General features: G+C 36.0%; 2 protein-coding genes and 1 long non-coding RNA gene across 3 annotated transcripts; 2 read left to right on the plus strand and 1 right to left on the minus strand.

The window, feature by feature from the left end:
* The first annotated feature begins 2,724 nt into the window (after positions 1 to 2,724).
* MLN (motilin) lies at positions 2,725 to 9,810 on the plus strand. Its single transcript, XM_026718126.2, has 4 exons — positions 2,725 to 2,844; positions 4,434 to 4,520; positions 8,668 to 8,874; positions 9,679 to 9,810. The coding sequence occupies exons 1-3, from the start codon at positions 2,728 to 2,730 to the stop codon at positions 8,830 to 8,832; spliced, it is 369 nt and encodes a 122-aa protein (XP_026573911.1). The 5' UTR covers positions 2,725 to 2,727; the 3' UTR covers positions 8,833 to 8,874; positions 9,679 to 9,810.
* A 4,930-nt stretch (positions 9,811 to 14,740) lies between these two features.
* LOC148126107 (uncharacterized) lies at positions 14,741 to 28,921 on the minus strand. The gene is made up of 4 exons (XR_015742831.1): positions 28,577 to 28,921; positions 24,324 to 24,439; positions 19,014 to 19,220; positions 14,741 to 15,141 (listed from the first exon to the last, which is right to left on the minus strand). It is a non-coding gene; the product is annotated as an uncharacterized LOC148126107 (long non-coding RNA).
* LEMD2 (LEM domain nuclear envelope protein 2) lies at positions 28,883 to 45,782 on the plus strand. Its single transcript, XM_026716868.2, has 9 exons — positions 28,883 to 30,003; positions 31,263 to 31,303; positions 31,881 to 31,956; positions 35,833 to 35,909; positions 36,517 to 36,596; positions 41,615 to 41,760; positions 42,867 to 42,968; positions 43,075 to 43,177; positions 43,871 to 45,782. The coding sequence occupies exons 1-9, from the start codon at positions 28,947 to 28,949 to the stop codon at positions 44,019 to 44,021; spliced, it is 1,833 nt and encodes a 610-aa protein (XP_026572653.2). The 5' UTR covers positions 28,883 to 28,946; the 3' UTR covers positions 44,022 to 45,782.
* Positions 45,783 to 72,089: the final 26,307 nt, after the last annotated feature.

The following is a 72,089-nucleotide window of genomic DNA, read 5'->3' on the forward strand; positions in this document are numbered from 1 at the left end:
GCTTAATCTAATCACACTATTAGGTGTTCCTTAATTAGAAGATAGACTGCCTTCTATAAAGTGCTACTTGATTCCCTCTAGTCATCTTTTAAGAATGAATAGATGTAGAGAACAATTGGGTATTTTTGAAAGTGCACTTTAGTTGTTGAACACCTCAATTTTAAGGTAAATTCTCAATAATTACTTAACAAAATGTTGGAATATGGCAGAGGTATGAGGCAAACATAGATGTCCCTCAGCAACTTAGAAAAATTATTAGTTTAGAGAAAGTATTTCTTGGAGCTTTTGATTTTCTTTTCAGCTCAGAGAAGAATGTTTCTAAATACATCTAAAAGGACTGCCATTGCATATCAGTAGAACACTGGTGATTTACAAGTCTAAAAAGGAGATTTGTATTATTGAGTTTAAATAAGAATTTATCAAAATTATAATTTATATTTTGAACTATTTACAATTTAAAATGCTATTTGTTTAATGTATTTACATTTTGTCTTTTTATTCATTTGATAGTCAAGATTGTTGGCACAACATCTTGCATGCTGGACTGCAAATACCAATGAAAAACTGTCCTTATAAATAAATCTTGTTCATCTATTTTTTAATCCCTATTCTATGCTGAAAAGCAAACATATTGTGATTAAAACTCCCAGAATTGCCAGCCAACATGGACTAGTAGTCCTCACATTTTGAAGATGCCAGACTAGAGAAAGCAGTTGTAAAACAGACATTCACACATACATGTATATGCATACATACATAATACATATATCCACATGAATGATAGTGATTGGGAAAAACTGAACTCCTGAGACTAACGTAGCACCTAAATCTATTGGCAGAAGTTTTTGCCTTCTGAAGATTGGTTTGTGAAAGTTCAGTCATTATGCATGCATCATCAAAATGCTAATTGCATTGGTTCAAATGAATGTTAATACATGTTAAGTTCTAAAATGGTTATGTTCACTGGGAATAATAGAAATGGAAGTCCACAAATATCTGGAGAGCACAGGTTGAACAGACCATTCTAAACAAGAGATACAGATTTAGCTTGCATATGCTAAGCCATGTTTAATGAATGAATTCTTTATTGGCCAAGTGTGATTAGGCACACAAGGAATTTGTCTGGTGCATATGCTCTCAGTGTACAGAAAAGAAAAGACACATTCATCAAGAATCATAAGGTACAATACTTAATGATAGACATAGGGTACAAATAAGCAATCAAATCATACTAGGAAACAGTCAATATAAATTGTAAGGATACAAGCAACGAAGTTAAGTCATACAGTCATAAGTGGGAGGGGATGGATGATAGGAACGATGAGAGGATTGATAGTAATAGTAATGCAGACTTGGTAAATAGTTTGACGGTATTGAGGGAATTATTTGTTTAGCAGAGTGATGGCTTTTGGGAAAAAAACTGTTCTTGTGTCTAGTTGTTCTGGTGCTCTATAGCGTCGTTTTGAGAGTAGAAGTTGAAACAGTTTGTGTTCAGGATGTTATGGATCTGTAAATATTTTCATAACCCTCTTTTTGGCTTGTGCAGTATACAGGTCCATGGTGTACCATGGTGTACTGAAAAAAGCCCATTCTTGTCTTGGTTAACAGTACAGCAAGCAAACATAGTTTATGAAAAATAATGGCTGGAATACAGCACTGTGTTAAACCTGAACCAAACAAAGCATGAGGGCTCCTTGGAGCTCTCTGCGCTTGCTTGTTTTCTTGCTTGGAGAGCACCAAGGACCTCACATGTCAACCTTGAACTATAAATATTCTCCTTTATTAGCAAACAAGGCTTTATCATAAATTCTAATAATGCAAATAAAAACCAAAAACATTACCATTTTAGGAGGCATCCTAAGTTGTACTTAACTCCAAGAAAAAAAAAAAGTATAAATAAGATCTTAATGACATGTTCTGTTAAGAGCATGGCTTGCAGTCATATAGGTTTTATTTTATTTTATTTTATTTTATTATTTTATTTTATTTTATTTTATTTTATTTTTAGGCAGAAAAAAGAATGATTTAGGCCAAAGTACAAGAGAAGATTTTCCTCTTTGAGTAAAACAGTGGGGAAAGAGTTAAAACTCCCTTTTTCATTAGCTGCAGCAAATTGGGGGCTGTGCAATTAAAATTCTAAATGAAAGGGCTGAAAAGCTATATATACAAGATAATCCTATACTGATTTCATAACTGGGAACTAGCAACTGGTTTTGACCTGTACACATATTGCACGTCTTAAAGTGACTCTTTTGTTTTTGAATAAGAAAGGTTGTGTGAACTTAGACATTTTAAGTTGATAAAACGTGGCTTTAGGTTTAGCATGTTGGATGGACTCACCCAAACCTCCTTTTTCCTACACATACAATACATATGATTAAAGAAAAACTAGTTTAGAAAAATGTATCAAGTGACATGTAAATTGCAGAGAGTCAAAAGGCTTAAAGAAAATATCTTTTGCCAAAATAACCTCAGCAAAACAGTGTACTGAAGCCATAGAACTATATTTCATAATTATCACATTTGTGGGAGGTTCTTTCCAGCCAGGAACAAGCAACAATTACTTAACTTAAGTCAATCATTTCTAGCTAATAAATAGCCTCAGTTGAAAATATTAGACAAATATGGACTCAGAAGTCAAAGCAAGATGACTGGAAAAATCATAATCTCAGTGTCATTTTTCTCATTATTATTAATTTGTTTTAAATTAATTTTTAAAGCTTCAGGATGGTTCCAAAAAAGATGATAACAAGTCTTCTGCTCCTCTACATAACAGCCATGATGGTTAAAGAGAGTGAAGGGTACCTTGCCTTCTATAGCCGTGAGGATTTCAGAAGAATGCAGGTGAGTCTCTTGAGAAATGGGTCAGTGACCAGAAATGATATGTTGCTGAATGTGGCCGAGCTTCAAATCCAGTTCCAGGGATTCCTGAGAAGATCTGAACAATAGGGCCATCCTTTAAGAATTCCAAAGGTCAATAGCTAGTCAGTTAACTTTAGCCAATACTGAGCTAAATGGACCAATGTCTGACTTGGAGTAGGATAGCTTCTTATATTCTAGTGATTAGATTGCCTTCCATTTCTTCTAATCCTATCTGTTCACCATTTTACTGCATTATTTTGTTCTCTTCTAGCAATATTTTACTATAATTTTATTCTCTAATCATTAGAAACCAGCTAGAATCTAGAATCAGAATTTGGCTTTGAGATTAATAATTTAGATATGCTTCCTGCCTTCAAATTTCACAGAAGCAGAACAATTGTCTATTTCTTAAAGAGCTATGATTATTTGGGTCTTGGCATTGTTGGGTTCAGCCTCTGAGGCAGTTGTCATACCATCCAAATGAATCCATGTGCATTACCTAATTAATTCAAAGGAGACAAGATAATAAGAATTTCTTTAAGAAGAAATTGCTGGAAAACTGAGCAGACCACTGTCTATATTCTCAGAGAAAAGCTTAATTTACTTTCTCAGAAAATGCCTATTAAGATATATAAAAAATCATGATAATGTATGTATGATGCCATAATGAAAGCAGGGCATATAAACCACAGGCCTTATTTAATCTTCCAAAACCTGGAAAGTTACCTTCACAGCATCTTCAAAACATGCAGGTGCATTTTGTCTGTGACAGAAGGAGAAAAGTCCTTATAAATGTATTGTCCTTATAAATGTATTGTTTATGCATGAATTTTCTTCATGGATCAACGTGTTATGAGTGTTTTTTCAACATATTAATAGCATTACATCAATCTAATTAACCTATGTCCTGTCTAATTAATCTTCATATTCTGCCTTTCTCCATTGTTTGGTATGTGGCATACTAACAAAATAACCAATGCTGGCCTCCACATGAAAAAGGTTCCTTACACTAGTCAAAACATGTTCTTTAGAAGCTCAGCAGTCAGCTAATGTATAAAGCCCAATAATTAGCTGTAAATTGCAGCTAGTCCAACGACAACATAATGAAGATTATGAGAACTAAAGCACGTCTGGTGTTTTAGCTCTTATTGATTCAATAGATTAGAGAATGCCAAAGAATCTCCAGCACAGGAATATCTGACTTATAGCATTTATCAACTTTGTGCCTCCACCAGATGTACTGCATTTTATTTTTGGTCAGGTCAACTGGAATTATGGGTTGATGCTTAACTAACCTGTACAGCATCAAATTGCAAAAGTTGATCTAATATGTAGAACATGAAATAAAATTGAGCTTATGATTTGATGCAATGATGAAGAGATTGTATGCCTGTAGGTCATATTCTTCAGTAAGTAAACCAGGACTCTGAATGTAAAAAGTTTTTAAACACATGCTGTTAAGGGAACAGAATGGACTATTGACAACTGTAACATCTATGTAGTTGCATTTCTGTCATTACCTGACCAAAAGCTGGCCTACTTGATGATTGTATCCTTCCATGCATCTCCAGGAGAAAGAAAAGAATCAAGCACAGAAGAAATTGCTTGACACAAGAGATATAGTTGAAGTTGCAGAAGATGAAGGGCAAGTAATCAAGGTACACTATTCTTTGAATTATGACAATTAAGCAGGTAGATACAGCAAGACAGCTTTTCTGAAATGTCAGTTTGTATATCGGGGGAGGGGGGCTTACATACAGAGAAACCTAATGCAAGCCAAATTTACTGCAATATTCTTAGACTGAGATATTCGCAGGCAGAATCTGCTTTATTCTTTTTTGCACAGCTTGATATCCTGTAGGTTTTCAAAAACACTTTAGCCAATAAAAAGTTCCCTTGCAGTACAAATACTATTACTATTAAACTATTCTAGTGTTCAAAATGAGATATGCTTGAGTTGATTGGAAGAAAGATTATCATGAATCACTAGTCAAATATGAATGTTCATTTCTTTTCTTTGGAAAGAAGAAAGCTCACATGAAGTTCAGTTCATCTGACTCAGATGTTGTCATTGATGAGTTTCAGTAATCAGGGACAGAAAAGTTTACTTCCCCCATTAATCAGAGGGGGGAAGTCTACTTGTTTGTTTAAGCCCAATATTGAATAATCCAGTTAATAACGTGCCCAACACCCGGCAACGAAATGGACAAATACTCTCATCTTGAACAATCCTTAGATCTTCAAGGGGCAATCTTTGATCCTGCCTATACACTATTTTCTATCCTCTGTCTTATCAACCATTGCAGATTTCTTCTAGTCCATCATCTGTTTGAATCCTATTTTCCAAGTATGAGACTTGCTGATCTTAGAGGAGCAACTAGTCTTTATCTGGCCAGGAATAAGTGTTTGTTACACTTGTTCATTTTATTGTCTCCAAAGTCATCATTTGAAGATGCTTATCTTCTAATCATGACTAGGAAAAACCATTATATCAACCATTCGGATCTTGTAGTCATGGGACATCTTCATCTTCCATGCTTGTCATTGCTTTCCCCTAAGATTAACACAGTTTCTGTTTTAACTATTCTTCAGCCCAAGAAAACTATTTACCAGTCACACATTAATGACAGGTAAATTGCAGCCTGAAGGAACTTATCTGGACAGGTTAGCAGAAATGCAGAGAATATAAATATCCAACCATCTTGAAAGAAAAAAAGGATAGTGAATGAATTGTTTAAAAACCAAAAACTCCTCTTTCTGGAGTCAGAATGCTAAAGAATTAAAGGACTTTAAAGGACTTTAAAGGAATTAAAGTATGACTATATATTGTACTATCTCTTTCACCTACTCATTATAGGTGAGTAGATTGTAGATTGTCAGCTGTCTGTCACTTGCATATCTTATATAAAATATATGAATTTCTAGCAAATAGCCCTTGTGTCTATATTGTCAACACTACTTTCATTGGTAATGCTACCTTCACTGTCAACTGTGAATGCACCAAATGTTGGTTGATTTTACTATTGTCTTCTTAATATTTAATATCAACCCAAAATATTTCCATTTTTCCTTTCAACTTCAGCTCTGTCAAATTTCTCTACTGTCAGCTAGAATGCCAATTTGGTATATTAGTTAAGGCACTGGGCTAGCAACTAAAGTCTGTGAGTTTTTGTCCCACCTTAGGCATGAAGACAGCTGTTGTAATCTTGTATCAGTCACAGTCTCTAAGCCCTAAGAAGCAGGCAAATCACCTCTGAAATCTGGCCAAGAAAAATGCAGGGACCTGTCCAGACAATAGCCAGGAGTCAATGCTTACTTAAAGGTGCACTTGTGTGTCCACATGCATGCACACACACACACATATTTTCAGTTAAGAAATGTGTGTCATCCAAAATATTTCATTTGACCTTTGATTTTAATGCCAGTTGTCTCGTTCAGTTGCACATTTTATAATATATTTGTTATATATACATTCTTGCCTTATTCCCTTCATTACTGTGAAACATTCTGTCTTCAAATTCAGTTGTTACAGTAGTTTCTAGTTCATTTTAAAGATTTTTCTTATTAATAATCATGTGTTCGGGCACACCCCTTAGCCATTCCTTATTCTGCAGTGTATCATGAGCTGTTCAATACAATGCCTCACTCTATTCAAAAAAGCAAAACTAAAGCTAATTAAATTCCGTTGCTTTCTCCAGTACCCATCTTATGGATAATAATTTCTTCATGTCCCTCTATTTTTTCTAAAACCTACTTGTTTATGTGGGGTTTATCTCTCCCTGTCTGATTATTTGTACAATCTTAAGCAAAACATTGCTTGTGAGACAAATTAGCACAATGGTTTGCTAATTTGCACATTCTATTGTATCTCCATTATTCAGTATGGGCATGTACATCATTCTTTCACAATCTTTAGGACACATGGTCTTGTTCCATACTGAGCTTTAAACAGCCAAGTTGTTAATTCATCTATGTTTTCCTATTTGACAGGTGATCCATTGCCTCTTGTGCTTCGGTTTTAATGCAGCAGACACAGGAATAGATTCTATATCTTTCACTGTTTTTATCACACTCTAATCCTGTTTATAAAGAGTTTCCGTACTGACTTTCCTTTAATCTCATTTGTCTGTACTGGATCATTTACCTTGATTATTCTTAAATAGCTAATTTGCGTTAGACTGTCCTTTTCTGATTTTCTTCTATCAGTTAACATTTGGGGGGGGGGGGGAGAATTGAAATTTGAAGACAAATGAAAGGAGGTAGATGTAAAGTCCAGAAGTACTGCACTCAAAAACCAAGTCAGGAGACATAGAATTCCAATCCCTGTGCCCTGATAAGTAATCAGGTTTAATGAACATTTTGCAGGCCAGGAAAAAGGGGCCATTTTGATGTTAGAAGGCAAGCTATTCCAAAGTGCAGCAGCTGCAACAAGAAAGGTATGCTTTCAAGGTCCCAGCAGATTATAATTCATGAGAAAAGGGACTCAAAGCATGAAGCCTGGCCATCCTAATCTTATTGGGTATGCAGACATTACTGAGAGAAGGAGGTCCACAGATATCCAGTCCCTGAATCATGAAGGGACAACTAACACCCTGGATTGAACCCAGAAGCCAACTAGTAGCTATTGCACCTCTTGAATAGAGGTGTTGCATAGGCACACCAAGATATACACATCACTATTCAAGCTATATCATTTCAGATTAATGTATCCTTGCTCTCTTAACAATCAGAACAGGGAAAAGAAAATGCAATGTGAATTTAAGCTTGGCATACAAATTCTTCTCTTCCACCCACCAATATGCTGATTATCTATAACTATTGCCTTCAGCTGATAACTTGTACATTTTGTACTATTTTTTTGTATATTTGCTTTAGATGAATAAGTGATGCACCTTGAATTTGCAGTATATTTTTGTGCCACTAGACTAGCATGCATTATGTTTACATATATCACACCATTTCCAGCAGCATGAAGGAAGATATAGAACATTTGTAACCATGTTGAAAAGGTAATTCAGGTGCCTTCATTTCAAATTTATGCCCATTATTTCCTCCTCCCCATTTCATGTGTATAATGCCAGCAACACTATTTTGAAAATGTAGATACTATCTACCATTCACTGTTAGCAAGTCCCAGCAGATAACATCCAAAGGGTGCAATTATGCAACTATGAAAATTAATCTAGACTACATACAACCCACAAGAGCCCTTTTAAATGTCCCAATCCATCCCCAAATTATTACATTTCTCATGATTCTCTTTAATCCTTCCGTGTTACTTATTAAAAATGTTCAGAAACCATGAAAGCAAGCAACAGGAGCAAATATATTCATTTTATTTGCATTCTATTCTCTGAACATTGGAAGTTTTTGTGTTTTCAGGAGAGATTTTTCCATGCCACTTGAGGGACTCCATATTTCTTGTGTATGAAAGCTAATGTTCTTGCTAGTCCAGATGTTTAAATCAATCACAGTCCAATAGTTCAATAGTTACTGATGTGCATGCATCATTGTGAACTGGACTATGGCCTCAAGACTTCAAAAAGGGATAAACTATCAAAACCTGTAAGAACAAAAAGCACTGAATCTGAGTTTCACAATCACCATTTGAAAAAAGCAGCTTAACTCTATTTCACAGGTCACTGTGATCACTTATCATCAAGCTAAAATCTGAATCTAGAAACCCCTTTACCAATATTCATCAATAACAAATTCCCACTTATGGAATATCTATCTAGTATACATGATGCATAAGTGCTTAAAATGTTGGCTTGCCTTAGATGTTAACCAAGTTCTCCTTCATAGATGATTGCTCCAATAGAAATTGGAATACATCTGAGCTTCAAACAGTTGGAAAAATACCAAGATGTCTTGAAGGAGCTCCTGACAGAGGTGTCAGATACTAAGAATGGCACTACAGAAATCTTAAAATTGGCTTTTCTCTCTCCTTGGAAGTTATCTAAGTCCTAAGACTTCAGAAATACCTTTTGCCTTGTGTCATGTTTTTACAAGGTACTGTATAGGTTCTGTGTTTTTCTTTTTAAGAAATAAATATCCCCACTTCCCTACCCCAAAAATACACCACTAGAAAATATATTGAAGTTTGCATTAGCAAAAAAGTAGAAAGAGTGTAGATCTGTATCAGTAGCAGAAAGGCCCTGTGCTTTGGAAGATTTTCAACTATTAGAAGTCATATGTCTGATGAAAGACAATTGTACTGTCCGTTTTCATCTTCTGTACTGCATTTTACTGTACTAATTTTAGGCAGCTTTCCCTAAAGTTATAAGAAAATTTAAAAGCTGTGATTACAATGCATTATGACCCTAACCCTATCTTCTGCTTCAGAATAGATATTACATTTTCTCACTAAAATTATTACCAAATTTAGAAGTTAAGTGAACTCTAAGCTTGCAGGTTGCTATAGATTGTATATACATTTGATAAGGAAATACAATAAAATATGGTTATCTTTCAGTTCCTCTATATTGACATAAACATGATCATTTAAAAAGCCAGTATACTAGAATCCAAATTGTAGGAAATTGTGTAAAACCAGGAATCAGGAAATACTAGATAGACAATTATATCAAAAGTCTCTACAGTGTGCTATAGCAAAATGTTCCATGTAAATCCATAGCCAGAGGAAGATCTTCAAAACTATAATGAGGCTTCTTAATTAAAAATGTATATATCATACTGTATGCAAAGTTAGCAATAGTCTAGAGAAGAAAAATTACAACCTACCATTCACATGTGATTCCTATCATAATGTCACCCGATTTCATGCACTTTTTGTTTTGCTTTTTTAACTGATAGATGAGTCAAGCTGATGTCTGCACAGTATTAATTCACAATAATGGCTTTTGGCTGTTTCATCTCTGTAGCTAACTGATATTCTAAGAATTAGAAGACTGGAAGATTTTCTGCAAATATACAAGAATCAATTTACTGGAAATGCTATTGTAAGGCACTGTACTGCAAAATAACAATGTATATGCAAACTAATAAAATGTGAAGCTTCAGTATATGATTATTTTGTACAGTGTATAGTCATAAAAAATGTAAAAGGCACCCAAGGATAAAAAGTTGTTGTTTCAAATAACTCTATATTTGTTTTCTAGATAACGTTCACTCAACACATCACTCTTGTAAACCCAGATTATTTCAGGTGCATTCCCATGCATTCTTGTTTATGTATACATTTAATTCATCATAACTGAATCAGATTCTTACCACTTTACACTAATTAAATGGGTTATATTTCTAGCAGACATCTCACAGGCTTGCACTTCTAGGACAATGAAACCAATTAATCTGATAGATAATACCCAACAATATGGCATCTTGTATATAATTCTGAAATTTCCTAAAATAATAATAATACTTTATTTGCGGTCACAGACTAAAATACAAGTACAACAAAAGAAGAACATGGGAAAGTTAGTCATGAACAATTGGTCACCAAAAACTTGACTAAGGGGAATTACAGCATTCTCATCTATTTCCCAAAATAAATAACATTTCTGATCTTTTGTAGATCATATTCAATGGCCAACAATCCTGTTGATTAAATTTTTTGCAATAATAACACCATCAATAATTTTTTTCCATTCTTATTTCTTTGAACTACACAGTTTCAATATCATTTAATTCAACCCTTCTCTTAACACATGCAAGTTGACTATACAACATATACAATTTATGTATTTTTGTATGTATAAAATTATTCAGTTATACTACAACATAGAAAATTTAAAACAGAAGAATCAGTCATCTTTCCTTCACTAGACAATTGGTCACCAAAAACTTGACTAAGGGGAATTACAGCATTCTCATCTATTTCCCAAAATAAATAACATTTCTGATCTTTTGTAGATCATATTCAATGGCCAACAATCCTGTTGATTAAATTTTTTGCAATAATAACACCATCAATAATTTTTTTCCATTCTTATTTCTTTGAACTACAGTTTCAATATCATTTAATTCAACCCTTCTCTTAACACATGCAAGTTGACTATACAACATATACAATTTATGTATTTTTGTATGTATAAAATTATTCAGTTATACTACAACATAGAAAATTTAAAACAGAAGAATCAGTCATCTTTCCTTCACTAGACAATGCACCCTCAAAATCCCTAACGTATAGAACTCTCCCATAACCAATAAAAAACCCACATTGAACCCTACCACACATTATTTTTTTATGAACATGTCCTTGCCCCAAAGCATATCACCAACAGCATTCCAGTTGTATATACTGGATTCCCATCAACCTGCAGAAAACAGACTTTTTCTTTTTCCAACTTCAGCCAACAGATGAGGAAGTAGGACAGGAAATAGATGGTACAGCAGTGAAAAGTAGCCCTCTACAGGGGCGATTGGGAGAATGAGAGAAATGAAGGGGGTGAAGGACATTGTAGTGGGTGGTTTGGTTTTGAGTAGTTCAACACATTTTCCAAAGAACAAGTCGTGCAGCTCTGATTGAAAGTTTCCTCCAAACTTTTCATGTGTAACTGTTCTTTCTCTAAAGATGTACCATGCAGCTCATATATAGAAACTATTCTTACATACTTTATTGTGCTGTTTCTGCTCAAGACCTTTGGTATGTTGTGACTAAAATACCACAGCCATTTTTTACAAAGCCTACTGAAAGGCTTTTGTTTCAAAAAGAAGAACAGTGAAGACAATAGAGGAGAAAAGTATGTTGTTTTTTGGATATGATCTGAATGTTTTCAAGTGCAACTGATTATGATGTGGCATGCCTCATTGTTCTGCTTACTGACTTATGATTAATAATTATAAGCTTTGTATAAAGAATAATGTGCCTTTGACATACATCTATCATTGGGCACAAGCTTGCAAAGATATACATGTGATGAACACAGGAATAACAGATCTTTCTTAGAGGCTTATGCTATAAACCATAGTGGACTCAGCAAACTTTTCAGCCAGCAATTTTATAGAGTGATGCTGGCACCAAACTGTAAAATTAAAAATAACCACGTCTTATATAATTTCATAATTATATAAAATTATATAATATATAATTTTATTAGTTACTCAGAGAACTACACATTGCTGCTCAACAACTTTTGTCAAAATTTTGTCCTTAACAGAATTAATTTGTAAAAGAGAAATAACTTGCCAAACTGTAACTAGGATAAAACCAGTATTCCCACTCCATTAGAAGATAGAGATAGTTGAGGGACTGGTGTATTGCTCAAGAAACAGCAAATAAAAAGCAAGCTTTCCAAGAACTGCACTACACTTGACTATGCTTCTTATTACCAAACAGTGCAGTGTCTCTCTTTTTAAGTCCTTTGGCTTCAGGACTGACCTTTTAGAAAAAATGGTTTTCTTCAGACATTTCATTACCAACTAGGCAACTTCATCAGTGTCAGATACAACCCTCCCATAAACTGCCCAGCAGGATGGAAAATAGCCTAAGAGATCTGGGGGTGGGGGGAATGATATGATCACGGATGCACTCAGACTGAATAAATATCAGCACACCACGGAAAACCTCAAGGAGCAGCTTGAACAGACCATCATTCTTGAGCATCTTGAAAGGCTGAACTAGCACAGATGAGGTTACCTACTTTGGTAATGAAAAATCTGCAAGAAAACCACCAAGATCAGAGAGCACCAAGGACCCCACAGTTCAACCTGAGTTACAAATATTCTATCAATACTTCACTTTATATTAATTGCTGACATCATTATTTGACATCTGATGAACAATTGTCACCATATAGGTGGCACAGTTTTCACAGCAGTAACATTTGAAAGGTAGAGAAAGCAAACTCAACTGAAAGAATGACATGGGTGCCACAGATTAAATCAATCCATTTTCATACTTTTAACTTTAAAGTAAATTCTTCTGTCATTCTGAATTGTTGAGAAACTAGAGCACTGCAGCCGGAACAGCACCCAACCCTTCTGCTCTCTAGTATGGATGCTAGTTTTCAGGAAATGCTTTTTATCTAACTGATAGCTGCAATCTCCAGTGATAGTAATGTTTCCATGTTCATAAATGTACTTGGTAGTATTTACATACCATTTCATTCTCCAATATAAATTCAAGCAGAGATAATATTCATAGAATATTCATAGAAATAACAGAATAACAGAATTGGAAGGGACCTTGAAGGTCTCCTAATCTAACCCCCTGCTCAAAAGTTATAGGGTTTGAAATGGTTGTCCAAACCCTCTTAAAAACCTCCAGTTTTTAAAAAGTTTAATAAATGTTTCGTTAAGTAGGAATCAATTCAAAGAATTCTGGCAGTTAAAAATTATAGATGTTTATTCATTCCTTCAAAACATTCATCCAACTGGTATTTGACTTTTCTATTCAAGCAATTCTTGTATACCTTTCCACCAATATAAAATGAGTCTCCTCCAACTCCTACCTCACAAAGTTTGTAAGGAATATAATTAATTGCTCTCAAGAATATAAATGATTTTTGCAAGAAAATCCCTTTTTTCAGTATTCAGAATGTGAAGAAATGCCCCTTCTCTTGTTCTTTCCTCTAGCTTAAGCTTTTATTGCAAATGTAGATACAAGTTGAACTATGCCTGCAGCCACTGAACAATGGGTAACCCATGGTCTGCAGATCCTGGGTCTTGCTGAGAATTTTTTTTTTTTCCTACGAAATCCCACCCATTCTTTTCACTGCTCATCTGCAAGGAGCTCAGTGGAGAGGGTTAAGATTTTCAGAACTGATCTAAGGCAATGATATCACTGATCTTATCTTCCCTACTCCCAAATTTTCAATACCTTCAAATCTGTTTTTTATATTAATTGGGGCTTTTATCGGGGGGAGAGGAGATCTAGCACCATCAATAATTATTTTATTTTTATTTATTCTATTTTATTTGGTTTGTCAATTGTTTACAAGATAATAGGTAAAGTAAAAACATAGTTATGAATACATGGATACATATAAGAAAAATGAAAGAAACTTTAGAACAGGGACGGTAGGCACATTGGTGCGCTTATGCACGCCCCCTACAGACGTCTTAGGAAAGGGGTCAATAGTAGAAAGTCTAAGATTAAAGTTTTTGGGGTTTGGGGAAGAAACCACAGAATCAGGTAGAGTATTCCAGACATTGACCATTCTGTTGCTGTAGTCATATTTCCTGCAATCAAGTTTGGTGCGGTTAACCTTGAGTTTGTATCTATTGTTTGCTCTTGTATTGTTATGGTTGAAACCGAAGTATTCATTGACAGGTAGGACATTGCAATGTATGATTTTATATACTATACTTAGATCAGACCAAAGGCGGCGTAGTTCTAGGTTTTCTGGATCGAGAATTTCAAGTCTGGTGGCATAAAGTATTCTGTAACAAGTAGAGGAGTGGAGAACTCTTCTTGTGAAATATTTCCGAACTTTCTCAACCGTGTTAATATCAGATAAGATGTGGGTTCCAGACTGATGAGCTGTATTCGAGTATTGGTCTAGCAAATGTTTTGTATGCTCTAGTTAGTAGTGGTTACCAGAGAAAAAGCTAACAACTCTTAATGCCTTTTTGGCTATGTAGTTACAGTGGGCTCTAGCACTCAGATCATTAGAGATGAGTACTCCAAGATCCCTGACAAGAGTTTGGTCTTGACTATTCTGCCTGTATTTTATTTTCTGATTATTATTTTTTGCCAATATGTAGGACAGAGCATTTATTTGTTGAGATTTGAAGTTGCCATTTGTTTGACCATTCTGATACATAGTCGAGGTCTTTTTGAAGGGTAGCATATATCAAGAGAAATTTAAAATATTATATATATTTTTATTGTAAAGTAATGAAATTAATAAAACAATATCACTTTTAACCGTGCATCTGCCCAGCAATTTCAGTCCTTATTTACTTCACATAAATGGTTGATTTTTGCAATTCTTTAGCTATAGCTGGCTCCTTCGGATTAGGCTAGCTTGACTGCGAATTTAAGGTGTCATATTTTAGCCATTTTTGCATATAAGCATATACATTTCCTTACAGTTCCTCTTCCTTAAAGTTTTGCCATTTGCCTCTTTCTGATGCTTTTTCTTGTAATGAGCCACAGCAGAAAGCAGACTGCAGTCCCCATCTGTATGCAAAGCAACTCAGCTTGCTGTTCAGAAACTCCTTTTTCCTCTCTCCCAATCATCAGCATTCAATTGTCCTCCCATCAGTTCCAATCATTCTTTTTCACGAGCAGCAGCTCATCCAGTTTTCCAGGTTAGCAAACTCCATTACATGGAGTAACTGCAAACAGGCTACTGAAGAAGTCTTCCTCTGTCCACACCAGATAGTTTAAAAAAGGGGGGGGGGGGAGGGAAATGTCATTAAAACAAACTGAGGTGATGGAAACAAAAGCAAAATCTTATTCACTGACAGCTTTAAAAATAACTAATCAGACAAAGCAAAACATCAGAATGACAGCTTCCTCTCTCTGTCGCATGTGAAGGGTTACACAACATAGGAAGCATACCAAATTTTCAGTAATTTTCCAGTTAAATACAATTCATGCTAAAGACCTTCACATTTCTGAGGCACTGTTGCGCCAATTTTTCCCCTGCCCCTCGGAATTGTCGGAATTGTAAACCCAATACAACATTCCATTTGTTTGTCATATAATTCAAATCCATACACCAATGAATAGCATTGTAATTTCAAGTGGGGGGAAAGGAATTTAAAGTTCATATGTGCTCATGCAGACTACATGTTGCTTTCCCCTAAAATCATGACCTTATTGTCAAAGAAGAAAAATGGAGAAAATCATGAAATTCCTGGCATAAACTGCATGCTTTCCCTACTTTTCCCCCCAGAGTAATATCTACTGATAGAGTGGGGCATAGTGGCCTAAGTAGTGAAGACTCTTACCTCCCACTTGGAAGGTTGAGAGTTCAATACTAGGTAGCAGCAGATGTTTCCTAGGACAGTAGCCCCCAATATTTTGGGCACCAGGGACCAGGTCCATGGAGGAGGAATGGTTTCACATGCTGCCTGCATCACACAGATGGGGCTTCACTTGTTTGTACGGCCCAGTTACTGACATGCTGCAGACCAATGCTGGTCCATGGACTAGGGTTTGGGGATCCCTGTCCTAGAACACAAAGGAAAAAAAAATCCTACAAATTCTGTGTGGCTTCAGGAAGGGCATCCAACCGGTAATGCCACCATCCCAACTCTACCCCGAATTAAGGGATTACAGTTGTAAATAGGAAGTTTTAATATCTAGCGATACTACTAGATTAGAATATATCTCACTCTATAATGCTTAGCAAAACAAGCAATAAAAATGATGGTAAAGTGAAAGGGAACTAATAACAAAACAAATGATCATAGAAACTACCATGTGAGGCTGACATTGCAACACAAAGAATCTTGCATTCATTTTTCCAACAAAACGAAATGATACAACAAACTTGGAGAAACGTGTAATTAATTTTTGTCAACTTATCAGTGTTCAAGTGCGACATGAATAAGATTTCAGGAAGAAGTAGCTGAGGGCCAAAGGTTATACAGGTAATCTTCAATTTACAGGTTGTACAGTATGTTTGTGCCTGTCTGAATAATGTTCTCACACAGCCCATTTATGCAAGGTTGGGTTGTTATCTGAGTAACAGAGCAGTTGGTTAATATTATTAGATTTGATTATTAGATTTTTAATTTGCCATCATCTCTTCTGGTGAGAATATCCAATAATCCTAGCATGTTTTCTTTTTCCTCTGTGAATTTTATTCCTTTGAATGTGTGTCTTCTCTAGTTGCTCCTTTTCTATTTTGATATACAGGCCTTGTCTACACAGCAGTTATACTTTTTGCTTAGGGTGTGTCAAATTTTTCAACTTTCAATTTCCAAACATTCTGGGTGCTTTCCAAACATTTGGAAACATCAATTTCCAAACATTCTGTGACCTGCCTTGGGGATTGTAAAGATATGTTGGTTTCTTTAACATAATTTATGTCAGTACTATAATTTCTAACTGTTATGTTACAATCTCTACTAAGAATCCTGAGAGTGGTGACCTCATGGTGTTCCTCTGATTTGTGATATATCTGCCATCTGCCTATTACCTGAAAACAGGTAGTGAAGCAAAAGCTGATGAGGTCCATGATTCTGGCTATTTCAATCTTAATGTATTTGGTTAGATTGGGTTTGCTATGTAAGTACCCTACCATGGTTTCTTTCAGTAGTTCTGGATCTATGGATATGAAGAGCGCTGTGACATTGAATCAAGACAATTTCATCTTCTACTATTTTTATTTTCTGGAGGCACTGTATTGAAGAATTGCTAAAATATTCACTCCCACTGGCTGGGCACCCCTGCCCAACAACTACTCAGGGCAGGCTGGCTCTCACAACTGCTGGCAGTTTCACAATATATTAGGCCACTTCTGTCTTTAGCAGAGCCCATTTGTTTTGTTTTGAATACCTGATTTCTCCCTAACTTACTACTTCAGGTCTTCCAACAGTGCACCACTGAAATTGAATCCATCCACCTTGCTGCTGGTCATCATCTTCTCTTTCCTTCCACACTAAATGTCAGTGTTCCAAGTAATACACCCATAGCAAACAGAACCTGAGCCAGGTAGATGCCCCAAAGAACAGTTATTTGAGATATCATATTGACACAAACTGCTGAAAACCAACCCTGAGAGTTCCCACAGTTTGATTAAAAAGGAAAAGTTTCACTTTCCCCCAAACAATAAGTCACATTATCCAGTCTAGGTCCTGGATGGTTGCCTGGTTACTTCTCCTCTCCTCCTCCTCCTCCTCCTCCTCCTCTCTCCAGCCAGCTTTTGGAATGTCCTTGGTTCATAGGAGAAACTATTGTTTTGGCTACAACAGCCCAGCCAGCTCTATTCCCCCATCCCTATACCTGAGCCCCAGTTTAGCAACACTGAAGCCCAAAAAATGGCCTCGTTGAGGCCAGCTTCAGGGCTGACACTAAATATGTTGGTTCTATTTCTCTGCTTAACTTGGGCTCTTAAAAGGTTGTAGGCCTAGTTATTGCACTCAGTAAAATGGAAGAGGCATTTTAATTTTACATTTATAGCATGATTGCTCCATATTATTAGCTGTCATCATTTATGTATTCCAATTTGATGATGTATAGGTTTAGGCTAGCCAGACACATGAGGAATAGAGGCAGTTAAATGATGAAAGCTCCACTGCTTTTGTAATGTTGGAACAGCTTGATGCTACCTTCATAATTTTAACAAAAGTCTACAAGCTTCTAGACTTCTTCCTAGATCATCCCACAGATAAGAAGAAATATTCAAGCTAGCTTCCATAAAGTATACTAACATACCAACGAAACTAATAATTGAGTGTATAATTTGAAGTGTTGTTTTGTTTTTATAAAACTCCCTTTGGTAAAGAAAGTTGAAATAAAGCTTGATCTGATATCCTAAATCAGAATACAATTTAAGACCAAAGGGGTCCCAAGGAACCAGTAGTCATACAGCCAACTTCCTCTTATTCTGAATATATTTGACAGTCGAAGGGACCGCTATTCATGGAAGTAGCACCAACAGGCAGCTTTTAATCAGCTGATGTAATTTTATAAAGCCTCTATGTTCTCCTCTTACAATTGAGTCAAGCAAAATGCAATGACATTTGTCATGCCTCAAAGATCATCACACTTCTTAAACAGAAATTTAAACTATATTAATAGGAGATGGATATTCCTCCACTGATGGAATATTACAGCAGTCTAGTGATACCTTTCAGCTAATAGTCTGAGTTGCTCTGATGACTCAAAGGGGTGTTATATAAAAGCTAAATAATACATACAGCATATACAATTCAATTCCCCCTGAGGCAGCATTTAAAATTATTACAATTTATATAACTTGGGAGAATAGATAGAGGATGTTTTAAATGAATAATTGAAAAGAATCCATAAAATGAGGCAATATGGCCTCCTGCTATGTTTCTAAGACTGAATATTTTCAAAAATGCAAGGTTTTCTTTTTTAATTTTTTTTTCTTTTAATATGCTGGGAACAAAGTAGTATGCTTTTGAAATTGCCTGGGTAAGCTTCCAGCAATATTTACTTAATGAATGTTCTGCCTAGTATTGGTGCTGAATTCTCATTTGGGAAGACTCCAAGGAGCTGAATTCCATAGAGATGCAGATTTTGTGACCTCGATACTAACCTGTAGGACGGTGTTTCTCAACTTCAGCAACTTTTGAGATGTACGGACTTCAACTCCCAGAATTCCCCAGCCAGGAAATCCCAGCAGACTCAACATTACTTAATGTTGCATAAAAATATATCAACTGTCTTATAACAAGTCAGAACTTTGAACCATCCACTCCAATAGAAACAACTCTCTGGGTTTTAGGCTGGAGCTTTATTACACCTATATGGAGATACAAGGGATTGAATCTTGGTTAAATCATGTACCACTGAGCCACAATCCCTCATAGTGGCCTTGGTTAGTGTAAAAAGCCACCTCTCCATACACCAGTGATAGAAACAATACTAGCAGTTCTGTATCCCAGCATGGAACAATTCATTTCCAGATTGACAACTTAAATCAATAATAGCAATAAACTTGTATGTTAGAGTCATTTATGATTTCAGATGCATCCATAGTATATATTTCATATATTTCCCCAAGAATTATTTTGCTAAGATTTATAGCAAGACAGAGTAATGAATAGTACATATTAACATATCTACCTGATACAAAATAAGAAAAGAAAATGCAATTTAGTGGTTTAAGGTTATGCATTTTATACATTTTTTCATAGAGTGTTGACAATGCAGACTGCAAACAATGAGTCATAGTTCACAGCTTTAATAGCTTTCATGAAGAATAAGAATCAATTTAAACATCTCCTATAATCTAATTATTATCAGGAGTCCATAATTCTCAAAAACTGTAAACATTTAAATTTATAGAGAGAATAAAGTATAAAACCCCATAAATAAATGCAAATAAAAACCTGACAGAAAATTAAGCTCCCCAATTTTAAATATAAATATAAAATGTGTAGGTGGGAGCACTCATCATTTCAGAGCACTTTTAGTGAATGCAAATGAAAAGATGCTGAACACTGACAATTTATCAAAGCTCTGAAAAAATAAATCTATAGAAACCAAAGTGTTATACAGAAAAATTGAATTGTATTATCGGCTGGCATTACCTAAGAAAAAGATCATACTGATTGTTATTGCTAGTAAATTTGTTCTAGAATCAGCGCAATCCCATAGATTCTATCTCAATCACAGAACTCTGAGGGTTTCTAGCCATGACTAGGAATCTGTTTTTTGGACAGTATCACAAGAAATTGGGATTACAGATAATCTTCAATTTATAGCCATAATTGAAATTTCTGAATTTCCATTGTTAAGCAAGGCAATTGTTCAGTGTGTCACGCCTAATTTTATGACCTTTTGTTGGGTATATGGATACACCAACTAGTTTGGGTGAATAAATATATAAACCTAGGTTTAGGTGTTTGTAGCTTTAAGCACAAAAACTGCAATGTAACTTGATAATTAAGGGTGCGGTTGCAAGCAGCAGTAATAAGGCAGTGAGAGACGTAACACTTCCTGGTCTGGTTCCTGGTTGCTGATTCCTGGTGTTACTGGTCGCTGGTCTCCTGGTCTCTCTGAACTCTGCTGCCTGCTGTTTTACTCCTGTATGAGACGTCTGCTTGTTGGCTACTGTGCAAGATACCTTTTTCTACTGAACAAAAGGACTGTTTACTTGGTGAGCTGTGCATACTCAGCATTGTCTTTGAGAGAAAGGTATCGGGAGGAGAAGATTTACAAGCAGATAAAGACATTGTATTTACTGTTAATGGACTAGGTAACTGGATGGATATACTGGATAATGACATATGGACTGAATGACACTTCTTAATCTCTGTGTGAATTAAATAACTATTTAAAAAATACAAACAGTGTTTTTGTCTCCAGTGTGTGTATACTCTTGGGCCCAGCCTCTCTCTCATTTGGCTGCCTGGCTTGACTGCTGCTGTGCACTCTGCTTGGGGGTTTGTCCCCAAACACTAACACCTTTTTTGTCATGGTTGTTCAGCGACCAACCATAGTGGTTAAGTGAAGTGAATTTATCTTCCCCCACTGATTTTGCTTGTTGGAAGCCTGTGATGACCCCGGAGTGTAACACAAACGTAACAAAATCCAAAACGTAAATGAATGGCCTTTAATGCCTCCAACTTGGCCCCACTGTTCAATAATTCTCAGTTGGAGATAAAACTTAGTCAAAAATAGTCTTCAAAAGAAAGCAATACAGTCCAAACTTAATGAGCAGATAAAGATGAAATAAAAAACCAAAACAAACTACAATGAAGGAAATTCCACAATGGACTAGGATAAGTAATTACCAACTTCAAGGAAATAACAAGGCACGGTCTGTTGGAAAGACGCCAAACAAGATAACTTCAGCCCAAAATAAAACACACTTTGCTTCTGGCAACACTGTGTTTTAACCGTCTCTCTTATATACTATTCTCCCCAGCTGCAACCAATGAGGGGGATCATGGCCACTTCCTCTCTCATAAGCAAAGTTGTTTCCTTCTCTGTTCCTCCCTGCATGTCCTAGGATGAAGAGGGGATGGGCCTGATTTTTCTTTTGACTGCCCAGCCGGCCTCTGCCCTTCCCCAGCCTCCTCCACAATCTCCGGAGCCACATCTCCACTCCCCGTTGGCTGTTCCTCCTCTCCCTCAGAGTCCAACTCTAACAAGGGCATGACAAAGCCAGTTGACAAGGTCACAAATGGTGATCACATGACCCAGGAACATTGGAATCCTTGTAAATCCATGGGAATGCTGCAATGGTTGTAACTCCTAAAACCGGTTGTAAGTTACTTTTTTCAGTGCTGTTGTAACTTCAACAGTCACTAAACAAATGGTTGTATGTCAAGGATTGGAAACAATGATTAATGTCTACTGCAGTGTCACAAAACCAGGATTCTTCATAGGTTTTTAAAAAATAATACTGTAATACTAATAATAATCCAGCCTAATTTGTCACATAACCCAGGAGCGAGAGCCATAATTGACTGCTGCTGAAGAATATTATGTAAAATTGTTCAGCAGCATAGTAATGATTGGAAATAAGTTGTGCTGGGTTATAGCCGAGATAATTCATTTAAAGGACTTTGGGAGTACTGCAGAGCTTGCAATCTACTTCATAAACCTAGCTTGTAGTAAGCGGCTATATAATAGGTTTGCAATCAAAAGATGTCATAGCAGATAGGCTATATGCATCATTTATCACTTCAGGAAATAGTTATCTCACTGCAAACCCATTTAACAAAGTCTGGTGATGAACCTTAAGTCAAACCTGCACTCTACTGATGATGAATTGAGGTTGCTCAACCTCCTGGCCCAGTCAAAACATAAAATTAAAAGGTTATGTTGGAGCTCAAGTGCTGGAGCAAAGAGTAACTCTTTTCACTCCAGCAACACCTCTGTAGGAAGGTCTGCCTCTTATTCATGATACTGAAAGTGAGCAGTCATTAAGTCATTATGAGAAACATTAGTCACTATTTCTGCATGATCTTTAATTAAATTCAAATATTAAGCAGCAATATCTCTGTTTTCATTTATTTTTTATAGATGTCTCTATGATTCTGATGTACTAAATTTAATCTTCAAATCACTGCTTTGTTTTTTTTATTAATTAAGAGTCTTCTCATCTAATTCCCTATAGGAAAAAAAGTCCAGGCCTCTATGTCCTCTTAATTCAATGCTAGGTAATCAGATTTTATCTATATTAAATAGGAAATCACAGAAGGGAATCTAACTGAATTTCTTTCAGAATGCTATAAAAGATCAAATTTTTAAACAGAGTCAAGCAGTATATCTCTATTCTTTTCCACAAGTTTTTTTTACATTGTTTATTAATCTTTCTCCCTGAACCTTCTGCAAGTTTTTTACTGAATTCTGAAAATAAATGTCATTTTCTGCTGTCTATCTGATACTACATCACAGCAGGGATGTGGGGTGGCCCTTATTACACACACACACTTACTACAGATACAGTAAAATTAGATTCAGAATACTCAAAATAAGAGAAATCCATAAAATAACTCAACCAAAGGATCCTAATCCACACCTTCCTCTTCATTTGCTATGTTTATTTATTCTCCAATTCTTTTCCAGATATGAGGGCTATTTTTACCTGGTTGAAGCATTATGTCTCCTCCATGATGGAAAGAATAAAGGCAAAATGGAATTTCTTTATTCTCTTTTTAAAGCTCTCCAGAAGAGAGGGGTTTTTTCTGTTCTTGATAATAATAATGTTTCTGAACTCTGATGATGGCCTACAGTGGTGTATTAATCATCAGACAAAGCATGTGCTTAGGGCAACAGGCCCAAAGGGGGCACCCCAAAGTTGAGAAAGAAAGAAAAAACAATGAAGACTTGTAAAAAAAAATCTTGTATGTACAAAGGAGAGGGACACCAAGATTCGTCAGTGCTTAGGGCACCAGTGAGCCTTAATCCACCACTGATGGACTAATAGCCCGATAGTCTAATGAAGATCCAGTTTGAGTTTTTTAATGCTTTTGGCACTGAATGAGGAGGGCTTAGAACTGGTCTTCAAAGTTGCAGCCATTGCTGCATCCCCGGGGCCTCATGATCATCATTGGATCCATAGCGCCCGTCCACAATTCCTCCCCACCTATACCCCATACCATTAACCCTTCCATAGCTCTCATCCATAGGCTTGTTTGCCTGGATTGTCATTTCTTCCCGCATCACAGTCACATCAGGTTCTCACATGAAGACACATATGGTTTGGGGGGTTACTATGTACAATGGTAACCAGGTCTTCTGGGAGAGCTGTCACTAAGTGATGCGATCATAATTGAACCTTACAACCACATTATTTAGCAATGGAAATTCCAGCTTCAATTGCTGTCATAACCCAAGGGCTACCTCATTTATTTAAAAGATTTGTATGGGCACTCATAATATAGAAAATAAACCTAGAACAGTTTAACAACAGATAAACAATACAACAGATTAAAAATTCTCTCCTACCAACAAGTGCCATCAGAGTCCCATCACAGAACTTAAAACGGAAGGCCCGTTTCCCCTCCTCACCCAGTGCTACGAGAAAAGCAAGATCTTCCACAGTCCTATCAGACGGCATTTAAGGGAGTGAGCCGTATAATTAGTCTTAAAATTACCTTAACTTTTACTTGATTAAGGTCTTTACTATTGCAAGTCTTACTTTGCCCTGAACTGGATTATAAACTATGTTCCTGAGAAATATTTTTTTCTGTTGACTGTGTGTGTAATATGCAGTACATTTCATACAATGCCATACCATTTCTGTCTTTAAAAGAATGAATAATCAGAATGACAGGAATTGAAAAATAATAAATAAAAAAATGTCTTTCTATCACAAGGGTTGTCATATCTTCAGTATACCAGGAGCGTTCCACTTTGAAAATACCACAGTCAATTTATAAATCCATACCTCTTTCTTCCTAGATGTCTAGGAAATTGAACAGTTAACAGAATGTTTGGATGACAAGCTGGAAGTAAACTTTATAGAGCGATTTCATTAAATAACATCTTGAGGTATTAATATATCTGCCAAAAAGAAGGAAGGAAAGAAGAAAACAAAAATGAGATAACAATGGTAAAAAAGATATATTCCAGTGATGGCAAAACTTTTCAGCGCCAAGTGCCTAAACTGGGATGCGTCCGCGTGCCAGAGTGCTGGAAACCGAAGACCAGCTGGGTGGGACACATGCACGCACCAGAAACCAGAAGAGCAGCTGGCGAAGGCACGTGTGCCCACGGAGAGGGCTCTGCGTACCACCTCTGGCATGTGTGCCATAGGTTTGCCATCACAGATATATTCCATAAGCTGAATGCCCCTGGGCAGTGTAACAAAATAAAAGTACATTGTGATACACTGCTCTAAACCAAAGTGGAGAAATAACTCTGCCTGCTTCTGCATACAAGACACACACTCATGTGTGATGAGTTGCACACTTGCAGCCTACCTTGACATCATTTGCAGCCCACCCTAATATCACCTCCAACTCTCCTTGATGCAATGAGATCGTAAGCCATCTTTGAAAACAGCCAATCAACTTTGCAAACATTTTGCAAAGCTTCCTCTATAGCTACTGATCTAGATTCCTTTTCCCTGGAAGGAACTCCTACTTAATCCACTCTAGTCTCTAGGTTTCCTTCGTTTCAAAAGACATCCTATTTTACTGAAAGAAGGAGCTCTCCTTCATCCAAGATAAGGTAAGGTAAGGCTGGGGACTAAATGAAAATTGTTTATTATGGTTGACCCTCAAAATGGTTAATTGAGAAGTGAGTGAACCACCACTTCTTTAAAAGTTGACTTTTTCTCAAGAAAAAAAAACATTATATATAATCTCTTGTAAACCCTTAGTGAACCAGGAGGAACATGGATTCCAAAAACCCTAATAACTTCATCACATCCCAAAAAATCAAACTCCTCCTATATAACCAAGACAGACTAAGCCTCACTTACCTCCATAAGACCTGCTTCAAGATTAGAATCCATCTCTGGAGTGAATCCAGGCAAATTTATCTGAAATAAATTTGGCATATCCCTTACAGTAACCCTCCAAGGCATTGTCTCCCTTAAATGAGGTCACTGAATGGCCATCCACCGGTGGAATAAGCACAGATGGAACTTGGCACTTTGCCACCTTACTACTAGGAGATAGGCCTAGCTGTTATTTATATGATTAGTCAGGATCCCTCTTCCATATCCTTCAGTTAAATCCTAGGCATCTCTTCACCTATTATAAGCAACATGATGCACAGAAAAATAGTAAGAAAAAAAATAAAGGTGGAGAAAAAAGGAATCTAATTAAATATATTTTATATCAATGCCATACATTCATGAACATAAATTTGGGCAAACTCCATGGAAGATTGGGGAGGGGTGTCTGGTGTGCTATGGACATGACTTAGAAAATGAACAACAATATTTTTCAACCCTTGCAACCTTTTTGTTTCTACCATGTCCACATACTCATTCATACATTTGTTCTTCTATTTTGGAGATATCAAAAAATCCAACCAAGACTTTTTCAGTCTTCTATTTTCAAATTGTTTACTCATCCTTCATATATTCTGTTTGATGCTCACTCATTCTTTCAGGATAATCAAACCACCTCAATATACTTCTTTTACATTACGCCATCATTTCTATTTTGAATCCACATTCATTCAATACCCATTTATTCTTGAGCTATTCTTGTTTTGCCACAGTTTTAGCGACAAATTATCACTGCATTAAGTTTACAGTCATACTGTGATAACCCGTACTCTCTCAAAATAACCCAAAACTCAAAACATACATTGAAGTCCAGTAATGCCTTCAACTTCACTGTTTTATTAGGCACAGTTTAAAGTCACAAAATAATGAGGCAAAAAGAAAACCAAAACAAACCGCATTGACGAGAGTTCCGAAGCTAGCCAAGACAATTAATCATACATTCTAGGAAAATAACCAAGGAGAATCCATGGGAAGAACGCCAGCAAAGATAAACCTCTTTCAAAGTACACACTAAACTTTGACTCCAGCAATTCTGACTATGCAGTGACAAACTTATATACATAGCTCCCAGCTGCAAGCCACGAGGAGGATCATGGTAATCTCCTGAGTAGACCTCCCTTTTTCCCCGATCGTCTCCTCCCTGCGTGACCTAGGATGGATAGGGGATGGGCCTGGATCCTCCTCCAATTGTTCAGCCGGCCTCTCCCCTTCCCCAGCCTCCTCCACCACCTCTGGAGCCACACTCCCACTCCCTGTTGGCTGTTCCTCCTCTTCCTCAGAGTCAGTCTCCACCAGGGGCATGACACATATCTTGATTTAACAGACTAGCAGATTTTGAATGCTGTGGACCAAATTATATTCAAAAATCCATCCAAAACAAATACTCTTGTTAAATTAATGTTAAACCTATACCAATCGTGTTATTTGCAGCAATTGCATCACTCATTTGGAATGTAATAGTTTGGACAGTTCTAGAGTCTTTCCACACAATTCCAATGCTTTGTGTGAAGGACTTTTCACTGGCTCCTACGTTGAAGTGCTGAAATACTGTACTCCAAACACAATCCCCCTATTATCTTTCTTGCCTTATTACTCCTCCCTACAGCCCTACTTAATCCTTACCCCTCCCTTTGGGTCTTCTTTCTGTTCTTGTCAGAATCACAAGTTCGGAGCTTTTAGGAACCTGAGCCTAGAACTCTGGAATCAGCTTTGTCCTTCCCTTTACCTCTCTGTAAAGTCCTGTGTCTGGTGGCTTTTAATAGAGTTTGATTTGTTTGATATGTTTATTTTGTTGTGAATTGTTTTACTTGGTTAGTTGTTAAACTGTAAACCAATCTACTAAACCGAATTTTTACTTGTTTGTCTTTTGATATGTGCCATGCTTGATAAAAGCAATTGCTATAATTACATTATTAATCTTCCAATACTTTTGCACATAGAATTCATACTTTGAGTCATTCTAATTTAACACTCATTTATTTTCCTTCTTTTCTCTTCATCTAACCCTATTTTTATTGAGATTCACTATTAATATTAATAACGTGGATATTTCTTCCATTCAGAATTTCTGTCTTTATATTGTTCCCAATTTTTTTCTATTTTCCATTGTAAGCTATTTAATCTACCATCTTTCTAGAGTAATTCTTTTGTCATATGTTTGAAATTTTACTAACTCCTTTTTCAAAACTAATACTTCAGCAACCATATTCATTCAATCTAACTCTTCTTGTTCCTACCGACACATTCATAACACCTTATAAAGTAACTTTTTTCCAGACATCAATTTTTTCTAAATTTATTCCTAGTTCTTTCATTATCACCATTCACTGGAAAACAACATGTAACTATATAACTCACAATTCCTATTTTCAGATGCCTCTACCACAACAAATCCATATGACATAAATTCTTTCATTCTAACATATATTATTCGTCTTTCATCCATAATTAAATGTACATCTTCACTTCCCTGTATAAGTTCATTAACTCTACATCATTACCTTCATTCTGATGTATTACATCTCCTTTCTCTTAATCTTGCATATATACAATGTATCTGGGCTTTTTTCTTGTATTTTTTATGCAATTAATATAGATCAACACCATCCAATATGATTTTGGCCAACTGAGGCTTTCATAAGGTCCAACTGTTTACTAGCTTTCATTGTATCCCTTTTATATGTAAGCAAACATTCATCTCAGTTTTGAAATATATGCCACAAATGAAAGCAAAATCTAGTTCTACTCCTAGCTTACTTATCCTATATATTTTAGCATAGGATAAATAACCTAGGAGCAGAACTAGCTTGCTAAAATGTCCAAATAATAAAAATAGATTACAAGATTACAAGATCATTTATAGTTTTGGTCAGAGTAATACACTCCCTATTGACAGTAATTGCTTGCATTCCTTACATTTTTACTATACAAAGAGCCCTTTCACAAAATGCTTTAAAATTAAAACTATTTATTCTATGAGAAATAAACATGCTCCTATCGGTATGTAAGTTCCCATAATAAGCTGCCCAGAATCACTTTTTAGAGTGAGGTGGGCAGCGTATAAATTATGTAGGTAAGCAAACACAATATTTCACTCTTAACCTTTGTGCAACGCGTGTGTATCGTATGCATGATAGATAGGGAACCCAGCTGTTGAATTTAAAAATAGAAATTAACACCTTCTTTTAAACTTTCCATTTCAATGAGCATTTTTCTCAAACTTTTTCAGTTTACATAGCAAGCTTCTTCAGTGTGATGTAAAAGAAAGTGCGTTTCTCGAGGCTGGGTTTGTACTATTTAAAACGTATTTTATAAACCAAAAAGGGCGCTTCTCATCCTAGCGCGGTCCGACTTCGACCTCCTCGATATGGAGGTGCAAATCGTAAGGGCGGAACTCGGCCAGGTTTCTGTAAAAAGGGGCACTCCGAAGCTTTGCCACCAACCGAGATGGCGCGAGTACTTCCTTGGTCAAGGGCACCACTTCCGGGTTGTCCAGGGTCTCGATTCTTCCTCTCTCTCTCTCTCTCTCTCTCTCTCTCTCTCTCTCCGATGATGGCCGCAGCTGAATTATCCGATGCAAAGCTGCGGGCGGAGCTGTTTGCCCTGGGCTACCAGCCGGGACCGATTACCGATTCCACCCGAAAACTTTACGCCAAGAAACTCACTCGTCTGCGGGCTGAGGTGGCGGCCGGGCAAAGGAGCCGCACCAGCTCCAGAGCGGTCCCTCCGAGCTCAAGTAGCTCGGTGAGGCCCGCAGCGTCCGCCCAGGTTGGCCCCAAAGCGACTCCCCGGGCCCGCATCTGGGTTAGGAGGGAGAGCGAGGACGAAGAGGGCGAGGACGAAGAAGAGAGCAACGACTTTTTGTCGTCGCGCAGGGAGGGCGCGACGGGGAGTAGTAGAAGGTTTATTGACGGGCCCCATTGGCCGGCAGAGACTCCTTTCACCCCGGAGAGGATCCACTTGCCGGCGAGAGAGGTGGATCCACTTAGCAGCCCCTGGAGGCCAAGTGCTGGATTCGCTTCCAAAAGGACCCAGTTAGAGGCTGATGAGGCCTTTACGTCCCCCTATCAGAGGGAGACGGTGGTAGGTAGATCAGCTTCTAGTACCCCGTGGAGACCAACTCCCTCCAATGAAGAGGGGGGTGTAAGCTCCCGCAAGTGGTGGGAGAAGGAGCCGAGTGTGAAGTCCAGCGCTTCTTGGAAACCACGAACAGAAGAAAGCACTGGAGGGTTGAGCAATTGGGTCAGCTACACAAGCCAGAGATGGGCAGCTCCCAGCCCCTCGATAACCGAGAGAATCGGAGAAGAATTAACCTATAGGCTGCCCAGAGGAGGAGGAGAGAAAGAAGGAACTTCCAGAAGTACTAAAACGGTCTTGGGGACAAGACCAGAAAGAGATTTAAATGTTGGTACCCGTTGGGACGGGACTCAGAGATATGTAGGTCAGAAACATCAAGCTCCGAGCCCTGGGAAAAAGGGCCAAAGTCTAGAATTTTATTTGTCCTGGTTCCTGTGGGTGGCAACCTTAGTGCTGCTGGTGATTTTCTTGGGCATCCTTTGGGTGAAGATGATGGGACCTGCTCATCAGGAAGGGTCCATGGAGAATTGTACGTGTAGTATTTAACCCTCTTGTAAACATAATTTGTCTCTTTTTTTTCCAGTCTCAATGCTATCCTCCTCCTCAAATCATAGTTTCATTCTGTGTATAGATATATTGCATTGACAAGTAAAATTGGCTTCAGACTTTTCAAGGCTAATAATGGATATGAGCTATGATGTTAGGGTTTTTTTCCCCCAGAACATTAGCTTAGAATAACCTACCTATTTGTTATGAGACCAAATATTTTAGAGGCTTTATATTAGCGTTTTGAGAGCCTAATATGTGTGCTTGCCCACATTACCTCACGCTGACTGCATAGGAAAATGGAGTTTTAAGTAGCTTTTACTGAATATTTTTTAGGATATCAAACCACTACTACAGAATCATAATAATTACTTCAACAAAGAGAGTCCATGATTATTGAGCACACAGTAAGAACATTTTGCTTTTGCAAAACTTTTAGGAAAAAAAGTGTACTTACTGAGCCCAAAGAGTTTTAAACAATGCTCCTGTTAAAAAAAAAAAAAAGTAGCATTCATTTCCATTTGGCAAACACCACAAGATTGGGCCCTTGTGTCAACAAAAAACCTATCTTCTAGGATGCACCCAACTTGACAGGAAGGAGGAATCAAGCACAGAGCTAATCTTGAGTCTTGTGCTACCTTAAAAGGACCAGAATGGTCCTCCCTGAATTCCTTGGAATTTTATCTTTGTTCCCAAGGGACACCTGCCAAACTGGGAAGATCCCTGTATTAAAAGCAGAATATAATAAAATAGCTTGAACTCTGTATATGTAGGCTTGGCTGTTCACAGCTTACACTCTCAGTAACCAACTAATGTGGGTATTAGTACATTTATGACTGGACAAGCTATAAGCTTTCATTGATATAATATGCTACAGTACAGCAGCATAAGTTTCTGTAAGAAATTATGTTTTAAGGCATAAAAATTGAAGAATTGAAATGGCACTTTTAATGTTGTCCCAGATAACCTTCAAAGTAAATGACTTCTTATTTTGACATGAATCAGAATGTGTTTATTTTCTTGTTTAATATCATTGGTTTGTGGATAATTTCTTTTAAATTAGTGGCTTTAGTTGCAGTTGTAATATTTAATTGCTACACATTTAACTTGATTAAGGCCTGTTCAGTAGAATGGGTATTTTCAAGAAACATGTCAGATTCACACTTATTGTGAAGGGATAGGAAAAATATCTATTCTGTATATGCTTTGTCAAATAACTTAATTATTTATTTTCATTCACAGTAAAACTGTTGACCGTGGATTGTGAAAAAAGCACAGATAGTGTAAGTTAAATATCATTTAAATTTAATTCTTAACCCTGGTGTATTGGCCACTTAATACTAGTGATATTGTATAAATAAGCCTATTCCATTTTCCAAATATAATTTAATAATTCACTGATATGGGAATTACAGACTATTTTTGTCAGGTTAATATAAAGAATTATTCAAATGCTATAAATCTATAGTTCTGCAGAGTTAAATCCTTGTCTTTGTAAATATGCTTTAATTTATAAAAACAAGATTTTTGACAAGGATTTTATCATGTTACTTTTCAAAGCAAGCTAAAATAGAGTTGGCAGTCTAAATATCTGTTGTTTGTCGCTATAGTTCCAAAGTAGCCCATGGTACATAGCTGAAAAAGACAAATCCCAATATAGAATTGTGTTTAAATTGCTAACTCTGTGATTTTATGGTATCATGCCTAAGCTATATGTTTTTTTAGGTTCATGCTTGTAGGGTATTTGCACTTTGGAGATTATGAAGGGGACCGATACCTACTAAAAATATTTCCTGTTGCCATGCAAAATGATTCAATAATTTAAAAGAGCCATTTACTGTTCTTTTCCTCCTTTTTCAGTATTGTCGGGAAAAACAAGAAGAAATTACAACAACCATATTGTATGAGTTGTACAACTATCTTGCAATTCAAGCTGGTAAGATCTGATCAATCAGTATGAAAATGATTATTTCTATTAATTGGAGTATTTTCAAATTAAATATAAATACAATTTTATACATGGTGAATAAAAGGCATCCTGGAATCAGGCTTTAAGACACCACTCTATTTCTATAAGGATCATCTGTATATCTACTAGAAGCCTAAAAATAGGATATAATGCAACCAGAGCTCCACTTTTGTTTGGAATTAAGAGACATACTGCTTGGAATGCTAACAGTAATAAAGAGCTATTCTGACCTAGAATCAGTGATATCTTTTGAATCCCAGGTTAAACATACCCAAGGTGGCAACCCTGGCTAATATTTAACTATGTGCTAGGTCAGGGGTTCCCAACCTGGGGGGCTCGCACCCCCTGGGGGTGCGAGACGATATTCCAGGGGGTGCGAGAAAAGTCCAGGTAATTTTTATTTATTTTTATTTATTTATTATGCAATGGATTTACTTTGTTTTCGTTTTAGAGTTGTATCGTTATTTAGTGGCCGTCACATACATAGCTGAAAAGATTCAATCCTACCATATATTTAATGCGTTCAGTAGTTCCTAAAGTCTAAATTTCAGGGGGTGCGAGGTTCGAGTGAAATTTCTTTAGGGGTGCGGGGCGAAAAAAAGGTTGGGAACCACTGTGCTAGGTAGAAAAGTACTTCCTTTTATCCCTTTTAAATGTTCTACCATTCAGTGTCATTTTTCAAACAGTACATTTTTATTCATATAATAAAAAATAATGCAAACTAATATAAAATTTACAAAAAATAAAAAGGAGAAATCTAAAAGTGAAAAAGAAAAATGGAAAAGAAAGAAAATGACACAAAGTTTCTGATCTTCTTTACAGCAGTTATAAATGTATCTCTTACTCTATGGTTACAACATAACTTTTTTAATACTGGTTTTTTATATTCATCAAAACCATAAATCATAAGTTCATTTTTTGTGGTTTCATCTAAAAAGTTTTCACCCAGAAATAAACCTAGATATGGTCTTTTCTCTGATCAAAGAAGTCAGTTTAGCCATCCCAGAAAGTTTCATCACCTTTACCAACCATTCCTCCTTTGTTGTTTACTGCTGAATCTTTGTATATAGTACAGTTACTATATACAAAAACAAAGTTCCATAAGTTTTTCCAACTATTTCTCCAATCCCAGAAGAAAAACTTCTGGTCTCGGTTGTATATTAATCTTTAAAATCTTCTGAAACTGTGTATGTATTTGAATACAAAATTTTCTAGCTTCTTTATACATCCACCAAACATGAAATGTTTGTTCTTCTTGTTCACATTTCTGACATAAATGTGAAGTACCTTATATATTCTGGATAATTTTCTGACATATATTAGTGGTACTGGTATATTCTGATAGCAATGGTACTGGTATATTCTGACATATCAGTGGTACATAAATGTTCTCTTTAAAATTATAACTTGATATTAATTTCAACCCCTCAGCTACATATTTTACCATTGTTCCATCTTTATATTATAATAAAAGACTTTAATCCACTTTGTCATACATATTTTCACTTGCTCTTGTTTCAAGAGCAAGTAAATGTATTGTTTTAGCAATTATTCATAATTTGTATACAATTTTATTTCAAACTCATTCTTAACAGTGTTTGAAATCATAAATTATTTTGTCTACTTTAAGTCTATCTAGTAGTTGTAAATAAGAGAACCATTAGCTACTATAACCTCTGCTATTATAACAGTTCTTTTCCTTATTTTGTAATCCCCTTGAAAAGCTCTAGCATCTTGTGATAAGTTAACCATTTGTATTTGCCTATATTTCTCTGCTTCTTGTGCTGAGATCTACACAGGGCAGAACCTGAGATCTCAATATGGCAATTCTAACATAATTATTTTTAAAATCCACATTAACCTTGACTTTGTCATACCACAGAAATCCACCCAGATCTCAGGTCATGTCTTTCCAAAAAGTCCAAGTCCAAAAGCCTTCTATTTCTCAGCATTACCCACTCTTTCATCCAAAGCAAATAGCAAACTGCAAAATACAATTTCAGATCAGGTAAATCCAATGCTCTTTCTTTTGCATCCTGTAATACTTTACTGTTAACTTGTAATTTTTTCCTCTGCCACACACATTTAACTATATCTTTCTGCCACTGTTTAAATTGTCAAAATAGTTATTGACTGAAACAAAACATCATTGTAGACAAGACATTCATTTTTTCCCCCAGAAATTTTCCCCAACAATGACAATTGTAGTTTATTCCATCTTAACATATCTTTTTTTAACTTCATTCCATGCCTTAACATAGTTATTTTGAAATAACATACAATTCATATTTGTCATAATGATACCCAGATATTTTACCCTTTTAGCAGTCTAAAACCCATACTATTCATCAGTCCTGCTTGATCATTACTTTCACATTTTTGTTAGCATCTTTGTCTAATGTTTATTAATCATGAAACCTAATAATGCACCAAAAAGAATTTTAATTTGCCCATTAAAATTTCAGTTCCCTTTAAAAGATCTTCTGGGGCCAACCCCAAGTCATCTGCAAAAGCCCTTAATTTATATGTTTCTTCTTTTTGATCTTTACTCTCATAATCCTTTTATCTTATATCTCTATTCAGTATTTCAAGAATCAAAATAAACATTTATTCCTGTCTTGTTTCTTTTTGTATCTTACAGTAAAAAGTATATTGACACTGTGAAATGTAAATCAATTTTACCCATTTTATAAAGTTCTGTTCCAAACTTTGAACAAGAAAGTCCACTTGAAATTACCAAAGATTCTCTGCATCTAAGAAGATCCGTGTGTTCTCATTATGTCGCTCCAAAATTCCAAAATGTTCAGCACATTTCTAACATAATTCTTTGTCTTTTAGTAAAAACCAAACTGATTCTTATGAATAAATTATTGCAAAATATTTTGAGTCTACCAACTAGAATTGTTATGTCACTCAAACATTGTTTTATGGTTAAAGTAAAATCTTGTTTTTCTTTATTAATGCTATACTAGCCTTTTTCCAACTCTCTGGTAACTTTCTTCGCTGTAGGGTAGAGTTTATCATGCCTTGTGAAGGTTTTGACATATTATTATATAAGGAAGTTTCTGAAGTTATAAAAGAGATTAAACTAGGAAAAGTACCTGAACCAGATGGATTATCAGGTTCTTATTATAAATGTCCAGGGGAATTAACCTTTATAATCTTTATAAAACATGATGAATTCCAGATAGTATTGTGATGTAAAGGTTTTTTTTTTTTATTGTAGCGGTCCCTGTAACTCCTTTCTTTCAGGCTTATTCATTTTTCTCTGTCAATGTTCCTTATAGTCTGCACTGTAGAACTGAATATCTTCTTGGTAAATGTTTTCTTGTTAAAATGAAAATTATTGTCCGGTAACAACCTAGATTGCAATCCTATGCACACTTGTTTGGAATAAGTCCAAAGAAGCATGATTAGACAGGGTGCCTAAAATATTTGGTAAAAATAAATTTAATTCCATTTCTCTCTTCTACTCTAAGATTATAATCTACAATTACATGATATAGAAAGAAAAGGGAATTGGGAAGGGAAAAGAAAAAAATTTTAAAAGTTTGTTTTAGGCTGCTCTTTTAGAGCGTGTGTTTTGCAGAAAGCATTACTTGTTTCTCCTTTTCTCTAGTATTTCCTTAGATGATGATTTACATGAGAATATTAATTGATTTTGCTAGGCCTTATAAACATGCATACATACATGCATACATAATAAGCATCTGATCTACAGATGCACTTCTAACCAATTATACAAATTATGCAGTGGAAATCCTTGACTCATATTTGGCAGATTTCATAATTGTCTAAAGCTGGGTTCTTTCCATCTGGGTAACTTTTTTTTCTTTTTCCTAGGCAATTTTGAATGTGGAAATCCTGAGAATTTAGAAAGTAAATGTATACCATTTAGTGAAGCCAAGGACTATATAGAGGTAAGGAGTAATAGAATATATTGTATTTGTTATCTTCAAGAAATGCTTTCATTTGATTGTGCTACCTCCCACCCACCCCATTGATTTCTGTGGTTTTCTCCAAAGCCATTTCTTTTCAGTTTATTTCTTTGAGAAAGAAGCCCAAATAATGTGTCTGCCCATATTTGCTCTTCTTTTTCCCTTGAGAAGCCAAATAATTCCTATATTTTAGAGCAGCTAGTAATTACCTATTTCTGTTTAAAAACATGTTTCCCCTTTTTAGTTTCTAGTAATGCCTGTAGCTAAAAATATTACATTTATATAAAATCACTGCAATGTATTGTGGTTATAAAATTGTACTTTATTATAAATATTCAGCTTTTCATCAAGTTATATTCATGTAAATGCATTTATAAGGTAATAGTTGTATAGTATCCATAATCAGATGGTACAGATAAAAACAACGGTAAAAGAAATAATATTATACATATTATACATATACATATTATCTTTAATTTTCTTGAAGACAAACAATAGAATAATAATATAAATAGAGAATAGTACTAGTAATATTTCATTAATAGATTAATGTAGATGATCTTAAATTTGTGGGCATGCTTTCTTACAGAATGTGACTGGCTATTCAATAAAAAAATTTGAAGATGCATTACAGTGGTTATTAGACAGTGATCAGGATTCAGGAATTTGGTAAGTTATTAAGAACAATTTGTTCTAAATATACAAGAATCCCTTGAAATCTGACAACATGCTTGCTCCTTTTTCTGTAAATCTGAAAGCACTGAAATGGTTTGGAATATAAGAGGGTTTTTTTTTCTCTGAAAAAAATTCTGTTTCCTAGAATCTGCCAAAATCTGGCACTCATTATATGACACTTTTATTTAGATTGGGGGTGTCAAACTCAATTTCATTGGGGGCCGCATCAGGGTTGTGTTTGATCTCGGGCCGGGGTAGGTGTGGCCATCTAGACATCACTCATGTCAGAGGCGCCTGTGGTGGCCTGAGTGCTCTGCCAGTGAAAACAGACTCCCAAGCTCCATAAAACAGAGCTCTGTTTTTCGCTGACCGTGGCATCGCTATTTCAAAGGTGGCCCCATGGGCCAGATCTAAGCACCCCGCTGGCCAGATCTGGCCCCTGGGCCTTGAGTTTGACACCCCTGATTTAGATCAACATTAATATAGCCTGCATATGTTGAAATTCATCAAGTTACCTGCCTCATTTTGTAAAAATGTAAATTAGCAAGCATCTGCAATGTCCCAATTTGATGCTGGATAGTCTGCTGTTTAATAGAACATAATAGAACATAAAATGTAAGGGTTTTTGTAAGAATAGTTAAATTCTCTATGTCAGTGGCAGCTTAAGCAACCTAGCTTAGTTTATTTTAGCTTTAGTTAAAAGATAACTCTGAATTAGGAATTTGCTAATCTTGGATCTACTACATAATTGTTGCAAGTAATTATACATGAAGGGCTTTTAATTGTCCTGAAGTATATAAATGCTAAGTATTATTTTTAGGTCATCACATAATTAGAGAAATCCAAATTTGAATCCAAATGAAATGAAATAGAAAATTTTATTTCACTTTCAGATGATAATCTCTGTTATTATAGGCACTATTTTAAAAGAGACATTCTGCAACAGAAAACCTTTTCAAAGATGGTATCTTTTCCTTCTCTTCCATGGTTAAAAAATAATATTAAAAAAAAAATTATAAGTGTTGTCCAGCTAATCATGAACAATTTGTCAATCGATCAAAGATTTCTGACAGTTTATTAATCTAACCAATTAATCAAATGTTGCTGTGTTAATTATTATTTTTAGTTGTTTTCACTGACTGCTTTATTATGAAGTGCCAGACGTTTGAAAACTATGAGCTAAACATCTGCATAATAAATTATTTACCCAAACATACATATTAACAATTAAAATATACTGACCAGGTGTCATTCCTTAGCCGAAAACCTTATTAGATCATTTTATATAGTCTAGATCTCATTGTTTTAGAAATAAAAACCTGAAATTCTGAAAGGATTCCCAATACCCTTCCTGTCTGCACTGAAGAAGAAAAATGGAAAGAAATGTTAGAATTGTAGGGACAATATTTGCTTTATACATCTAAACTGTTGATAGCTATGATAAAAAAAATATTTTCCATATGTTTGGCTGAAATGGCAAAGTTGTACTATAGCTTTCCTCAATAGGAGAGGAAAGCCTGATTGGGTCAGGTTTCTCACTGAGTGAAGAAATTTTTCAGACATAAATCAATATAGGACCTGATTGTTGAATGTACAGTTGGGAAACATTTCCATTGCATCTTGCACTAGTGAGGGCAAAATCAAGCAGCGCTCTTCCCAGATTCTTTCAGCATGGAGGTTGGGATAGAATGACATAAACCTGCTTCTCTCTGTTGTCTGAAATACCAGGGGTTGGAAATGTAAAAACATTTTTAGAATAAAAATATAGTTTCTGATTTTATGTGAAAAATAATACATATTCCAATCCCCTGTTCTCTGCTCTTCGTATTTTTTAGTATTTACTGTTTAATATCCTGGCTTATTTTTTAAGTAGTTGGAATAAGAATTTAGTAAGTATGGTTTCATATGGGGCATTTTATGGAGATTTACTGGAGATACTCCATTTACTTATGTGGGATAGCTCATATTTTACAAATGGGCTACATATTAAAACCTGGATGGTCTCAACAGCATGTTTGGAGAGCATTCTCATTGGCATGCTTAATGACATTGTTGCTGACTTGAATTAATTCTCAGTGAACCAGCATATTCCCTTTGTATTTGAAGTTTATTGGCTGTATAACTATCTGGAGACTAAACATTATTCTGTGCAAAGCACCCTTAAGTTTTGCTTAGTGTTAAAGTATCTCTGAGTGCCTATTATATATTTATAAGGACTTTTTGCCTGTCTCGTCCTAATATTATAGAGTATTCTCTTGAACTATGAAGGAGATATCAAGAGCTACTCAATATAGAAAGGGAAGCCACCTGAATACTTAGTTCTCAGATACAGATGAGTTGTTTGAAAGCATATTAATTTCATTGACAAGAAAAATAGATAGTAGCAATTTGAAATGCATCCCTTTGCAGTTATTTGGGTACAAGTCAGCAGGTATGGTAAAATTACTCTATTCAAAAGTATCTTAACTGTTTCTTTGTGCTAAAAATGCTTTCTTTGGAAATGTGAATTTGAAATTCTGCTTAGAAAAGTTGCTATTGAAGCTCACAACTTTTTAAAATTATATTCACCATTCTAATTTCAACTTGCTATCATTTTGGAATTACTTTTGTTTGTAGAGGCATGATTTTATGCCTTTTATACTAGATTTATTTGTTTGCTTTTTATATATTAAATATATTTACATGGCCACCCTACCAAAGGAATTATTGTTAAACCTGCTTAACAATAATTTCTTCAGTTCTCACAAAATAATTACTCTTAATTCTTACGCTCTTTCAGACAAATCTCAAGTCACTTGGCATTCACTACTATAGCTCTAATTATGTAAAAATAATTTTCATTTGTGGTATTATGTGCTAAGTTCTTTAATGAAATCCTTCATTGAAGCAAAGCATGTCATATTTCTATATAGAAATTATTTACTGTTATAGCAGTGTTGAAATCCATCAGAAAGTTTGTTCAGAATTGTAAACTGGCAGAATGTAAATATTAAGGCTATAAATGTACTGGTTTGAAAGTGATTATCAATACAGAGCTGTAGTTCCCTAGTTTTTATCACATATCAGAATTAATGTCTTAACATTGTTAGTTTTGTCCAATCTATGGAATTGTTGGTATACATGAAACTTCAGCAATTGCAAAATACTACTACTCCTTAATCTCATTATTTAAATTTATTTAATTTGCTGTAATGATTTGAAACTCTGTTGTGTTCCCCATTCTTTGTATCCCTCCTGATACACACTATTCCATTAGGATAGAATAGAATCCCTCCTGTTACACGCTATTCCATTAGGAACTTGCTTAGGATGGCTGGTAGGATGGAATTGTGATTTGCTTCAGTATTACAACTTCGAAAAACAAAATATACTCTCTACCCCTTTGTTCAGCATAATTAAGAATTCCATCAACATTTAACAGAGATTAAGCTACCAGAACGGGATCAATGTGAAAATAAGAATGTACAGTGTTTTTAAAAGCTGTTGCTAATTTTTCAATACATGCCTTACTTAATGGTGTTCTGTTACTAGCAAATATGTAGCAGAGCTTATCTACATATTCAGATTTTTAATCTGTAGGTAATGAATCAAATAAGTAAAACTGATGAAATGTGCCAGTTTGAAAATGCATTTGTTTCGCCTATGATTTTCTGTGTTTCATTTATAACTTACAGCTCTGGTGTAACATCAGTTAGCTATCCAAAATATGGTCATCTGGATTAGTTGGTTAATGCTTGTTAAAAGGAATTGGAAACTGGGACTTCTATTGCATTTCTCAGATTTTAATTCAAGTGCAGTTAGTCCTTGCTTAACTATAATTTGTTTCACAACTGTTTGAAGTTACAACAGTATTGAACAAGGAGGCGTATGGGCAGTCCACAAAATTGCAGTTGTCATGATGTCCCCGTGTTCATAATTAAAGTACTTATTAACTGGCTCACATTTGCAATAGTTGTGGTCATACGAAGGCCATTTGTGACCTTCCCAGCCAGCTTCTGAGAAGCAAAGTCAGAAAGAAGTTGCAAGTTGCAGCTATGTGACATCACACATGATATAACCAAGCATGGTTTGCCTAATAGCTGCAACCCTATTGCCATCGTAAGTTGACATGGTCATGTGAGTGATTTCCAATTACGATCATTAACTGTGGACTACCTGGTTATTTTTTTTTTTTCTAATTTTAATCATTTCTTCAAAGAAACATAGTCTGGCATGAACGCTATATACTATATATCTGCAGTCACAGGGAGAGTCCCATTTAAAAACATGATACGGTAGTTCCCGACTTACAACAGTTTGTTTAGTGACCGTTCAAAGTGACCTCTGACCATTTTTCACACTTATGACCGTTGCAGCACCCCCATTATCACGTGAGTTACATTTGGATGCTTGACAACTGATTCACATTTATGACGCGGTGTCCCAGGATCATGCAATCGCCTTTTGTGCCCTACTGACGAGCAAAGTCAGTGGGGAAGCCAGATTCGCCTAACAACCGTGTTACGAATTTAACAACGGCAATGACTCACTTAACAAATTTCTCACTTAGTAGCATCCATTCTGGGCTCAATTTGTGGTTTTAAGTTGAGGACTACCTATATCTTGTATGCTGAAGAAAACTATGAGGAGGCGTTTTTGTTTTTGCTTTTTTTGCCAGGTGACATTGCTGTGCTATTGCGTTCCAGAGCCTCATCTGATACATTATTAAGAAGCAAAGGATGGAATGTTCTTATAGAGCAGGGGTGTTCAACCTTGGCAACTTTAAGACTTGTGGACTTCAACTCCCAAAGTTCCTCAGCCAGCTTGCTGAGGAACTTTGGGAGTTGAAGTCCACAAGTCTTAAAGTTGCCAAGGTTGAACACCCCTGTTATAGAGGTTACAGATAGTCTGTACAACCCAGTCTTTCAAAACTTTGAAAAATGAGAAACCTCAATGGTGTTTTTTTTTTTTAATACTGATTACTGTGACTTGTTAGGTTTTCCACGTTTTTTTTTTCTTTTCCTATCTGTCAGGTTACAAGGCAAAGAGCCTTCAGAGCCTGTAACCACTGTGAAGCAAGTGGTGTGTCTTGAATCTGCTCATCCCCGGATGGGGTTAGGCTGCCGATTTCATCGAGCCCTCTACACAGCAGTTACAAACTTATTTATATTCTTTTGGAGTAAGTTTTTTTTTGGGGGGGCGCTGCGGTGGTGGGAGGAAAGTGTTGCTGATAGTCTATGTGCCTCATATGCAATTCAAGACTTTAAAAAGTTGAAGAGAGAAAGGGGTTGCTAAAGATTCTGAATAATTAGTCTTGTGATCTAATATCAGAGAGGAGGCTAATAAATGTTTCCTCTATTATGTAAAAGAAAAAAACCGAGTTTCTATGTGTGCTTTGCGCTACCACTTTACAATTTTTGTTCAAGCGTTTGTAGTAGAGTGAATGTTCTTCTCCATCTTACTAGACAATTGTTGAAACCTATTATGTTTCTTATTAGTTAAATATTTATTATTCTGAGTCATATATTATGATGGTAGTTCAGAGAAGGTTAAACAGTTCTAGTATATTCACAAGAGGGGGGAAATTCCCTACAGAGATTCCCTACAAAAGTTATGAATAATATAAATGATAGCAAGAATAAGGAGACATGATCTGGTTTTGGAGCTGCATTAAGCTATAATGAACATAAGTTTGGAGTACATGATGTGAAAAAGCTGGGATTCAGATTTCCCTTTAGTTTTGAAGTCAGTGTAAATTTAATAAGATTAATAATCTCATATTTTTGTTTTAATTATATAAATAGAAGAATGTAGAAGTAATTAGGCCTTTATAAAAGCATAAGCACAACAACGTATAATTGTTGCAGCAAACTAAGCTGTAAAGTTTTATAGCATTTTAAAGGCTAACAAATTTGGTATGGGACAAACTTTAAGGGATTATAATCCACTTCAGTTGGATGCAAAATGCATGTTTCTTGCAATAATACATGTGTTGGATGCTACAAGATTCCATATTAGTTTAAGAATGTACTGTATGTACATGATGAGACAAATGCAACCCCAGGTACTAAAGCTACATCGTATTTTTGAGACGTGGTCAGATTTTATGAAATCTGCAAGTAATACAATCTTTATAGATATTTGGCAGCTATCAAGCCCCTCAATATAAAAATGCAATTGTCTTTAGAACAATGCATAGCTAAGACATGGCAACTGATTCCTTTCTCAAAATCTTACATGCAAGGCAGCTCATTTGTTTTTTTATCTTCGTGCTTCCTCTCACAGGTTTAGCTTTCCTTTGGGGGATTCTGATTCTCCTGAAATACTATTGGCGGAAAAGGGAAGAACAAGATGAGGCCATGTATGAGATGGTACAGAAAATCATAGGTAATGCTTCCCCCCGCCTCCCTCCCTCTCTCTCTTTCTCTAAAATATTTGCTTAGTTTCAGGTTCAGTAATGTTTTCTTAATTACTTATACTGAATTTTTCATAGCTGCTGTCCAAAATCACTACAAAGAGTGGGAGCAGAATCTGGAACGATACCCATATGTTGGCATCCTTCATATCAGAGATACACTCATCCCACCTCAGGAAAGGTGAGCTTTTCTTCAGGGCTGTTAATATATTCCCACTGTAGATGTTGCAGCCTCATAGCAGCAAACCAGTTGTTGCTAGAAACCAACCAACTTGCCCTATAATTTGCCAAAAGTATTTTGGTGTACGGAAGAATGGTTTTTATCTTCATGTTTATAAAAAACTAAGATTGATTTCCTTAACTTCAGTTTCATCCATTTCATGCGAAAAGGCTTCCTTTCCTACTTGACTAATCTTGATACTGAATTGATAGATAGATAAATTTATTGTTATTGTACTCAGAAACCCGAGAATAACGAAATAAGGTGCTCTTCCACAACATACAACTGAACAACACCAAAAGACATATACAAATAACAATGTAAAACAAATTAAAACAAATAACCGTTAAAAACTGTACAACCAGGATATATATATGTATTTGTTGTCCTAAAATTCTAATCTTTTGATTGGTTCTACATGTAACTTAAAAATTTTAAAGTTTTATCTTGGATTTTTATCAGTTGGTTGTTTCCACAGTGATGCTGTCTTCTGTGTTCCAAATCAGAGTACTTTATAACTCACTTATCAGCTTTCGGTTAGCACATGAAGCTATAAAACATATTTAAAAGGTGATACATACTCTTTATGCATACATGCATGCATAATTTTACATAATCTATTTCCCTCCCTCTCTCCTCCCCCCTCCCCCCCAGGAGAAAAATGAAGCACATTTGGGATCGAGCAAAGGGTTTTCTTGCCTCCAATGAGTCACGGATTCAGACTGAATTACACAGGGTCGCAGGAGAGGACATGCTGGTTTGGCGTTGGACACAACCATCTTATCTATCTGACTCTGATCATTAGCTGTCAGATGAGGCAAGACTATGTTTCAGCACTGCAGACCGACTGGCTAGGGAAGATCCTGTCGTCCATACTCAGGTGCACTCCAGATACTAATGCTTTTTTAAAAAAAATAGAAATGACTCTTCAGGGTAGCCATTTTCTGTAAGAGACGTAAATGTTGATGTGTTGGGACATATCCAATGTATAAATATCTTCTCTAATTTAATTATTTTTAAAAAAAGAATCACTTTCTTAACTGAGAGCTGTCGTTAAGAACTTTTTCTCTGATTCTATGGACATCTGTTACTTGTACTGAAACTGCTAAAAGGTTTCTGTAGAGAAAAAAGAAGTTTGCTTTTCAAATGCCATAGCCAAAAACAGGTATATACTCAGTTTTCAGGGAATTGCATTGTTGTGTCAAATGCTGATGCCTGCTTAATAGCATGAGAGGTGAGATGGGGCATGCCTTTGGAGACAAATTGGGAAAATGGAAAGGAGGGGCTTTGTGCTTTTTTCTTAGCTACGAGAACCTAATTGAACATGTAAAACATTAAAGATTTTACTATATTTAAAGTGGCTTGGTGAAGAGCACTATAAAGCAACATATTAATATTATAGAGAGAAATCAATTAGGGATTCCTGCAGTGTTGGCTTCAAACAGAAGACTCTGTGATCAAGCATTTAGGCAATGCTTCCATACAAATTGTTCCCTTTCAGTGTGATGGTGTGGGTTTTGTACAGGTCACCTTTGTCTCCAGGCTCAGCTTTCTGCCAATTATTTTAATAAGGGGAAAAAAACCACCATACACCTTTGCTGTAAAGTCTGGAGAACTTGTATAATGACATGCCATAGATGGTTCTAGATTCCTTTTTCTTAATGAATTTATCCTGCTGTTCCACAGAAGTAGCTAGAGTACATATGTACTCATAATAATATATACATACATGGACCCCTTGATAAATATTTGATCAAGGATTTTTATGACTTTTGGCATTTTTTTAACTAGCATGTTTTATTTTTAAAAACTGGTCGTATTAGCTTTAAATTTGCTCTTCTCCTCCCCCTGCTGGCCAAATTAAACATTTTATGGATGAAATTTGCTATCTCTGCTATTCACAGCAGTTCATTATGTGCCTCCTGCTGAAATCAGCTGAAATTTGATGCAGAACAGATAAATCTCCCCCTCCCTTAATTTATTGGTTAAGTGGAAGAAAAAACTGAATTGCCCTGAATTTGTAGGATAGATTGTATATTAGAGTAAAGGCATCTAACAGATGTCTATGATATTAGCCATTTTAATACACATGCATACACTCTTCATAGGATGGAATGAAATAAATCCCTGTTTTAAATATGTTTGTAACTTCTGCTGGTATGTGCAAAAACTTCCACAGGGCCTGCATCTTTATGGCTTTGAATACTAGATCTGCAGCCCCTTTGAAAAATGATTCACATTTTGAGTGAGCAATTCCAGTATTCATTAAAATACACTTTTTTCCAGACTACCATAAGACTTCAGTCCTCAACAGAGAGATGTTTTACTCACACATAGGACTGAAGCACTTCTTTGAATCATTTTCAAAGCATGTACAGCCCTGTTAAGTATGCACACATTCATTATACTGTGGTATTTTAATATCTAACATCAAACAGAAAATGCCAAACAAAATTTTGTATGGTTGATTAAACTGCTCATTTATTTTTATGTAAACAGGCTGGTGCTATTTATTAAATACTTGATCTCTATACATTTTATCAAGGAAATAAAAATTTGGTACAAATAGGTGTGGCTGTTATTATTGGAATCCTCCATGAAAGAAGTTTAATTCCCTGGTTAGGGTTTGTTAAGCTCAGCTAATGCAGCAGTGGTACTGAAAATCTATTAAACCAAAATGTATTGAGAATATAGGTCACTCATAACAACACTTATACAAACTAAGGACATAAAATAGAAGGATTGTCTTAAACCTTGTACTACTTTGGATTTTTTCCCCTCCGTTGTTACATGGGGAGTACTTACTGAGAATTTATGACAGTCATTTTTTTTTCCTTTTCTGTGGTCTAAATAATATAAGTGTGAATATCTGCCGAAAATTTTCCAATATCTAAAAGGCTGCCACAAAGAAGAGTGGGTCACCTATTCTCCAAAGCACCTGAAGCAACGGATGGAAACTAACGAAGGAGAAAGCCAACATAGAACTAAGGAGAAATTTCTGACGGCTAGAACAACTTACCTCCAGAAGTTGTGGGTGCTGTATCACTAGAGGGTTTTAAGAAGAGATTGGACAACCATTTATCTGAAATGATATAGGGTTTCCTGCTTCAGCAGCGGGTTGAATTAAAAGACTTCCAAGGTCCCTTTCAACTCTTATTCTTTTATTTTGAGATAACCTAATTTTTCTCATTCCAGAGTACAGGAGACAGAATAATGGACATAGAAGTTTTAATTTAAGTCCGATATTGTATTTAATATAAGCCCAATATTTTTAGATTGTCATGGGAAAGGACTTAAATATTCCTCCAAGGGGAGACAAATACTAAGTTGGGAAATATAAATCTAACTCATATTCTTCTACAGGAAAATCTCTTATCTTGGAGATGGGATGGTGAGAATTCAAGATCTACTACATATGTAATTAAGAAGTGTTTAAAATTTATAATAGCACATGGTCTAAAGGGACTTTTTAAATGTCGGAAATACTTTATAGTTGCTGTTGGTCACACGGTTAACCAGATGCTTATACTGGATTTGGCATTTCTTTCCATCTATTGAGTCTTACAAGGATCTGGGATAGGCAGATGTTTGATGCTATTAAAGATATTGTTTCAAAATGTAAGCTGTTCCAAGTATTTGTATTTGTAATCGACTGATGGTAATTTTTTTCAGTGCTGATGCTATTGAAGTTGTGCTCCAAATGTTTTGGAACTGCATTCAAGGTACCTATGACTGCTGGTGCTATCTTTGCTTTCTTTTGCCACAGTTGTTCTACTTCTTTGTAGGTCTTTGTATTTTGTGATTTTCTCCAGTTCTTAATGTTTTATGCTGCTGTCTCCAAGTATTATAACACCTGCTATTTATTGTTTTTCTCTTTTGTATCAACATTTGTTAAGTCTGGGTTATTATGTGACAGGTGCTTATGTATTTGCATTCTAAAGTCCCAGAGCAATTTAGCTTTTTTATTTTCTATTACTTTGTTAATTTTGTAGTTCCACCACTTCTTCCTTGCAGGTAAATGGTATTTCTTGCAGATCTTCCAGTGCACCATTTTTGCTACTTCGTTACACCAATGCTTGTAATTAGTCTATGTGATCTTTTTGCAGTAGCTGTCTAGGTAGGTGGCCCACTATTTCTTCAGCTTTGCTACAGAGGAACTGCAAAGCCAATTCTGGCTGTATATGTCTTTATTCTTAAAGCTTGGTCTTTTGCAGCCATAATTAGCCCTTTGTCTTCTCCTTCAACTTTTCTGCTCTCAGCCATTGCCAGAACTTGTTATTAACCTTCCCTGTTAGGTTTGTTTATTTGCTTTTTAATGTACTGACAAGGTAATACTTGCCATATCTCTTTTCGATTCTTCTTTTCATCTTACAACAGCTTGGTATCTCCAGTACTCAGTAAGCCTTCATGGTATACTAACATCAATGCATTTTTCTTCACTATTCTTCATATATTCTCCAATGCCCATTTTTCTTCTCCCATTATCTAGGGATATTTGTAGTATTCCATGCTCACCTAATTTCCGTGGTAAGTAGAGTCTTGCAACATTGTTTTATAGATGAAGGGTGTAATTCATTGTCACTATTTTTCTAGTCTTCCTATCCATGCTTTTTAGTTCTGCTTGAGTCCTATTCACTGTTCCAGCTATGTAAATAATAAGTGGAATTGCTAAGGTATTAATTGCTTTGGTGTTATTTTCTCCACTGAGTTTGAATTTTAAAATCTTCATTCTCATGGTGTGTTCACTTCTCTCCTTCCTCTTGACTTCAGTGTGCCTGATATTGTCAGTTTGAAGGATGCCCAGTTATTTGTATTGATCGTCTCTATCGAGATTCTTAATGTTATCTCCTTAATCTCCATGAGGCATCTTGATTCCTTCAGTTTTCACTATTTTCGCCCCTACTGATGGTAGCACATTTGTCCAGTCCAAACTCCACTGCAATTTCTTGCTTGTATGTTTGGACAATATTGAACAATGATTCTATTTCTGATGGTTTATCCATATAGCTTCAGGTAGCCATATAAAGGAGATGGGACAGCTTGGCACATATTGTAATGATTGATAGCCATGGCCTGAGTTGTTCAATGTTGTTCGCTGAGAAATCATTGCACTAATAAAACAGTACTGGTGCACTCTTTGGCTTTTGTTTCTTCTCCGTTGATTTTTCTTTCACAGCATTCCGTTATAACTGAAGCCATGTTATGCATTAATACTTTTTTTGGTTTTCAGTCTTTGCATATTTGTGATGGGTTGTTTTCTTCATCTTTTCTCACAGTAATCCTGCAGCTGCTGGCCTTGATTGTTCAGCCAACTGTTCTATAGCCCAGTCCTAAGTCCTATATCCAGTAGTGGGATTCAACCTTTTTTTACTACTGGTTCTATGAGAGAGGGGGCTTTGCGCACATGCGCAGCAGTCAAAAACCACCGATGTTGAGCTTCGAACAGCTGAGGCTCAGCAATCCGCTCTGCAGTGTGAATCAGCTGAGCTCAAAACCAAGGAAATAAAGGGCAGGAAAGGGTGGGGGCGAGTGGGTGGAGCCAACTGCTCACTGGCTCTACTGGTTTGCTAGAACCGCTGCAAACCAGCAGCATCCCACCACTGCCTGTATCCCATTTTTCACCAGTTATCCAAGAAATACCTTCCGTGGTTCTTGTTGACTGAGGTGACCAGTAATCCACTATGGGTTTCTGTAAATTACATCTCACCATATTGTTTATGGGAGAGAGATTCTTCACCTTCATCTTAGCTCTCATTTTCCTGGAGCAAACAAGCCCCACCACCACATCAAGGTTTAGTGCCTCATTGGGGGATTATTATGATGATGATTCACTGCTCAGTCAGCCAGATGTTTAGGCTATTATTAATATTTTATTACATAGTGCATTTATTAATTCTTTATTATTACATTAAGTTTATTAATTGTGGTACTGAAATAATTTTCCAGACATATTACATAGATGTTTTCAAAAGCTTTTGTTTGGCTGTGGATCATATTATTGTGGCTGGAGATTTTAATAAAACTAGCCTGTCTAAATCCAATTGTTGCACATAGAAAATATTGCAAGTTTATATATTGAAGTTTAATTTGGTAGACACATGGTAACTTTTAAGTAATTTATAACAGGTTTTTTTTTTCATTTTGAAGTTGTCCTCAACTGGATTTTTAAATGTAATATAACTATATAAGAGCAGGTAGCACACACTGATCAAAAACGAATCTCTTCAGGCATAGGGGGAGGTTATTCTTGAAAATTATGCTTGGCAGGCATTCAGCAAGCTAAGCATAATTTTCAAGAGCAACTTCCCCCTATTCCTATAGAGAAACATTTTCGATCAGTGTGTGCTATCTGCTCTAACATATGCTGTGAAAAATGGACAATAACCTCACAATCAATACAAAAGCAGCGAGTTGCGCAAAGTACCATGGAAAGATAGATGCTCAGCATTACAAGACAGGATAGAAAGACGAAAAGATATGATATCATCAAGAGAGTAAAATAATTGAAATGGGAATGGGCTGGTCACAGCACAAAGAACTGATAGCAAGCGGACCAAAGCAGTCATAGAATGGATCCCACTTGATAAAAAGTGTCCACAAAAGAAACCTAAAACAAGATGGAACCACTACATCAGCAAGTATTGCGGGCCCAATTGGCAAAAGAAAGCTCAGGGTTGTATTGGTTGGAAAGCTGCAGAAGAAGCTTTCATCCTGCAGTGAATCGACAATGGCTAAGATGATGATGATGTATATAGTATCAGATTTTGCTGTTGTACTTGAATCAATATGGGAAAGAATCTTTTTTCTAAATTTTCTTTTAAAATATCTCATTATGAAAGGAGCCTCTGTGGCACAGTGGTTAAGATTGCAGTATTGCAAGCTACTTCTGCAGCCAGCTGCCTACAATTTGGCAGTTCAAATCCATCAGGCTCAAGGTTGTCTCAGCCTTCCATCCTTCCGAGGTTGGTAAAATGAGGACCCAAATTATTTGGGGCAATATGCTGACTCTGTAAAACCGCTTAGAGAGGGATGTAAAGCACTATAAAGCGGTATGTAAGTCTAAGTGCTATTGCTATCCACTTTTTGTAATGAGTTTGACAACTATTTACATTGACATTCTGCCAGGCAAGTGGTTGTTTAGGATATTTAAAGGCACATCACATGGTCATTTTAGTATTTATGCTTCATGGAAAAAGAAAGGTCAGAATGAAAACATGGGAAGGAAACTTCCATATGCAAGATAGCTAACACCAGAATTATATAAAACTTGTATGAACTACAGGTAATAGTCATGCAATTCTCTTTATGCATTTGAAATACTATATTCACTGAATCATAAAAAGCAAAGACATTGGGAGTGAAGTGAGAGACTTGCTATGTTACTAGACTTTTTGCTTCTGAAACAAGTGAATACCATAATATTAGTAAAGGGTAAAATAATGAATCTGACTCAATAAATTAATGATTTTTAGATTTTTATACTCTGGTATATATTACTAATTCAGTGTTACATAGAACAAAATCAATTCATTTTAGATAAGAGCTTTGCTAAGATCACTCAAACTGCCTCTTTCTAACAAATAATATATACAACTAGCTGATAACTGGTCTTGCCCGGGTATTTATTTATCACAATCCTATATTAGACAGGAAAATCCTGTTGTTGGGACTCATGCTGTTGTACTGTCTCTGAAGTTCTAGATGTAGTAGCTCTCTGGCCCAGCGTCAGAAGTCAGAGGGAGCCCCCTTGTGGAGTACTGTGAAGCCGTTACCATGACAAGTCCACTGTGCTGTACAAGCCATTTTAAGGCACACACACACCCTGAGGGATGTTAGGGGTGTCTTAGACCCACAGTATTTGTTTCCAGAGGGTAAGTCATCTGTTTGCAAAGTTTGGTTGAAATTGCTCGAGGCGTTCCAGAGTTATGCACATCCATTTTTATATAGAGGAGAAAAAAAGAAGAGATCTATGAAATCAGAAAAAGCTCTTGCTTTAAGTAGTTATTCCACTGATTGGAATAAAGTGCATTGTTCCAATGGTATTGAAAGTTTATAAAGATTTCTTTTTAAGGTTTCTATAACCTTTTTTGAATATTAGTAAAAACCATTTGATTGTAGTACATTTTCATGTTAACAGTTGATGCAAATTCACTGCAAGCAGCCCTAGCACACAGATCTGCTCTGTCCAGTTTCACAAAAGATAGTTGCTTTACCACAGAGCATTTATTTTGATGTCATTTTTTCTACCACGTGAAACTGACCAGGTCCAAAAAGAACTATGGGATTAATTGGAAAATTATATAGATGGCAATAGAGCTATTGTTTTCTGTTTATTAAAGGCTGCAGGAGCCAGAAATATAATTAGGCATACTTATACACTGGGATGATTCCCGTTTGAAAATTGTATTTTAAAAAATTTGGGTAGGAATATTAATACTACAGAGCACTCTTTTATTTTTGTCCTTGAAAAGATTTATGATACAAAGGTGTTACCTATAGTGTGCAGTGTCTCGTTTCTTTTTCTAGAGTGTCTTCATGTAAAATGTGTGTATAGAGTTCCTGTGCCTTTTTCAAATGCTTTACATAGAAGCTGGTGTATTTTGAGTAGGGAAGCATGTTGCAAAGTTATAATTAACATCAGCTGGATACATGAATAAGCCTGTAAGTTTCATAGCACTGCTTAGTAAAAGCTGCTGTCTTGAAGAGTTCACAGCTTATACAGATTTTCTTCTTCTTTACATCTGATATGCATGCACCCTAGCAAGATTCAGGGTTTATCTTAATCTGCATTGATAATGCCATCATGACTTTCTGTGGTCAAAAAGAAGAAAATAACCAACTAGGCTTCTAAAACAAATTATATTCCTTATTTTGCATCTTAATTAAAATCATTCCATCCTGAATGTTGTTTCCCATAGGTATAACAACTGGTGTTGGGCTACCTTTATAGGAAGTTTGGGTTGGGAGCAGTGCCAACTCTACTGAGAAATATCAGCCCCCAAATAAAAATAAAAAGAAATAAAAAGTGGAGTATCACCCCTGCTTATCACAGCCCAGCCAATGAGTATTCAAATTGTTTACACCACTGGATATTACATCAAAATTCATTTCATATGTCTGATTTAATTAACAGATAAATGAAGAAGCCTAGCATAATGGGATTTAGTAATCAGAACTTGGCTACTATTTGGTCAGCATCTCAAAAGTATTTTTCCCCTTCAGAAAGGAACTGCCATTAACCCTTTACTATTTCTAAATATTTTCCAGTAAAAGACCAATTAAGAATGGGAAATTTTACATCTACTTTAACATGATCGGTAGATCCTTCACTAATTAGCTTTCAGGCAAGCAGTCAGCTATTCAATTCATGAGTATTTATTGCATGGTCTGGCATCTTGGTACCATTTTCAGCATTGAGCTGTCTGAAAAATATCCAATTTCTTCAGCATTTTGTAGAATGCAATCCTTTCTTCAATAAATGTCTTTTGTTGGGTCAAAAAAGTGTGCTTTTGACATATTGCACAAGGAGTAATATTGTGCTGCCAGTCAGTAGTGCAGAAGCCATTCTTTTATCTCATTAATTGATTATTTTGTGGAAAAAAGAAACAGAAAAGCAAAGCACAGAAGATTTCAGATGGTGAAAATGATGAAATCTTGATCATTTCTAAATGTGACTAAAGCAAGGCAATCGACATAATGATAGCTTCATTTAGAATTATTCACTGCTAGCTGTTGGATATGATCTGTGATCTCTATGTGTATATATAAGTATATTCCATCTGCAGAAGTTTTAGCTTTTAGTTAAATTAGGTGGACATTTTGAAATTGATTGTGTATTACCTTTGATTTGTGAAAGCAATAGAATGGCTCCCTTCAATCCCATTGTTCTAGAATTCCTTACAGCTTTTTTATACCTCCTCTTGCTTATTTATTGTGCAGAGGAACAAAATGGTTACTGCACAGAATTGATTCTTTTTGATTAGCAATGGGTTTAGTAAGCAGGTTTGCAAGGATTTTATTCCTGCCTGCCCATTAACATAGGAATGGTAAAGGCCTGATGCATACCTACCCTGTTAGTAAACTAATACACAAGTTACAGTATTAAACCAATGCAAATTCTAAAATCCCATTGCTGTAGCCACTGTCCTTCTGGTCGATATCTATATCAGCACAAACAAGATTTGCTTTGTGTCAGCATATGGTTAGGTATCATGAAAGTGTTCCTTGTACCTTATAACACAAAAGTATCTGCATATTTTGGAGCAGTGCTGAGAGTCTCTTCCTGCTGCTTTCCTCTTTCAAGGATGGTGACAATTAAACTCCAGACAAAACCAAACAATTGTCAAAGATCACTGAGTGAAACCAGAGACAGCTATTCAAATTACCTGTACAGTACAGATAAAAAAAACAATGTGGCTGAAATCAATGCCAACAAATAAATCACTATCCCTTTTTCTAACAGCTTCTTTGTTCAGCCAGCTCATTCGTTTTGAAAGGCAGTCCAGCTAAAAATATTCCATGATAGTAAATCTTCCTAAAGAGGACTAAAGGTAGTTTGAAAAAGACACGATCTGCACACATCCCAATACTGGTAGGATTGATAAGAAGGCTTTACATTGGCAAAAAAAATCACCCCTCACCCTTTTATCCCCTTAAGTTATCACCAAACTATGAACACCTTTTCATATTTTGACTCTTGTAGAACTGCCTTTTTGAATTAGTGAAGTTCATACTTGGAGCAGACAATGAGAAGCACACATTCAACTTTTATCTGTTTACTTCAAATTTAGATTAATCTAGCAGACCACCTAGATTAATATAGCAGTTTGAAATTTTTCTGTTGGGTTATCCTCATATATTCTTGATCATTCCTCCTCTTGAGAAGCATTGATTAGTCACATAATGTTTGGAGCTTCTCTGAGGAGAATTGACAGATTGTGGGCAGGAGGGAAATACTCCATATATAGTCTCTAACATAGATTTTCTCTTTATGGCCATCTTTGTATCAGAGCACAAGTTTCACTAAAATAGAAATGGGCTATGTTTCTGAATGTTTCTGATAAAATAATGTTTAGCCCTGTTATAGTGCAAAAGATGGATGTTTATACAAAGCTCCCTGCATATTTGAATGAATGCATGTGGCACATTTGGATTTGAACCCTTAGCAGCATTTCCTTGTAATTCCTGGTAAAGTCTACTATCATATGCCAATCTTATTTATCTTGTCTGATGCTATTGGATATTTTTTAGAGGTGGTCTTTCTCTTCATACATTAGCATCTGCAAAACAAACAAAAAATCAGTCTGTCTTCTGAAATGAGGGTGACCAATCTGTTTTGATTCAAAACAGATAAAACGAGGTATTATCAATTGTGTACTCTGAAATTTGTTCATTTTTCAGATACAAAGATAATGAAGGTAACAAAGTAATATTGGACAGATTTCTATGCAGCTTTGATGTATGTTACCTACAGTTTCAAACACCCCTTTAAGTTACCAAGTGACTCTACCTTACACAGTTATTGTTATCTTACACAATGACAAAGGTTGTACTATTGGCAGTTGTTCATTTTGTGTCTAAAAATTTGTCTTAAAAATGTGCAATTTGTATTTTAAGATAAATAAATATGAAAATGGTAGTTAAATATGAAAACAGTTGTTTGAAATGACTTGTTTGGTGAGCCATAAAGTATGTGCTTTGTTTGCTGATTCTAACTTAATACACAATGCACAGCTGCCTCTCCATTAGGCTGAGAGATTGCCTTATAACATATGTTGAACAATACTGACAACCAGGGATGAGTTTCTTCCAGTTCTGTCCACCTCTGTAGAACCGGTAGCTCTGAAGAGCAGCAGACATAGAACCAGTTCTGTGTCTGCTGATGTTTTTGTCCACCCGCTCACCCAGGCTCTTACCTGGTCTTTTATTTCCTGTTTTTTTAACTTCAGCTGCCGTGCGAGGCACAGCTGCAGATAAAAAAAGCAAGGAAAAAGTGCTTTTTCAAAGGCTGCTTCTCTGCACTCAGCGTGCTGATGACAATTTACAGCATGCAGGGAAGCACATCATAATTCACCAAACCTCATAAATCACCGAACCTATTCCCCTCTCCTGGAAAAGACTACTACTGCATAAACCATGCAATTGATCCTGCACAATTTTAAACTGGTTTCAGGTACGGTGGAAATATTAACTCATCATTCATGTTGGTATACAAATCACTTGGCAGTCAAATCAGCTGCATGTGGTATAATTGGGGGAAACCAATTTGTCCTATAAACTTACTGCTGTTATTAATGGTTCTTCCTCAAGGACTCAAGGAGTTAAATGCCTGTTATAGAAGAACTTTGCATTAGCATAAATCTGCAGGACAAAACAGGCAAATGACCTCATCATATTCAAGGTGAGTGGCAGATGGGAAAGCAGGTGTATGTTAAAGATGGGAAATTTCTGGCCCTGCAACAGCTCCAGTTAGCATAGCTAGTGGTGAAGGATGTTAATAACTGAAGCTCATTAACAGAGAAGAAAGTCAATAGATACTCCAGCTGTGCTTTTAGCCACCAAAATTACATTGCCAGGATTATATCTGCCCACAGCTCACAGATATCTATCAACAACCTCTATATCCTTTCTTTTATTGCAAAGCAAGATTGCATCAGTGAATATGGTGGTTTATTTGTTTGTTTTTGTTTGTTTTGAGTTTAAGGAAAATATTCAACCTTCTGAAAAGAGAGGAAAGATATTGGATATATGTAAAATCTCCCACATCCGGTACTCCAAACACCAGAACCTTGGGAGCATATCGTGGTTTGTAGACTTGTATAAGCAAAATGAACTTTAGACCAGGGGTCTCCAACCTTGGCCACTTTAAGATTTGTGGACTTTAACTCCCAGAGTTCTTCAGCCAGCAAAGGTGATTGAGAAGTTGAAAAAAAAGCTGGCTGAGGAACTCTGGGACTTGAAGTCCTCAAAGTCTTAAAGTTGCCAAGGTTGGAGACCCCTGCTTTAGACCACTAAATCATGTGCACTTGGAGGAAGAAAAAACTATTTCTTATTGTGTTGGTCAAAACACTGATGACATCTAGAACAGATTCCACATGACAACTGTATAAATAATCCTTAGAAATCATTCATCCATGTCATGCTAGATTCCACATGACAACTGTATAAATAATTCTTAGAAATCATTCATCCATGTCATGCTAGATGAATTCCCAAGGAAAGGGAGCTTGCAAAGTGAGTAACAAATGAAGGCAGAACTAGATTACGAGATAAGAATATAAACCAAGGACTGATTTATTCAATTAGAAATGCCTTTAATATATTTCAACCAATGCTTTGGGATCTAGTCAGAGTGGGCTGGGTTATGGTTTAGTATTGGGTATGATGTGATGGAATAATCCTCTTCATTTACAGTGGTAAAACTAATTCCAAGAGTAGTTTCTGTTTTCTAATGTTCTTCTGTGTATTTGCTTAAAATTTCCAGTGAGTTCAGACAGGCACCTGTGTGCATTTTAAATGTATACTTAAAATAAAATAAAAATTCCTAATTCCCAGAGCCACATAGATCCTAGGGAGGGAAGTAGGGTTGGATGTAGTGGCTAAACCGTCTTCCAAAATGATCATCAAAGTGTAGTGTAACAGAAGAGACAAAGCAGCATATATATGGAAAAAATCATTTCAAATGTTAATAAATTCCATTTCAATTCAAGCACAAATCCTAGTAACATCATGGGCCCATGTAAGCAATTTTGTTGGCCAAAAAATGAAAGGGTTTTGCATACTCCAGTGTTTTGTTTGACTTTCAAATGGACAGCCCTGGGATTTCAAAGGACTAACTTAGTCTGACCCTACTTCTTAAGATCAAGAGCTGTGCAGCGCTGCCTTCAGGATGGGTCCATTAAAATTAAATGAAGTCAGATTTAGTTTAACTCCAGGTCATTTTATTTTTCTGGAGCACAATCTAATATATCTGAAGTTAGTATGAAATAAACAGACAGGAAAAAATGCATCCCATATTACCCCTATTAAAAACACTCCATAGCAAACCGAGGTTCCTTATTGCTGCATGGGTGTTTAGTGCAAACGCTTCTTTTTCCTAACTAACTGAGGTTGCTACTTTCAGAAATAACTGTAACATACAACTAAGATTAGCATTCAACAACATAGGGAAGCCATAATGAGTCAAATCAGGACATGGTCTGCTTATATAATCTAGCATTTACATGAGTTAGACACAGGTATTTCTCTGAGAGCACATCTTCTATAGTTTCCTAGGTAGAACTTAATTGCCGTTAGTAACATCCTGAATTACTTTTGCCATCAATTTATAAAGGAGAGAAATATTTCAACAGATTGAAATATTCAGATGGTGAGTCTGGTGTCTGTAATTAATAGCACTGCCCATAACGCTAACTCAAATGCAGGTCATGCCCACACTTTTTATTTCATTGAGACATCCTCCGCAGTAAGTCAGTCTAGCATTGCAGTCCAAAGCTATTTGAAGAGCTGAGGTCAGTCCATCTGGAGATTTTGTGTTCTTCTGTGTTCAGGTTACAAAAGGCATATATTCAGTTTCAGCTCATAATGTCACGGCAGTGTAGCAATGCCTAACGGAAGGCTTAAAAACAGCCGGGGTGTCACTGATTAGCAGCCCTGGGGTGAATTCAAAATTGTCATGATAAGCTACTGCAGCTTTTGGTTCTCCACTCTTGGTGTGATAGCTAGGGGACAGGGAAATAACAAAAGACTGAGTTCAGAAAGCCAAATCAGTAAAGGCATAAGGAAGAGCCTAAGGCTGACTGATAAAAAAATGATCCTGGATATTATTTTTTTTTGACAGAATTGTATGTTTATCTTGGAGGAGTTATTTCAAATTTCCTAAAATTAAATAAAACCTAGTATCTTTCAATAATCTCAGTGTTCTGAGCGTAGCCTCCATTTGTAAATTTGTGATTACAAACTCAAGAGAAGCATCCAAAGTTTCTCCAACCTGCTGCATTTCCCTGCTTCCCATATATAGCGGTGCATTGTGGACTGTAATATTGGACAATTTGCAAAAAAAAAAAGCAAAGCAAAGAATTTCCATCACTGACCTAACATCAGTGTTTCAAAATGACCAAAATAGCTTACAAGCAGCATGCCTTGTCATTTTGGAGCACTGATGCTCTGGAAACAGAAGGGAATAAAAGATACCAAGTAAAGAAGAATATGGGTAGTTATGTTTGAATAATCATCATTCATTTGAAATCTTAATGGAAGGTCACAATGTTCCATGGACTCTTGTTTGGGAATCCTTCTATCTTCATTTTTTTTTAAATAATTTTATTAAGAATTTTTTTTTAAAAAAAGATCAAAACTAATACAAACATTAATGTAAAATGAAAAAAGAAAAGACAGAAATCAAAAGAAAACTATAAGTGCAAGAAAGGGAAAAAATTAAAGAAAAAAGATACAAAGAAGTAGCTTCCAATCTTTATAGCAGTTATTAGTACAATTATAAATTTACATCTTACTTTATGGATGAAACATAACTTCTTTCTATAATGTAGCCTATCTAATCAACATAATCATAATTCATAAGTTCATTTTTTCTGTTTCACTCAAAAGCCCATAATGATTTCCACTTAATAATAGAAAACTGTCTTTTCTCTGATCAAGGAAGCAAATTTTAAACTCTCTGAGCAAGTTACATCATCTTCACCAACTGTTCCTCCACTGTGGGCAATTCTGAATCTTCCCAGCTATGTGTATAAAATGTCACTGCAGTTATCATGTGTAAAAGATGTCTTAATGACATAATAACTAGTAAAAGATATATCTTTTGAAAGTACAATGTAGTTGATATAAAATTTCAGTCCCTTCAAATAATCATACATTGTGAATTGCATATATTACATCCATTTTGTCTTGGCAAAGAAGAAGTGCAAAACGAATAAGCTCTTAGTTCTGACTGAAAAGCGTGTTATTAGAATAAATGCAGTGACACTAATACAGAGTTTTAAACCTATATTTGGGATTTTTTCCCCTACTGGATCCATATAATAGATGTGTCAATGATGTATGAATATCAACCTAACTATAATGAGCCCAAATCTAGTAAATGAAGAGTTAATCCCCACAGAAACCTCTCAATCTATATTATAACATAATACAAAAGAATCAAATATTTGCTCATCTTTCTTTTATTGCTGATCTTTTGTAACTTTCTATTAAGAGAGACACAGCTTTATCAAATTTAGCTAGCTAGAAATAATACATTAAATGCATAAAATCCATTCATATGCCATAATTTGTTCACACTTCTTTTCTGCAGGGAGAAACGCACATCCCGAGAAGCCGTAAGTGGCAATAGCTTCTTAAAGCATGATAAAACCTACCCACACACTATAAAATAAAATACTGTGAAGTCTACGTAAATGTACGTTTCCCCACTTGCACAGTAAAATTTATACCAAAGACTTCCATCAAAGAATTCCATAGTGAGTACTGCCAGTGTCTGTGAATGTTCCCTTAATGAATTTTTAATTTCCCCCCCTAAAAGTAAAAAGTGAAGTTGTACCTTCAAGTCAAATTTTAACTCCTGGCAACTGCCTTAAACAGATTTCTTGTAGCATTTTTCAAAAGTAGCTCTACAGTTCCTACTTCTAAGGGATTAGTCTAAGGTTCTAGTATAATAGTCTAGTATTGTGTTTAAGGCAGAGATTGGAACTCACCAGCTTCTGGTTTCTGACTTGGTGCCTTAATCACTATGCCAGACTAGGACAGGGACACACACACACAAAACCAGCAACAATGAGAGAGAAAATATAGGAGGTTTACCCAAAGGTCCTTTTTCAAGAAGCAACTGGACTTTTTGGTTTTTCTTTGAAGATGTTTCACTTCTCATCCAAAAAGAGGATGAAGCTAAAGAAGCTGCTTGGATGAGAAGCAAAAGTCTTCAAAGAAAAAACAGAAAGTCCAGTTGCCTCTTTAAAAAAGCACCTTTTGGTACAACCATGACCTGGATGACTGAAAATCTCCATAGATATATAGGAGGTTTACAAATAGACAGCAACATCATCTATTTCATAATGCAGAACCATTGCATAATAAAAAGAGTAGACCCTCCTGGAAACACCAATTGGTGACATGCGTGCTTAAAAACATTGTGAAGCCTGATCCAATGGAAATGTAACACAACCTAGAAATGATTCCAGAAAGTTCTTCTACAGTCTACGTGGCAAGTTCTGTTAAGGTTAAACAGGGCAACACCCTGATCCAATTGGAATTCTGCTTTTATTCATTAAGGTAGTGTCTTATTTGCTTATTTATAAAAAGGATGCTTGTTTCAATTTCAAGCGAATATTACTTTTATATTGAAGATTAGAGCTATCCCAACATAAGCATTATTTGTACACAAATCTGAGCAATTGTAGTGTATTTTCCCCCATATTGTGTCAAAGGTCATGCCAGAACTGATTTTTTTAAGCTGGATTCATATTTCCAGGAGCACTGAGAAGTGGGAATATACTAGGTATAGAATAGCAAGGATGCTTTTGTCCTGGCTAATGGCCAGTATGACATAGTAGCAGGACAGTGAGGAGCACTGGTAGTCATCTCTTGAAAACTGCCTCATTCACTGAGTATTTACAGTTTCCACAGCAATGAAAAACTAATTTCGTGACAAATCCTCATGTTTATGACATTCACAGGTCTGTAAATCAAAGGAACATTGAAGTAAGGTTGCAAGTACAGACGGGGCCTCACTTAAGAATCGGGGTATTTGTATCTGATTCAAATCATGGTTGCTAATACCCATATAGTAATTTCAGGAGGACCCTAGCATCCTCTGTTAATATCTGCTTTCCCAATTGTTTCAGATTTCAGCATATAGTGGGGGCGGAGGTGTCTGTGTGATTTCTAAGAGATAGGAAATCTCTGTGGAAGCTGCCAAATGTGCATTTTTCTTTAAAGTGATGTTGACAAGAAAAGTCACCAAAAAAATAGAGCTGTTCACATGGAAAAGTGTAAAAGAGGGGTCCTGAGAAACCGAAAGAACATCCTGAAAGTTATACTTGATTGAGGAGCGGGGAGCAAACTGAAATGAGAAAACTCCACACTCTGTCTTAAAATATTAATCCAGAAGGAATCGAGCTAGATAATTAGAAATATCACAATGTTGAGCATCAGTAGCTAAAGCAGACCAAAATCAAAGAGACCTTGTCAATCTCCTGAGGCTACAAAGCAATTGAACACATATGTACACAAAGCAACTGCACACAGAGCTACAGAGTCTGGCAAAAGGGAATTAGAATTGGATGGTGGGGGGCAGCTACCAGAACAGCTACAGCAAGTTGATTTCTCTTGAGTCTTAAAGAGGAACTCATTTTAAGTACTTTTCCATTGTTCATATCCAGGAGCCTGCAAATAAGTTGTTGAATCAGAACCTAAGGTTGGATCTATAAATAAGCTAGCATGTAAAGTAAAGGTTTCCTGAGGTAACTATTCTGCTACTGCCTGCAACAAATGTAATTAGCAAGCTAACACCAGATTATCGAAGTTTGTTCCAAAAATACTTCAGTACATTCCATAATTGTGATACTCTATTGATTTTGATTAATTATGTGCCATTAACCCATAACAACCATCCTGACAGGTATTCTCCAGGATGATCTGTCCCCAGCCTGACCTTCGAATCTTCCAACCTTGCCATTCTAACTGCTGCTGGTCGTGCTTTTTCTCTTTCCTTCTGACTTTCTCAGCATTATCAAAGAGAGATAAGCCTTCACCTAAAGCGTCCAAAATGATTATTTGAGTCTGGTCAAAATTCTGTGTTCAATTTTATAAAAATTCAATTTATCTTGTTTTCTTGGCTATTCATAAGTCTTCTCTAACATCAACATTCAAAAGTGTAAATATTCCTTTTTGTCATGCTTCTTTAAAGTCCAACTTTTGCTTTCATAAAGAGTCACAGAGGATACTGCGACTTGCACTATTCTGTATCACTTTGTAGATATGCACACATCACAATATCTGAAGATCCCCTTGAAAATTTTTTCTGATTATTAATTTAATTTAATTTAATTTATATTGCTGCCTATGGCGGCTCGAGGCAGCTTACAGAATGTAAAACAATATTTAAAACAAAAAACAATAAAAACTATCAAAAAGAATCAAATAAATTAATAAAGTACAATAGAAAATATGGAATAATAATATGGAATTTATTTCCAATATGGAAAAATAAAAAATCACCCCTCAACTCCCACTCCCTACCCCAATGACACGAGCCATTTGATGGGCTCCATCCTGCGCTGAGTTTCCCTCCATGTCCACTGGCAGAACCAGGCCTTCAGTGCCTTCCAGAAGAGTATTAGAGTGGGGGCCATTCTAATCTCTCTGGGAATGATGTTCCAGAGAGAGGGAGCCACCATGGAGAAGGCCCTTCTTCTGGGTCCCACTAGGTGTATCTCCCTCAGGGATGGGACCTGTAGCATTCCCTGCCCCCCGATGGGTCAGGTAGATGTGACCAGCAAGAGACCTCAGATAACCTTTTGGATTTCTTTGCCATAAATATCAGGATTGTTTTCAATTTTTTCCCTAGTTTCTTTTACAAAATTCTAGAATTTATATTAATGTCAAACATATCAATATTTTAACAATATGGAAGAAAATGAAACATCTTTTAGACCAAATTTTGGCAGTTATCATTTTACTTAGGTGCATATAATGAATCTTTGAGTATGTTATTCACTTAAAATTGCAATTGTTAATATAATAGCAGCTTGAATATTGTCAGCAGACAAATAATTGGCCACATTTACTTGCAACTATAGCCATATAGTTATTTAACATGTTCAGATTTCATTGAAATGGGTATGATTTATTGTTTTAATTCTCCAGAGACTTCTTTAATAATTTTTAATAAAGTCTGTTATTTAAATTATGTCATCTGATAGGACACAGACCTTATATATCGTATGTTCTTTGGAATTATACCCTTCTAAAGATTAATTCACCTTCACCTTCTTTAAATAAGCCTTGAAACTTGGCTTTTCTTCCAAGTCTTGGCTAGAGTGTGTGTGATGATCCCTTTAACATGATGATAAATAAATCAGTCATTCATTTGAATTTTTTGGTACATGCTTTTTGTATTATATTGTTTTAAACTTATACTGTATCCCACCCAGTGTTATGACAGAGTTAGATAGTCTATAAAATAAATAAATAAACAAGCAAAAAAAATCCATATATATATAGTTCCAGGTGAAGTTATTTTTGTAAAATTATGGTGTTGAAATTGTGAGGTCAAATAATCATTTTTTCCACCTTTTTGACAGTTCTATTTGTTTTAGCTCTGAATGCTCCATTAACTACGAAGGGATAATATTTATATTTCAATCATTAAGCTTGAATATCTTACCATCTTTTCCAGTTCCTTTTGAGCAATTCTGCTGTCATTTTATATTGCCACATCTATAAGTAAGACCTCTTTGTTGTTGTTTTTCTTCTTCAGTTACTCTATCAGGGATATTGTTGGTCCATCTAAATACAGAAATCTTATAAACTGTTTACCTTATCATTCTGAATATTTTTTAAATGTTACTGGTGATACTAATATTTGTGAGCATCAAATCCATACTTTTCACATAAATTCTAGTGTTCCATTTTTGCTCTGTGATCATAACTTGCCTTATCTATGCAATTTTGCAACAATTCTTCTTGTCTAAATATAGCATGATCTACATTTACTATTCCTTCTTTGTTATGGCATTTGTTGCTACTACTTATTTTTGTGCAGTTGCAAATATGTACCCTTTTGTTTTCTTCTTCATGGATCCAATCTTTGCTTACTTCAAATTGTCTTCAAATCCTTTTAGCTATTTTAGCTATTGACCATGCATATATTTTTCCCAATTTTTTATTCATTGTTGTAACTGTTTTGTATGCCACCTTTAATTCTGTAACATTCAAACTGTTTTTCTTGCAAATATTTATATCATTTTCCCTTTGCTTGCTTTTATATAATTGTTCCAACCTAAGATGTTCTCCTCCACTGTCTATTTTGCTTGCAGCAAATAAAAAACAGGAATTTTCCTTCCTAAACAATCTTATTCTTATTATCTTGGGGTGTCATTCATAATGTATTGTCATAAGTTTTCACATCTTGTAATCTAAAGCAATGTTTCTCAACATTGGTAGCTTGAAGACACATAGACTTCAACTCCAGAATTGCAGATGACTCCTATGTTGTTGTTTTTCTACAACAAAACAGTTTAAGGACTGTTACAGCCATTATGTAGAACAAGTAGGCAGAAGACTAGCAACCATGAACAGTAATTAGCCAACAAACCACACAATAAAAGCTCTTTTAATTTCACAGCACATGGACAGACTCATTCTAAGCTACATATATTCTCTCAGGTCAACTCTGAGCTACATATAGTCTCTGTTAATGAAAGGTTGCTCACTGAGAGACATAAGGGTTGAACGGGGCATGAATTTCTACAGTTGAGGGTAGTTCATTGCAATGCATTAATAGCAATAGCAATAGCACTTAGACTTATATACTGCTTCATGGGCTTTACGGCCCTCTCTAAGTGGTTTACAGTGTCAGCATATTGCCCCCAGTAATCTGAGTCCTCATTTTACTGACCTTGGATGGATGGATGGAAGGATGAGTCAAGCTTGGGCCAGCCAGGATCAAACTGCTGGCAGTCGACAGAATTAGCCAGAATTAGCCTGCAATACTGCATTCTAACCACTGCACCACCATGGCTCCTCAAAGCTAATGAGAGCTGGTGCTACTTGTAGAATGTAACAAAGGACTGAAGATAATCTGCCCTAAAGAGTCTAAAATGGTTCAGAATAGAACAGAAGTTGATAAAAAAATAGGATCGAAGTACATTTGGGATGAGCTAGGAAAGAAAGAGAACAAGATGACATTATCTTTTCCGCATTCAGGGAGTGGTGAGTAATCCATACTGATGTTAGGCCAAGAAGAAAGTAACCCTTAACATCAAACTTATAAGTGCCACATATCCCTTCTTCAGCCCTTAACCTGAATTGCTCCTCTGAGAGATGAGGAGGAGCCTATTTATTGTTGGTATGGAAGTAAGATTCTATTCCACCTTATACAGTAAAGAGTGGGTGATACTGGAGCTGGTAAATTATAATTACCCTGTATATGTAATGGAAGATAAAATTGGGTCTCAGGAATCAGCAAGAATTTCTGCAGGGATTAATGCGAAATAAAGCAGCATTGACTGCTTGCATTGCAGGCTTAAAAAAAAATGCACCTCAACATGCACATTTACAATTCACTTTCTAATTCTGTGGATTTCAGTATGTCACACAGCTCAATTTCTAATCCTCTCTGATTTCCATATGTCACACAGCTGTTAAGGCGTTCAGAGACAATTGGATGTGTTCGCAGGATTTTTTCCTCCCTTGTTCACGCCATTAATTCCGTACAGCCATTAAATTCAATCACGTTCTTGTTCAGTAAAGAGCTATAACAAGCAGCTTTATTTTGAACAGTTATAAGAAGAGAGAAGAAAACTGGGAGTCTGGAATTACTCAATTTAAATCAAGAGAATTGGATCAGCATGTTGGCTTTTGTTGCAATGAGGTCTTTCACCACTGGGAGTGGTTTTGCACAAATTACTACAGATTTGGGTGATCTGTAACTCAGTACAAGCCCTTGTCCTAATGAATTATGCAAAGAAGACAATCATGGGATGTGGGGTTTTGTTTGACTTTGGGTTTTGTTAACGACCAATTGGGGTTTGTTAACAGGCCAATTGTATTTTGTTAGCTTGGATTTAGGGTGAACCCAATCTAGCTATATGTGAGATTTCTGATGATGATGATGATGATGATCTCTTTTGTGCATTAAACATGAAACTCAGTCAACTGAACATTTAAAAATGCATCACAAATACCAGTGACTGGTGCTAATAGTTAATATGGGTTGCTGCCAGCATCCTAGGAATCAACCAAGTATCTTCTTAAAATATATGATCTTCCGAGTAGGGCAGATTTTTTGCAGTTCCGCTGATGTTATTGCAGGAAGCTGCAATTTCTTGATGTGTTTTGCAAAATTCTTGGACATGGCATCAAGTGCCCAATGACAATGGGTATCACTGTTACATATTTCATCCATAACCAGCGATAATCGATCTGGTATGGAATTTTGTTGATTTCTTCTCATCATTGGTGATGGTAGATACCTGGGTTGGTTCACGGTGGCTAAGCCATGACCGATCCGAAAACCAGAAATCCCATAACCATAGGGACTGCCCCCAATAGCCATCCAGGCCCAGCCATGGGTTGTTGTCATTATTATTATTATTATTATTATTATTATTATTATTATTATTATTATTATTTGCACAGTCAGCCAGATGTTCAGATTTCTTGTTGTTATTAAATTATTTATTATTATTATTATTGTAGATAAAAACAAATTCTTTTGATGTAGTGATGAAATACTATGACTGTCTCACATATGACTTATAACATCCTATATAATCATCCAACCATTGTTACAATTATGTTGTCAGGCTTTACTTTAGCATGACAATAATTGGATGATGCTACAAAATAAATGAAAATTATTAGTTGAAAAATGGCTTGGAGTGCATTTAAAAGAAAGTGAGATTATTTTCTCGCTAGCAAATTGTAGTGCTTCCCAGAATCATCTCACCAAATTGGGCTAAAATAACAATAATGACAATAAGCTTTATATCATTTCAACAATGTCTGGATGATATCATAAAGAACTATGGGTCTAAGGGAATGACCTCTGCATGCAGTGTCCTTCCATCTCTCTTCTAAGTACATGGTAAAGGCTTCTCCTACAAACTCCAGCCATCTGATCAGCGATCCATCAGAGAAGGGTATGACCTCTTCTCCTGAATCATCGGATACCTTCCTGATTTCCCATGCATCAAGAAAATGATTGCATGGAGTGGTGATGGGGAGGGGAGAGAGAATACATTCTGTGAAAAAATGCCTTTATATTGGGATTGAGATGAAAATATAACAAAGATGTATCTAACTTCTTTCCAGGATGCTTATTTAAGCAAATGCTAATAATGTCCCTAAAGCCTCCTGATAAAAACTCGTAATCATCACTTTTATTAGCTTATGTGAAGTCTGATTGAATAAAAAGCTTGATTTTTATGCCTCTAATATATTTATCATTTCCATAGGGGGAAGTAATTTTGCCACCCTCAGGCTGCAGCAAGCTAGTAGATGAAAAGACGATGAAAGTTATCTCTTGACCTTCCTTCCAGATGTGCAGTTGCTTTATGCAGGAGAATACAATTCTGTCAAGTTAATTTATAATTATATCCAGGCTACCTACTGATGGAAGTAGGCTCTCATGCGATGAACAGCTACGTTCAGAGGAAAACTGAATTTGTGGTATTAATGTTTCTGAGCCACAGCTGTGAATTTTGTTAGGCATTTGCTTAATTATTTAATGGCAATGAGCTTATTTACATGTTTGGGAGGGGAGGCAAAATTAAGGATGCACAGCAAAAAGAAAAGCATCCCAGTTCGATCCTCTTAACCGGTTGGAAAGTGATTCAGGACAGTAGAGAATAGAAATCATTGTGTGGGATGTCAAGACTCGGGTTCTCACCCCATCTCTAGAAATGAAATGAAACTTTAGAGAGAAAAACCAGGAATCTGAAGAAATGAAATGTTCGTGTTCTCATAAATTGTGGAAAGTAATAGGTGTTCTTGAATCCCATATAGTGTTAGTCAGAAACTCCTCTGCAAGAAGGCAACCAAGTATTGTCACAGGGGAGATGTCGAAAGCTAGAGCTGCATGTGGTCTGCTCCTCTGAGGGAAGCTTAATTTCCTTCCCTGTGGGAAGCTTTATCTTTGGCTCATGAAATGGTAATTCTCAATAGGAATTAAGGAACTAAGACTTTGATGTGGCATAGCTCCACTCTAAAGCAGCCTATAAAGTGGGAACAGAGTGGGGAAGAATGGACCACCTCCTGACAGTACAGCCTTCCATATCCATTAAGCCAAAGAAGCCGTTAATTTCAATGCTAATATGGTGTAAATGGCAGGCCCAGAGAGTAAACTGAATAAAGCCATGATTAGTTCTCCTTCTATCTCATGCAAGGGTCCTGATCCAACAGGGAAATGGGATGATAGGATAGACTGGGTACTTGCCTCTCCAAATAGTATATTGCCTTTTTATAGTTCCTCCAGAACCCTTGAAGGTTATGTGGAAATTCAACATGCACTGTACATGGGGCTGCCCTTGAAGACCAGCTAGAAGTTACAATTGGTCTAGAATGTGGCAGTACATGCGGTGATTGTTGCCCCATGTTACACCTCTTTTGTGTTACCTGTACTTGTTCCAAGTCCCTTCTAGTGCAATTCAAGGTGATAGTTATTATCTTTAAAATCATATATGGCACAAAAGCAGCTTATTTGTGGGACAGCCTCTTTCTAAGGATATCTGCCCATCCTATCATAACGGATAAGATGGGTAGGCTCCTAGTTCCTTTAAACGTTGCCATCTTATATCCAATTGGAATATCCTTCTTTCTGAGGTTTGGCAGGCTATCATCTTTTTAATCTTCTGAAAAGCATTAAGACCTGGCTTTTACTGGGACAGGGTGAGGTTGTGAGATGTGCTTGTTGTGGACTGCACAGAAGTTTAGATATGGTGCTAGCTACTGGGGTTAAATTTTTTGGTTTTAATATTTTTGTTGTAAATAGAAGTTATTTTATCTCTTGGTTGTGAGTCACCCAAAATTTGGTACAAGATGGGTGGCTATATAAATGGCTGAAATAAATTAAACTTATAGCCATACAAATGTGGTTAAAACTTTATATCAGCTCTTCATTTCACCTTTCCTTGACATGAATCAATGTTGCTAAAAAGAATCTATTCCCTCATTCATCATATTGACAACAAGCATTGCTTTAGGGCATGACTTAAGTGTGCCTTTTAATGGTATAACAAGCCTGTTAGAAAAGAACAGTGTTGAACCCATAATGTATACTCTTCATTTCAATAATATGGGCTGTGTAAACTCATCAAAGGATGAGCTAAAGTTATTTTTCTGCTCCAGAGACCTCTATTGCTGTGAGTGATCAGTCAAGGAGGTACTCTGTGGAGCTCGCAATGTGCAAATCAGTGACAGTACACACACATATATAACATATAGTTTATACCTAAGGCAGTTTCTCTCTTTTTTTAATAATTTTATTAGAAGTAAAAGATAATACAAACTAGAAAAGAAAGAAAGAAGTGCAAGGAAGAAGAAAAAATGGGAAAAAAAGAGAAAAAGAATCATGAAAGCAACTTCCCATCCTCATCTAAAATATAAACAATTTTACTAACTCTTCATCTCCTCTAAATTTGCAGATATAATACTCTTCAGCCCATAAGTAACTAATGTCTTCTCCAATCCAAAAAGCCCAACCAGAGCCCTTAAACAATAACATTAATTAATATATATAAAGTCAGAATTTCACATCTCAATTGTTAATATTTAAAAAGTAAGTTGTATCCTAGTATGAAGCAATTTGACATGCCCTTTAAAGAGAACAAGCTCACAAAAATTCCTTATTTTAAACAAAAGGATAGTTAGATACAAAGCCAATTTAAATACTGTCAATTAGGATACATAAAGTAACTGTAGGGAAAGGCTTAAGCATCAGACTTAACTGTAAGGAAATCTAATATATATTTTTTCCACTCCAGATGTCATCAAATCCAAAAAGAACCACTTGAAATAGCATGTCCCATTTTAATCCTGATCAAATAAACCAATTTTGTGTTCCATCTTTTTATGGAAAACAATCTTGTTCTTTAATTCATTCAAATCATTGTTAATCCTTGTTTCAAATTTCTTCAATACTTTAAACAGCCTCTTTTGTAAGTCCAATAAATAAAAAATATTCCAATTATACACCAAAATTTCTATTTTTACTTCCTTCTTAATTTTTAAGCTTCATCCAATTTTTTTTTAAATGTCTAACAATCAATTCCTGTTTAAATTATTCTTCATGTTGCTCTCGGATAGATTTTGATGTATATTTACCTTAACATCTTCTTCTGGGACAGACTGTTTCCAGGAAGATAAACACAGCTGACATTATTGATTCAAAATCCCAATGCTGTTCCTTAAAAATGGCTCTGAACAGCATTATCTTGTAATGTCTCCAATATTAAAAACTATATTCTTTTCCACAAAAATGCATTTATTCTTTATAATTAATGTCAGACTCCTAATACAGATAGTCATTGACTTACAACAATTTTTCTTGGGACTATTTGAAGTTACAACTCCATTGAAAAAATTGACTTTTTCTCTGGTCTTTTCACTTAAAACTATCAAACTTCCCATGTGATCAAAATGTGAGCATTTAGCAAACAATATGTAATTACAACAGATGCTATGTTCCAGAGTCATGTGATCACCATTTGCAACCTACCCAGCCAGCTTCCAACAAGCAAAGTCAATGGGGGAGAGGGAGGAGACAAATTCCTTAATGGCTGCCCAATTCACTTAACAACTTCAACGATATGCTTAACAACCTTGGAAAAATAGATTGTAAAATTGGGCACCTTGCTTAATCATGGAAATTATGATCTTAACTGAGATTGTAAATCGAACACTATCTGTGTTCAAAATTCAAACATTTGAATTCAAACATTTTCTGAGCCTTAATTGGTTTAAAACTTTCTGTAGCCAAAAACTTGTCTTGTTTTTGCTATTTATTTTAAATTCTTAAAGGTTAAAAAAGATGCATCTTCATTTTCTTATATAAAGGATTGAAGGCAATCACCCAGTTTTTTCAGCCCTGACATTTTGAAGATGTCTAACTTCTTTAAAGTAATGAATAGGCAACTTCTGAAAGTGATTAGCACAGGAAGTGAAAGGTTCTGTGCTGGAGCAAGTATGGCAAATTTCCTCAGCTCCCAATTCTCCCACCTTCCAACTATCTGCACTTTGCAATCTCCTCGTGTGAATAAGCCACATGGAGCACAGCTTGGATGATTTTGCATTCTCTCTTGACCCAAAGAAGGTAGAGGGAGGCAGTCTATCCCAGAATTCCCCAGTCAACATGGCAATGGGATGAGATGAGTTTTTAAGAAGAGACAGCCATTTGTACAGAATGGTATAGGGTCTCCTGCTTGTGCAGGAGATTGGACGAAAGACTTCAAGGTCCCTTCCAACTGTGATAGTTTGTTATTCTGTCTGTCCTGATTACTTCAAAAGAATGTGATTCTGTGATTCCTGAGGAAGTGGACAGGATCTTGGAACTGTCAACCCAACTTGCTATTTATTAGATATTGCTTCTACTAGCTGGTAAAGGACGTTCAGGAGATGACAGGTCACTGCATCCATTATGGTGGTGTCTGCTTCTCTGAGAGGCACCCTCCTTTCTCTGCAGCTGGTTCCAATCAGGATCATTGGAGATGAGACATCAAGCCTAAAACATTTGTGGGATGCCTCAAGACCGGAGGCTCTCATCCCCCCAATTTAATATCTACATGAGATCTGTAATCTATTGACCGTATGTTCAGTATGCTGATAATTTCCAGTTGTACATCTAATCAGACAGACCAAGCAAGACATTTGAAATCCTGACTGTTGGATGGGGAACCACAAGCCCAGGCACATCTCTAACAAGACCAAGTGGCTTTGAGCGTTGGGTTCTTCTGATTATGAGGATTTTGCATCTTTATTCTTAAGGTTGGTTTCTGCCTCCCTGCTCAGGACTTGTGTTCAACTTGGGATTCATACTGGAATCTCAACTCCTACATGAGAAGCTATAGACAAGAAGGCCTTTCCACACTTCCAGTTTGAGCTTCTTCGGAGACAGACCGAAACCATGACTTTGCATGGT

This window comes from Pseudonaja textilis, chromosome 3 (assembly GCF_049901715.1).
Source record: "Pseudonaja textilis isolate UNSWEBS1 chromosome 3, rPseTex1.2, whole genome shotgun sequence".
Taxonomy (NCBI): domain Eukaryota; kingdom Metazoa; phylum Chordata; class Lepidosauria; order Squamata; family Elapidae; genus Pseudonaja; species Pseudonaja textilis.

Excerpts from the sequence above, each read along its gene's own strand:
- LEMD2 (XM_026716868.2), top strand. The coding sequence starts at position 28,947 with ATGATGGCCGCAGCTGAATTATCCGATGCAAAGCTGCGGGCGGAGCTG. Across the intron at positions 36,597-41,614 it reads GATCAGGATTCAGGAATTTG|GTTACAAGGCAAAGAGCCTT; the intron begins GTAAGTTATTAA and ends CCTATCTGTCAG. Across the intron at positions 42,969-43,074 it reads GATGGTACAGAAAATCATAG|CTGCTGTCCAAAATCACTAC; the intron begins GTAATGCTTCCC and ends AATTTTTCATAG.
- MLN (XM_026718126.2), top strand. The coding sequence starts at position 2,728 with ATGGTTCCAAAAAAGATGATAACAAGTCTTCTGCTCCTCTACATAACA. Across the intron at positions 2,845-4,433 it reads AGGATTTCAGAAGAATGCAG|GAGAAAGAAAAGAATCAAGC; the intron begins GTGAGTCTCTTG and ends ATGCATCTCCAG. Across the intron at positions 4,521-8,667 it reads ATGAAGGGCAAGTAATCAAG|ATGATTGCTCCAATAGAAAT; the intron begins GTACACTATTCT and ends TCTCCTTCATAG.